At 38.8% G+C, this 60,948-nt stretch overlaps 5 protein-coding genes across 6 annotated transcripts; 2 read left to right on the top strand and 3 right to left on the bottom strand.

Moving 5' to 3' along the window:
* Positions 1–330: 330 nt before the first annotated feature.
* On the bottom strand, positions 331–5,523 carry b4galt4 (UDP-Gal:betaGlcNAc beta 1,4- galactosyltransferase, polypeptide 4). 2 transcript variants are annotated; one of them, XM_029448218.1, is made up of 7 exons: positions 5,432–5,523; positions 3,697–4,219; positions 3,002–3,234; positions 1,727–1,914; positions 1,419–1,541; positions 1,213–1,317; positions 331–1,085 (listed from the first exon to the last, which is right to left on the bottom strand). In XM_029448218.1, the coding sequence occupies exons 2-7, from the start codon at positions 3,953–3,955 to the stop codon at positions 950–952; spliced, it is 1,044 nt and encodes a 347-aa protein (XP_029304078.1). In that variant the 5' UTR covers positions 3,956–4,219; positions 5,432–5,523; the 3' UTR covers positions 331–949. The 2 variants fall into 2 exon arrangements, with proteins under 2 accessions (XP_029304078.1, XP_029304079.1); XM_029448219.1 differs by lacking the exon at positions 5,432–5,523 and adding an exon at positions 5,092–5,406.
* A 3,599-nt stretch (positions 5,524–9,122) lies between these two features.
* casr (calcium-sensing receptor) lies at positions 9,123–13,234 on the bottom strand. Its single transcript, XM_029448344.1, has 6 exons — positions 13,050–13,234; positions 12,658–12,964; positions 11,588–12,427; positions 11,264–11,494; positions 10,374–10,497; positions 9,123–10,258 (listed from the first exon to the last, which is right to left on the bottom strand). Exons 1-6 carry the CDS (start codon positions 13,232–13,234, stop codon positions 9,123–9,125), a joined length of 2,823 nt encoding a protein of 940 aa, XP_029304204.1.
* A 4,722-nt stretch (positions 13,235–17,956) lies between these two features.
* On the top strand, positions 17,957–22,527 carry LOC115018747 (cationic amino acid transporter 2). Its single transcript, XM_029447950.1, has 11 exons — positions 17,957–18,326; positions 18,583–18,738; positions 18,909–19,071; positions 19,270–19,403; positions 19,516–19,738; positions 19,957–20,093; positions 20,449–20,551; positions 20,998–21,122; positions 21,222–21,388; positions 22,158–22,266; positions 22,385–22,527. The coding sequence occupies exons 1-11, from the start codon at positions 17,957–17,959 to the stop codon at positions 22,525–22,527; spliced, it is 1,830 nt and encodes a 609-aa protein (XP_029303810.1).
* Positions 22,528–23,507: 980 nt separating this feature from the next.
* Positions 23,508–31,729, top strand: kif20a (kinesin family member 20A). The gene is made up of 19 exons (XM_029448769.1): positions 23,508–23,759; positions 24,544–24,714; positions 24,972–25,097; positions 25,177–25,296; positions 25,487–25,625; positions 25,771–25,946; positions 26,535–26,634; positions 27,071–27,283; positions 27,573–27,684; positions 27,786–27,860; positions 27,974–28,117; positions 28,332–28,500; positions 28,596–28,748; positions 28,971–29,110; positions 29,371–29,473; positions 29,693–29,885; positions 29,971–30,062; positions 30,159–30,296; positions 31,013–31,729. Exons 2-19 carry the CDS (start codon positions 24,550–24,552, stop codon positions 31,373–31,375), a joined length of 2,721 nt encoding a protein of 906 aa, XP_029304629.1. The 5' UTR covers positions 23,508–23,759; positions 24,544–24,549; the 3' UTR covers positions 31,376–31,729.
* Positions 31,730–31,761: 32 nt separating this feature from the next.
* On the bottom strand, positions 31,762–37,410 carry cdc23 (CDC23 (cell division cycle 23, yeast, homolog)). The gene is made up of 16 exons (XM_029448770.1): positions 37,273–37,410; positions 36,737–36,809; positions 35,561–35,698; positions 35,398–35,440; positions 35,206–35,311; positions 34,973–35,105; positions 34,588–34,765; positions 34,393–34,490; positions 34,028–34,109; positions 33,622–33,775; positions 33,365–33,484; positions 33,169–33,244; positions 33,028–33,089; positions 32,745–32,823; positions 32,467–32,586; positions 31,762–32,381 (listed from the first exon to the last, which is right to left on the bottom strand). Exons 1-16 carry the CDS (start codon positions 37,383–37,385, stop codon positions 32,229–32,231), a joined length of 1,728 nt encoding a protein of 575 aa, XP_029304630.1. The 5' UTR covers positions 37,386–37,410; the 3' UTR covers positions 31,762–32,228.
* Positions 37,411–60,948: the final 23,538 nt, after the last annotated feature.

Genomic DNA, 60,948 nt, shown 5'->3' with positions numbered 1-60,948 from the left:
ATAAATAATATATATATATATATATATATATATATATATATATCTATATATATAAAACAATATATATATATCACATATATTATATATATATAATATATATATAAATATATATATATAAAATATATTATATATATATATATATAATTATATTGTTATATATAAAATATATATTATATATATCTATATAATAAATATATTATATTACATATCTATTATATATATCTATATATCTTAGATATATTATTATATATATAATATAATAATATATATATATATATATATAATATATATATATATATATATAATGGAAGATGTTTTTATATAGATAAATTAACCTAAAACAATGTTGTTACTGTTATTTCACATTTCATGAATAATAAATATAATATATATTTAGGTGAATTCCTAATTCATTTTTATTATGATAATAAAGATTATTTTCATTGATCATAGTCTAAAAACAAAAGGGATAAATCAATCAGTCTGTGCCTCCCAAAGTCCTGAGACATGGTCTAATTGGGCAAAAAGAGTAATGCCTGTGTCTATAGGGGCTTTAAAAAGAGTCAATGCAGCAACAGAATGAAGCGCACGTTGCACATGTGTTGCACGTTTTATATACAAATGCTGTACTATATCATGTAGGCAAATAATGAGGCATATGCATAATTTAGTTGAAGTCTGGCCGATGAATTCTATCAACTTCTTTATTTGGCTAAAGCCAATCATTACTTTTGTTTTTAATAGACTGGTAACAATATGAAAATAAAGGCAGCATGATATGCAAAAATGTCGTTACCAGCTGAACTTAATTCTAGAAATGTGGCTTTTGTGAGCTTAGTATGACGTCTTGTACACGCGTAGTAGCCTTTCTGCACTCTTACCTAAACATACTGTAGAAAATATATAATTGAATATCTTTTGGTCACAGCAGGGCTTCCCGTCTCAAGTCTCAACTCTGTGGCTTACCAATGTTCACAGTGACATTCACATAAAGAGAAAGCCTCTCTACCGACATAGTCTCATATGAGCAGCTGTTGAGTCCGTCCTTTTTCCATACCTGCGGCGTTCGTCCTAACAATTTCATCCTGGGAAGCAAAAAAATAGTTCAAAGAAGACTTTACATTTGCAGCACAATAAAATGCATACATTTAGTTAATCAATATTATGCTGCCACAAGCATAACACCTCATCCCCATTTCTACATTAACTGACCTGTCTTTGTTTATTTCATTGCCACTGTCCCGTTTGTGAAACACCATGGTGTAGCGAGCTACATCAGCGGGCGGACGCACTATCTTCATCTTCTGCAGCTCAACCCTGCGCAAGACAGCAGACCCACATGTGTCAGTGAATCAATGACGGAATAAACTAAAGCAAAAAGAAACACTTAAAACAGTTTTCACTTGTTTCTGTCTCACCTGATGCGAAGGTCATCATCTTCTCCGCCCCAACCCCAGTAAGTGTTTGAGAATCCGTTCACTTTAAAAAACTGGTCTTTGGTCATAGCTGTGACTCCTCCAAAGTAGCCTTTGTAGCGCAGCCTGGGAGTGGAAGAATATGCAGAAAGATGACAGTTCTTCATTTGAAGATGATATCAGAGCTTTCAAGATAAGATCAGGCCTGAGGAGACTGCAGTCTGTTAATATTGTGTTGTGCACTCACATGGGAAACATGAAGTTTAACAGCGCTGACTTACAGTAAAATGTACCCTTAGTCGTGTACTTACTTGTAGCCCGTGGCGTTGCGGCCCACCACCAAGTGTTTGGGCTGCTTGTCACAGAGATATAAATTGTGATCATTTTCCGGAACCAGGTCCACATCATGGAAGATGAAGCAGTCCCAACTGTAGTCCTTGAGAGCCTCCAAATACCCGACATTGAGTAACTTTGCACGGTTAAAAGTTTCATCACCAGCCTTTAAAAGAACAGAAAGCACAGTAAAAATCACAATCTGCTGATGTTCAGTTCAAAGTTTAGTGTAGGTGCTCTTCTGTTGAATCTGATGCGTCATTATGCTTTATCCCCAAAAAGATTGTTGTCATTAGGTAGGATTACACAACAGCCGCAGCTCAGAAATGTATTTAATGCTAGTTGTGAGTGGCGTCAGGACATTCAGGCTGTTTTAGGAAAATAAACTGCTTAGCATGTGAATTTAATCTGGTTTATTCTGGTTGCTTCTTACAAGTGACAACCATGAAATGCGTCAGTACGGAGCCAGACGGTCACGTAACCAAAACATTACAAAGCATTTCATACAATTGACTATGAAAAATAAACTATTCTATATAAAAACATGGCTGTACACATGTGTCTAAACACATATTTGCATGCAAATAATAAGATAATAATGTAACCAGTGCTGACACATTGTTGATTTACATGTCTCTATTTTTAACACATTTGTATTATAACCTTATGTCTTCTAGTTGGTGATAATTACCGTTTCTTCTGGAAGTACTCAGAACATTATTTGCTTACAGATGATTTGCCTTAGGCATGTGAAACGGTTTTGCCTCACTAGTTTCTTTGTTTTCAGCTTCATTATTTTTGTGCATAACTGAACACGAGTTGTGGCTTACATGGAGTCTAATTTTACATAATATTTATCTGAAATTATTCATTCAAAGTTGTTCTATTTTTCACAGAGTGAGACGAATTTGGTCATACTCGCATTCTATATTTCTTTCTTTTTGATCGACAGCACATAATTGGGGCTGACTATCACAGTTTTCAAAGAATCAGCTGATATACAATGACGAGGAATTTGATGAGGAATTTTAGCTAAATTAAGATTATTTCAGGTGTAAACTTGAATTTCAACTACTTAAACTGAATAACTTACTAACATCAAAAACACATATCAAAAAATGAATTCTTACAACTGTGCAGTTTCCTGATTTCCAAAACTCTCAGTTCTACAAAGCATGAACCCTAAACATGAATTGATCTCATATGAAAACTGCGTGAAACAAAACATGATGCATGCTGTGCTGCGTGGATACCTGCTGGATGACATAAATGGCGTAGTGTAGCTGCTGCCTCTGCAGAAAGGGGTGCAGGTGGTGCAAGAGGTAGAGGAGGTGTCTCTCTCTGCTGCGATGAGGGATGAGGATCGCTACGCTCTGCCTCGCAGTACAGTCTGAGGGCTCGTACTGGCCTTCAGTCACTCCTTTGTTGTCGCTCTCCACATCCTTCAGTTTCAGAGAGGATTCAAAGGACAGCTTCACAGCTCCCTCTGTGGACGACCAGAGATCTGAATCTCAGTGATCATTCTGTTTCATGTGATTCATAACACAGTAAATGTCCCATTTCTATATTATTTTGCTCCCTTTTTAAACCTATACAAGACCGACAACATATAGCATCTACAAAATGCAATTCACAAGTGTTTCAAGTATTATAATGCCGAAAAACACAAGGGGTGGAAAATACCTAAATTGTAGGTTCATATCCAAAAGCATCTATAATCATGCATAGCACAATGTGCAAGTCGGTTGTAGTCGTAATGATTGACATGTGGTCAGTGTAAAGGTAGAGCACATACAGAAAGAAACATAACACAGAGTACAAACACATCATTCCTATTTAGCAAGAGGGCAACATAAGCCGATAGATTTAAACTACGTCTGAGAAAACAAAGCTAAATAAACACAGTGAGTTTGCCACATCTTTAACCTGCACTTCCGTGTATACTTACGTAGCAATGGTGACTCCTGAGGACATTCGACCTTTGGTGGTGGAGTATTTAAGCGATCGGGTGCCGCTGTCCAAGTGTTGAGTTTATCCCTTAAACTGTCTTCTTTGACAAGAGTTTGTGGTGAGAATGAAACCTGATCGGATTTCACCGTTTCACCTGAAAGAGTTGCAATCCATGCGAGCACGGACAGCGAGACGAGGAGCAGTACAAAATATTTCCCCCTCCGCAAAATTTTGCACACAGGTGCACAGAAGCCCATGGCTGTGTGACTGCGCTGATGTGAAACAGTAAAAAGTGGTAACTGTAGATGATGTTACTTCTAGTTTAAGATGTTTCCTCGGTGGAGGACATTTCAGCAAAAATACTGAGTCATCCCATGGCGATGAAACATGTAGCAGAACTATGCAGGTAATCAAGTGTATGATCACTGTGAAGTAAGGACAACTTATTGGTGAAAATCCATCGTTGATCCCTCAAAATCCAGTTTCAGGGGGTGAGGCCAAAAACCTGAGATCGCCGACGACTGTAGAATGATTTCGAGAGAAAGTGTGTTACTGACAGGAACAGGCAATTTTTGCATCATTACACTCTAATACACGTCTTCTCATGCAAAACTACACCTGGACAGGGCAGGTTCTAGTTATCAATAGATATCTACAGTACATCTCGGCATCACTCCAGTTTTCATACAACAAAAAATACCTGTTACCTTAGGAAACAAAGATACGGTGTTCAAGTTCCTTGTTTTTCTTTTGTGTTCATTTATTCTTTTACACATTACTGAAAGAGTAATGGTAATTTTACACCTGCACTAACCTTTATAGCTGTTCCCCTTGACTACGTTTAGTATCACATTGCAGAGCCTCACCTTGTATTGTATTACATTACCTTGATCAGGGTTACTATAGTGGCAGCCCTGGTATTATATTTGGTTACTTCTATCAAATATCGAACTATTATTTTCATTATTGATTAAACTTTCGATTATTTCATTGACTAATCATTTACCTCCTCAAATGACTTGTAGTGTCTAACCAGCAGTTCAAAACCAAGATATTCAGTGTAGTTATAAAACAAAATCTTAATTGTTGGCCATGGATTTCAACACTAACAAATACAATGTAATACAACATGATAGCAATATAATACAGCAAGGCAACACTCCCCTGGTTATTCAACAGAACTGTGACCATGGACACATAAACTACTATGTTCATTGTCAAGTACAACGTATTAAAGAGTAAAGCTTTGACATTAGTTTTTTCTCTCACAACATCTGTTACCCTTTGTTAGTTGGCGTTAATTTGACAGTTACAAGCTAACGTCTGCTAGCTCTGTGAAACACCATGATATCTACAGTTATCATGTAAAGACTGTGCAGGACACTAACGTTACCTTTTACATCGCTGACAGCGTTTTTTTCTCCAGAATACGGTCCATGTTTTTATAAAAGTAAAAGCTCAAATTTGTTCCGAGACCTGGAGCTGCAGCTGTGCCCAGGTGAGCTCAATGTGCAGAGTTAGCGTCGCTGTTAGCTAGCTGACGAGTGCGGATGTAACGCTTTAGTTACTGTAAAGTGCTGCAAAAGTTGAACACTAGCATTAAGCTAACAGTCGCACACATGAGCCCGAACATAGTATGGCCGTATTTCAGTGAAACGAAGAAGTTAAGCTGCTGCTATTTCCTGATATAACGTTAAAGATAACAAGTTACTGGTTTCGTTCGCGCATCTTACCTTAGACACAAGCTGACTCTCTGGTTATCAACCCTGGAGCAAACGACAACAGTGTGTCATAGCAACATAAATACTCAATATCTGGGTGTATTTCAAACTAAAAGCTTTCGCACTGAAGTGCTGGAAAATACATATGCATATAGAATATTTAAGAGAAAAAAGGATCTGGTGCTATAAAGAGGTCAGGTGTCTGTTTTGCATTTTTGGTATGTGATTCATTTGCGCTGACAACTAAAATCCTCAAAATAGTCTTTCTATAATGTGCTCCATATTCCGCAGATAGGTTACCTCAAGATGTATTTATGGTATTACTCTGTTGATGACCGTGAGATTCACACACTGCAGCCTTTAAATTGCTTTTATTTTGAAGGCAGAATCAACAAACAGGAAGTCATTGCTGATTGTTGGTGACTTGGTGAAGCTCAAACATAAACTCAACGCATGCTGCATGTTTTGCATTGAACCGTTGTGTGGGTTTCAAAATAATGGTCGTCGCTTCTGGTAACATTTGACTTAACTTTGATTTACATAATATTTTGCAAAGATGTTCAGTTTTTACAATATTTTACTTTTATTTCAATCACTATTAGATAGATAGATACTTGACTAGAATTAGTATCCATTTGCTACATGTAACTGAAAAGCCTTTAATCAATGTCAGGGCTAAGCACATAATCTACTCGATGTGGGTTAATATGGAAACCAAATACGGCATAGCTATAATATTTGAACAGTAATAGGGATTCTGAACTGAATTCATCAGTATGTACAAATACAGGTACAATGCAGTATTTAATAGTCTTTCTTCAATTTTGTTAATTTAATCTAGCTTTCTCTTTAATTCTTTACAGGAATAGAAATGAAAGCACTGCTTAATTTATTCAATTAAAAGGGTGAAGTAATATATAAAGTAAGTAAGTGAAGTAAGTAGGGTGAGTAATTTGATATTGAGTTATGGAATAATGGTGTGTACAGTTGTGTGAGTGTGTCCAGGTTCTTTATGTCAATAATTGCACGACTTTGTCAGATGCCTTGTTGGAAATAGACGTTCTCTCTCTTAGCCAGGACCGTGGCTGTAACAAACATTCCCACTATGCAATCCTTCCTGGTCATTTTGTCCAATATCTGTCTCATCCCACCCTGCAGATCAAACAGACAACATGCTGGTCTCTCTGCTGGGCTACACTGGCTCTGAGGATAAAGGTCTTGTCCTCCTGCCAACAGAGGAGGTGGTGCAGCTGCTCCTCAGCCTGCTTCAGGTCAGTCATTATACTGGATGTGTCAGCAAGCATGTCATCCTCCTGTTGAGCGATGTGGGTGGTCTTGCACTCCTCAAATGCCTTTTTACCTACTTTTTCTCTTGTGTCCTTCTACTGCTGAGAGCTTATGTTTGGAAAGAGGCTAAAATTCTAACATGTCCAATAAATAAACAGAACAGTGGGATACATAAATCTTACTATTACTATACAATATACAATATAACACTCTATAGTGAGTTCATTTGATTATTAGTACTTTTCTTCAATTACTATTGTAATGTTCTGCTTTTCATTTCACTCGAGATTACCTTTTGGTTTATTGTAATGCTATTGTTTTTTTGTGGTTTGACTGTTGGGCTGATGGTTAAGACTGGACTCTTCCTCACTTGCATGTGGTAGATTTTGCTACAGATTTTTCTTAAGGAATATTTCCTTCGGTGTATTTCCCAAGGTGGCGTTGTTGAGCTATAAATGTTTGAACTTTGGCTAGCCTTTACTCACATTTATACATTTAACCATAGAAGGTCCCGAAAGGTTTTAAGGGATATTTGCAGAGCATGGACGAACACTATATATCAGTATTTCTCTTCTCAACTCTCATTACAGGAGCCTTCATTTGCTATTTATGTGAAAAAGATAAGTAATCAAATCAAAAGTGAGCAAAAGTAAAACTATACATAACAAGTAAAAGTCCTGTGTTTAAAATTATAATTTAATTTTGCTATAGTAGTGTTATGGCCTTTTTTATTTTGTTATAATAAATATGTGTATTATTTTATTATGCCATGTGTCGTTTCTACTCTTCAAAATAGTTACAGTTTCTTCACACTTGACACTGAGGCCGAGTGGATCCGAATAAACAGTGCTTCCCTGAGCTGCTCCTCCCTCCTCCCTCCCTCCTCCATACTGTGAGGACATGACTGTGTAGTGTAGGCCTGATGCGAGAATGACATTAACATGTGAGATAGACCTGCACTGTTTGCAGTTGTCAGACACTTGCAAGCTGCAAGCAGAGAAAGTTCCCCCGAAAGATCTGCACCAAAATGTCCTGAAGACCTCCATCAGCACGTTCATTGTTTGGTTTCAGTCAGGGCTTTTCTTTCATCCAGATCAATTTTCTGAGATCATTTCTTAATTGGTTCATGTTTTTTATAGTTAATACAATGTCATCATGCTTCAAAGAAATTCAAGTCATTACAGTTTTACAAGATCCACAATTTAGCTTGTTGTGGGTGTGTAACATCATTTATCATTTTTAACATTAGAGTTAATGTAGAAATAATACAGAATACCCAAAGAAATTCCAACTTTTCTATTACATAAGAGGGGAAACTTGATGTTGTGGTTTAGTTTGTGAAACTGTGATGACAGCAGTGATGCTTCCTTTATTAAGCCAAACAAAATAAATCTAATTTATCTCACACTTTGTAGTGCCCAAATAAACCCTGAATACGGTAGCATGGGTTTGACAATGCCATGTTGAGAAACTATACTTCCGTTTCTTTTGTTTTCTTGTGATTGACCATAATACAACATAATTACAAAGTATGGAACATTTTGTTGACATCCTGTAATTGTGTATTTACAGTGTGACTCATACATCCTCTAGTCTCGTTTATCCAATTACAAAGAGCCTGAGTTGTTCTCTGGCCAAATGTTGTTCCATGTTACCAGTCAGGTCTTTGTGCTGTGTGCTACCTACTCAGTCTTTAGTCAGTTAGAGTCAGCTTTGATTTACTCTTACTATTACCAGTTTATTACAATATTGTAGAACGATAGATCGATATTTATATTTATATATATATATAGATTTTATATATATTTATACATATATATAGATATATATATATATCTATATAGATTTTTTTTTATATATATATATTTATACATATATCTATCTATCTATATATATATAGATATATATATATAGATATATATATAGATATATATATATATATAGATATATATATATAGATATTTTTTTTAATATATATTTATACATATATATATATATATATAGATAGATAGATAGATAGATAGATAGATAGATAGATAGATAGATAGATAGATAGATAGATAGATAGATAGATAGATAGATAGATAGATAGAAATACAGAAAGAGTTCACTAATCTTAATAAGATATAAGGTCCCCAAAGAAAAGAAAAAAAGCAACATCATAAGGATCTAATGTAATGTTTTTAATTGTACAAAATCTTGTATTATCATTAATAGGCTTAGTGTACATCAGGGTGTTGCTGAAAATAATAAGAGTCACAGGATTCAGGTACAGTACAGTATATTAGTTGGACATCTTTCTGCCAAAATGTAAAAAAGAAGATGGGGGAAAAAGACAATGATAAGATGAAAAGGTTTACGTGTGAGCCTATTATTGGGATTGACGAAGCTGATGTTTGACACATCCACACTGCTATCACATGAGAGAGCTCCTCCTCGACTCCTCGAAGCTCAAGGACAGAGTAACTGTTCCACTGCCAAAGCTCATCCTTGGTTTGTGCTTCCCTGAAGTTGGGTCGCTGTCATTGCCGTTGGTCTTGAGGCTGATGGATGAGGACGGACTCGAGGCAGAAGATCCACCAATGCTGCCGGACCTTTTTCTCGCAGCTGTATTGTGTTTCAGTGTAGCTTTGGCAGCTACTTTGAAAGCGTGGGCTGCGGTGCTGCATCGGACCTCCTCAATAGTGTTACTGGAGGGTTTGAAGAGGATGATGTAGATCTTGTTGAAGAAGATACAGGCCAGCATCCCAAAGCTGGATGCCAGTATAGCAATGACTTCCACAGCTGAAACAAACTTGCCGTAAGTACTAAAGTACGCAGGGATAAAAGAGATCCAAACAATAAAGAATATGAGCATGCTGAAGGTGATGAACTTTGCCTCCGTAAAGTTTTCTGGAAGTTTCCGTGATTTGAATGCAAAGAAGAAACATATAGCTGCAAGGAGGCATGTGTAGCCAATGAGAAACCCAAGAGCCATCACAGATCCCTCATTGCAGGTGATAAAAATGATCTCATCAATGTCGTGATTCCTGTAGCTGGAAGGAGGGGCGTTGTAAAGCCACACCACACATATCATGACTTGGACAAATGTGCACAGAAACACCAACAGAAACTGCAGGTTTAATCCCCACCATTTACGATGGAGACTTGTAGGGATCTTGGCTTCAAATACCAAAAGTACTCTGTTAGTTTTCACAAGGATGCAGGAGATACAGAGAACAAAACTGATACCAAATGCAGGTTGGCGTAAACGGCATGTCCAATCCTGTGGCTCTCCGATGAAGATGAGGGAGCTTGAGAAGCAACAGATAAGTGAGAACAGAAGGACGTAGGACAGTTCTCGGTTTGTGGCCTTCACTATTGGGGTGTTGCGAAATCTGACAAAGACTCCCATCACAAAAGCTGTGAAGACCACACCCAGTACTGCACATATGGCCAAAGCTATCCCGAATGGTTCTGTCCAGGAGAGAAACTCAATTTCCTTCAGGAAGCAGAATGTGTGGTTCCCATTGGACCAAGAGTTATATGGACACTTGATGCAAACACTGGCATCTGTATGAATAAAAAATGAATATGTATTAGAACAGCAACATTAGCCAGGTGTCACATTAGTAGATTGATGTTTGATTTGATTTGATTGATTAGTAGATGTTTAGTATCTCCATACCTTTATGATTACTGTACTCTCCATCTGAGCACTCTGTGCATTCAAAGCAGCACGTGGGCATACTGTCTATGATCCCCTTTCTTGTACCAGGTTCACAGTCCTCACTGCAATTAGAGAATGGCACCTATAGGGTGTGAAGGTGAGAAAGAGCAGAACATACAGTTATAATGTATGGTCAACTTTAATTGGTGTAGCGTTTAATATACAATTGTGAGTTTGGAAAAGTCTGGACTATTTTTGGGACATTATATGCTTTTACTACAAAAGGAAGTGAGAAGCGAGATGGGTAATACAATTCAAATAAAGGACCCCGTCACATTCAAACCAGGGACTGTGTTGTTCGTAGTCGGCACCTTAACCCTTAGAATACCACGGCTTCTCCTGAACTGGGTGTCTTTTGTTTTTTGCAGGCTGAATTATACGATGGAGGTCTATGATAATTAAGGAAGTTGAAAGTTTGAATATTCACCAACATTTCAAATTTACAGATACAACTTTGAAATGAATCACACATGACTGGATTAACACATATACAAACATATACCTTCTGGTGAGGTGATAATACAGTATGTCAATGCTGTATTTACAGCTAGTTTTGCTGCCATCAAGTGGACACAAACATCCAGTTGATGCAGCTTTAATGCAAATATAAATCCTATTGTAAGTTCCACGGTCTAAGATCATCTTCGCCTTAATATTAAAAGGTAACGGGGCCCTGCATTGATTGTAATAATGTAATAATGTACATTTGCAAAAGTGTCAATGTTTTCTGTCCTTGCTGAGATTATTAAGTAGATCTTGTCAGGAGAATGAAAAATACACCAAATGACAGGGAAAAACAGAAAACATTACTGTAATGGGAACATCCTCTACGAAACACTTTGACTGACCTCAGAACTGTATCCATTCCACAAAATCTTTGTCTTGTCAATGAACAATGTGGCTCCTCTCTTGACGTGCATGTTGTAGTATCCAACCTCCTCAAACACCACAGAGCCATCCTCAGCAGACCTGTGCCAGTTTATAATGGTGTAGTTTGCTGCCAAGTCTGCGTTCTCATCAAAGTGCATCTTTTCCCCCATACTGTTGGTGTAGTTCAAATGTCTGAGCTGCTTCAGGACCTGCGAGGCAGAACCACAAATTTAGATGCTTTAAAATGGTAAATGATTAGGTATTTAAATGCTTTGGTTTTGGGTAAATGTGCAACATTTTACCTGCCATGCTTCTATTTTTTTTATGTCTGCACAGGAATTGTTGGCGAAGAGACCGTTTCCTTGTGTGCAGGTGAGTATGTCCTGCAGAGCCTGTGCAATGGAATAAACTGCAACATACACATTGTAGGAGATACGCAGGTGTGTGTAGTCCAGGTACGGGGTCTCAACACTCGTAATGTCTTCCTCACCAGTACACAAAGGCCTGAAACTAGTGCTGCCATTCTCACTCTCTTGCTGTCTCGGGCTGTCTTCCAGATAACAGTTAAATGTTTCTTCCCAAAACTCTCTGACAAATTCATTATGACTGTCTCTCTTTGGTTGGACTTGTTGCAAGAACTCTCTAAAGCCGAGTATATGCCCCGCCTTTAGGGCAAAGCCAATAGTCCCCGCCACAACATCAAGATACTCTGGTTTAGCAATAAGAGAGGAGCTACCCCACGCTTCACTGGCTAACCAGATACGATCTGTGATGTTTCTCCTCACCATTTCTTTGATTAAAGGCTCAATATCTGGGCCGCTGGCAAACACAACAATGACTTTAGCTGTGGAGTTCTCAATCCTGTCAGCCAGAGCTTGAATTTCATGATCCTCAAAGTACTGAGAAATTAGTTCATTTAGGTGAATGCAGATGTCTCGCTCCTCCATCTCCTTCTCAAACTTTTCAATCCCCGGGCGTCCATAGTCGTCATCTGAGGCCACAGCAATGACCCAGTTCCACTCAAAGTACTCAATGATGTCTGCTATGGCTGTGGCCTGGTGCTCATCTGTAGGAATGGTTCTCATGAAGGACTTGTACTGATTCTTGTTGCTCAGTAGGCGACTAGAAGAAGCATAGCTGATCTGAAACAGTAAAGATTTCAGGTAATTTATCAGGTTTTCAATGTGTCCTGCTTAATTATCTGTATTCCATGTAAAGGTTTTGTCATTTTGTTGATAAAACACATCATACAGGAGGCAGTACTGTTCCAATTATATGTTTTATCCACTGCAAATTTTCAGGATGCAGGGTTGCCATGTGACATTTGCTCAGTTTTAAAGCCACGACTAAGGTGGAGTATTGTGGGACTCACCTGAGGAATATAAAAAAGACCCAGTAGGTTTGCGACTGCTGTGGAGACGGCGGACCCAGCTGCTCCTACTACTGCAATGGTTGCTGGGATGTGATCAGTGCAGTTACAAAATTCATCTAAATTCAGAGAGTCAATCTTATTTTGGGCCACAAAACTAAGCGTAGCTTCCAGGGCTTTTGACACTGTGTTGCATGTGTCAAAGATCCTGTAGCCCAGGGTGATGTTGGGCAGGAGATCATTGCTGTTGTTTATCTCATCAATCGCAAAAATCATGGCCTGGAGCCAACGGAAACCACGGAAATTGAACCTGTAAAATCAAACAAGGCGTGGATTTTAAACCAGTTGAGATCAGTCAATCAGTAAAATTATCTAAACCCATTTCAAAACTTTACCTGACACACTGTGTGGATTCGGGCCGAGCTGCGAGGTCTTGGTCTTTGGACGCAACTCCGAAGTGTATGGGGAAAAGACCTCCGAGCAAAATGTCACCAGTCATCTGTGCTCTCTGATGGGGCCCATAGGTTGAAATCACATAACTGGACCCCAACACTATCAGGTAATACAGAACCTGTCTCATCTTTCTTGTCGTTCTAATGGGTAGGATTATTTTCTATAACTCCCCAGAGTGAAGGTACTCTCAGTATTATCTTCTCCCATCAATCTTCCTGCTGCGCTGTTTTGTGTTTTTCATGTTTGCACTATTGAGATTGTCTGACTGTAGGAAAAAAGGGAAAAACATATTATGATTTTGTAGTCAAATGTTCTGAAATCACATCAGATATTCAATATAGTTTATTAAAAATAAACGCACATGTATGAAAGGAAACTTTGTTTTTGTGGAAAATGAATCAGTAGCAGTAAGATGCTTTTAATGTTCTTGATAATCCAACAAGATATAAACATCATTCTCGTCCTGTAGCAGTGTGGATAAACTCCCTGAGCTCACTTTCCCATAATAAACAGGGACAGGCGTCCAGAACGGTGTTAGAAGCCAACATGACCTGAGGCTATTATTACTTACTCTAGCAGGACTACGCAGTTACGTGCATTTTTAGGATGAAGAAGATTTTACGTTTTTTTTAAGAATTGACTGCTCTTGTAATGTTTTAAAAAGAAATTAATTTTAACATTTCACACCTCACTAACAGTCCAGTCCAGTCCTGCTGCTGGAAATATCCACCTGAACCGAAATAGATTCTGGATTTACATGAGTGAAGTCACACTCTAATGACCCTCCTTCCTGCGAGTGCTCGGTCCCATGCTGTGGCCAGTGAACCCAGTCACCATGGAGAGAAGCCTACTACATCTGGCTAATACTGCTGGAAAAATGCTGGAGCAGAGCTGTGATAATGAAGTAACTAACGGCTGTAGGAGCCACTGTTTGCCATATTGACCAAGTTCTACTCATAGCTATATAATATATATTTGAATTTCTTTTTGACATTATTTTTTAATGTAAACCATATTAAGCATTAAAATATGCATTTCATACAAAAGTATTTTAGAATATAATCGTATAATTATGGAGTGTCCAACTTTAGTATCCAATATCCCCGATGTCTTTGTTTTGTGCAGCCAAAATTACAATTCACACAATTCCTACCTGTTGCAAATCGAATAAAATTGATTAAAAACACACATGATGTTTTCTAGCAAAGCAAAATCAGCAAAGTAATTGACCATAATATTATAATTTGTTTTAAATTACTGACAGCCTTAACCAAAAAGTAAACTCACCATGGCTGATTTCTATAAAACAGACAGTTAGTGCTTTTTAACTCCAAAAGTCAAACAATCAAAACATCAAACATGGAAAATAACAGAGTCAAACTTACCTCCTGAACTTCTGTGTGTGTTTTAAATACACTTGAAACAGTAAATCTGCAGCTAGAGGCAGATTTTAAGTCCTTTTCCCTAAAATATCCAGGGTGCCGAATGAGTTCACTGGACAATGGCCTGAGCTTCTGAAGCTCTTTGTGCAGATGAATCATTAACGGAGAGAGGGGTTGTCCATTTCCTTCAGCTAATGAAGTCTATTCACAGTTCACTTCTCCTGAACTAAAGTCATCACAACCTAACGTGGTAGAGATTTAGAAATAATCTACTATTAGCACAGGGTTAGCACATTCACACAAAGTCAAAGCAATTTAATACCTAATCACAGCACAATCTACAATATGAGATAAAGGAGACACATGAGATAAATGTTATCTTTGTCTACAGCTTTCAGTAACTTTTATTTCAAGTTGTGTAACTGGACGTTTGTGTCTGTATTACTAAACATCTAATAATTTATATTTTAAGCACAACCTTTTATGAAGGGATATTTGAAAAAGAAAGTCCAAAGTGCATTGATCGTTAAATTATAAATAAACCAGCGAACAGCTTTCCAGGCAGGTTTCATCTTTCATTGCATTTTGCCAGAAGAGACATGATACCAGGAACCCCTAGAAACAGTGGATCGCACCATTATGTCCCTCAAACAATTAGCGGCTTCCTTCTGCTTTGATGAACAAGTCTTCAATTTGTTGCTGAGCAGATGCACAAATAGAAAACAATGTCGCTTTACAACATGTTGACTTATCTGTGGCACAACCCAACGCCGTGTCCACGAGACACATGGAGGCACATGGGAGACCCAAAATGGTTAATGACAAAAAGTCGGCATTCTGATCTTACTTTATAATTTCTTATTTGTTTGAATCATCTTTACAGCTCGAAGAAAGCAACATGTACTTAAGTATTCCTTGTGCAAAAAAACAAAAGAATAAGTAAGTAGACCTATTTGAATGAATGAATAAATATTACAACATTGCTACTGTATGATACAAATATAGAGAACAAAAAAACAACAACATAGAAAACAAAAGGAACTAAATGGGAATTGGGTAGTAACTATACACTTGAAACACACATTGCATGAATGGATATGACTCCCTGGAGGAATATTACAATTCCCAATTAAATTAATACCAATAGAAATGTCCAAAAGTACAGTAAAGTCACTATAATGTACTATAGGCTACAACACACTAGTTATACGTTCCCTTTAGAAACATTAGGCTATAAATTGATACAACAGCAGATGAAAAGGCTACAAAGATTAAGGTCATATTATATTTAGGAAACCCAATCGTTATCTGTGAATCCGAGTGCACAAGTTACATTTTACTGAAAGCAGTGCTGGAATGTAACAAAGTACATTTGCTCAAGTACTGTACTGAAGTAGCCGACCATTTGTTTGACCTACTTTGACATCGTACTTTATTTGAATATTTCCACTTAATGCTACTTTATAATTTAACTCCAATACATTATAGAGGCAATTGTTGTACACTACATTTTGCTCCACTACATTTATTTGACACTTTTTATCATAAACAATGATGATGTTGTGTTTGATGATGCGACACTGTGCTATTAATTTACCTAGCGGTGAACAAAGTATGTAGAATTGGCTCCACAATAATGAACTACAACATTAAAACATTCTTACATGTAATAAAATCAGAATAATATAATATTCTATAATAACTTTTAAAGGTGCTATTCTGCATATTGAGTACTTTTACTTTTGATACTTTAAGTATGCTTTGCTGTTAATAGTTATGTACTTTTAGTTAAGTAACATTTTGAATTCAGGATCTTTACTTGTAATAGAGTATTTTTGACTGTGGTATTTCTACTTTTACTCAAGTAAAGGATTTGAGTACTTCTTCCACCATTCTTACTATAATAATCGCCTTTCTTTGTAAAGTTACTATAATTCTAACTGAAACAAACGACCTAATAAAGACAATAAGATAAGTCTCTTAATATAGTAAAGAGAGTCCAAAAAGAAAATTGAAACAATTAGTGAAAGAATAAAAAATGTAGGTCTAATCATCGGCTTTGTTAGACTTTTTGATGAGTTGCGCTGTTTTCACCGAACACCGATTGTTCTCAACCCGGAATAGAATAAAATAAAAGTGATCTGAAAACGTCTAAATCCTTTTAACTTTGAGTGCAAATTAAAAACACGATTTATGACTCTCCTGCAGCCTTTTTTTAATATTCACTTTAAGTTTAAGTCATAAAAGCAACGTGACAGCATCACCTTCTCAAGCTGTTTATGAGCTATTTAATTGCAGTGAGTGATTGTTTTGTGTACCGCTTCTTGCACAAATTATTATTACTATTATTAGTGTGTTTAATTGATTTATTTTAAAAATGTAAGCAAACTTTGCCGTAAAAGTCTCAATCATATCATCGACACACATACGTAAAGATAGTGCTTTATGTAATATCTGGTATTGTTTGACATTCTGTCTTTTTCAGAAATGGCACGTATGTCTGAAATGTAACATAATGTGTCAAAAATGTTGAGCCGCAAAGAGTTCACAGTGAGTGGATTTATCCTCACAAGTAGTGTGTGGTCTGGGACAGATCAAAACACAGTCACACTGCAGCATTCAGCTGAAAAGGTAAGGATCTCTTTCTTATGAGAATGAAATATAGAATCTACTGGATATGATCTCAGTTTGTAAAATGATATAAAACCTTTGTTAGTGTCTTTATCATTTTGAATTGAATTGTTATTAGCTGACTCTTTATCTAGCCAGTGATGAATCATGACGTAAATAGTAAAATAATAAATGTACTGTAGTGAAGCTACTACCTTCTTTAATCTTACCTTTACAGTAAATAACCCACAGATACCATGAACTAACATCAATAATTAGTCTGACAACGACCAATAAAACTTGGTACTTGTCTTAAACAATATTTATATCTTCAAAGTTCGGTTAAATGACTTACTGTGGTTGTAGCTCACTGAATACAATGTACAAGGTATTAATTTCTTAGTAACAGCTATGCTGAGACTGTGTTACAGCAATTTCACAGCACAAACACTAAAATCATACGGTGGTGGTGTGCACATGTAATCACTTCTTTGTGTGTGTGTCTCTCACACATAGACCATTTTACAGTTTCAATCTATTGCAGCATTTATTTTATCAATAGCTTTTAAGTTTTCTGCAACAGTTCTGAAGAATGGACTATAAATGCTGCAGCTCAGGTTTAACTTATAAATGAGTTTATTTGTGTCTAATATTTTGAATGGGAGCAGTTAGTTTGGAAATGTGCATTTAAGTATTATGTGTGTTTGTTTTGTTTTTTAAACCAATGTGTGAGACATGTTCTGGTTTGTCTTTAAGCCGTTTTAAATTCAAAGTATATGCTTCAGTCTTGTGTCAGCCTTTTATTTGTGTTGCTTTATCTTGAGAAATCAATGAAACACAATGTCTTGATCAACAGGATGTCTGGTGCAAAGATACTGCTATTCCTGAAGAGCCTGTCTCGTAGGAAACCTCTTGAGCCTGAAGGAGAGGTGTCCAACTTTCGGCGATGCCTGACCACCCTTGACCTGGTGGCCCTGGGGGTCGGCAGCACACTGGGGGCCGGTGTGTATGTGCTCTCGGGTGAAGTGGCCAGAGCTGTGGCAGGGCCGAGTATCATAATCGCCTTCCTGATAGCAGCGGTGGCCTCCATCTTTGCGGGACTTTGCTATGCTGAATTTGGAGCTCGCGTTCCCAAGACTGGCTCTGCCTACCTCTACAGCTATGTGACTGTGGGAGAGATATGGGCTTTTATCACTGGCTGGAACCTGTTGCTGTCTTATGTCATAGGTAAAGATAGTGCTGCACTCTGAATACATTTACTGTGTGTGAAGGATGTTTAATAGCCATGTTGGAAGAGTCTCTGTAGTAAACACTTCTGTCCTCTTAAACTAAGTATTGGCATCGTTTCAAACGAGCTTCAAGTCTAAAATAAAAAGATGTTTGATTCTTTTAATGTGTTTTTAGTCATTTTATGAGTTTATTTTAATATAGCCATGTTGTATGTCCTTATATTTAAAATGTTATTTATTTTACTGTTTTTAAGGGACGTCAAGTGTTGCCAGAGCATGGAGTGGGACCTTCGATGATCTCATTGGAAATGTCATTGCCAACTCTCTGGGCAAACAGGCTGCGATGAACTTACCTGGATTAGCTCCCTACCCAGACTTCTTCGCAGCTGGCCTCATAATACTCTTGGCAGGCAAGTTTCATAATCTAAACCCCTGTGAATAGTTACTAAACGTAAGAATGTATTATTGTTATTTATGTGTTGATAATAAAGGGAAAATAACAGTAGATAATCACATTTTATAATATATTTTTCCATCGTATCATGATCAACTTGATATTTTCTGTGTGTTTCCTTTCTAGGGATTTTAGCATTTGGTGTTAAAGAGTCAGCTATTGTAAATAAGGTTTTTACAGCCGTAAACATCCTGGTGTTGCTGTTTGTTATCCTCTCTGGAGTCATGAAGGGGGACATCAACAACTGGCACATTGGGGAAGATTCTCTCCTAGATGGATATGAGTATGGGTTTTTTATTCATTTATTCAATGAAGGAAAAAAAACAAATTCCACACCAACTGCTTTTAACAAAGGTATTGTACAGTAACTGAGTCTTTCAGGCTGATACCGTTGACCTTTCCTTTTTTAAATGTAGGTTTGAAATATGAAGTTATCATTCAGCTTGCTGATTATTGTTGTATGACCTAAGCATCCACATGTCTACAGAAACTACACATCGCTGAATGACACTTCCAAATATGGCAGTGGAGGATTTTTCCCTTTTGGCTTCGAGGGAACATTAGCAGGAGCAGCCACATGCTTTTATGCATTTGTTGGGTTTGACTGCATTGCCACAACAGGTAAATGAATTCACACATGCAGTACACCGCAAGACACTGAGAGAAGATGAAGGGGCATAGCCAGTATAAAAGACAATAAGTAACTAAACAATAATAATGTGTTTTTCTTCAGGAGAGGAGGTTCAAAACCCTCAGAAGTCGATCCCACTCGGCATTGTGGCGTCCCTCCTCATCTGCTTCCTGGCTTACTTTGGTGTGTCTGCAGCCCTGACTCTTATGATGCCGTATTATTTGCTCAGTGTTCACAGCCCCTTGCCTGTGGCCTTTACATACATCGGTTGGGGCCCTGCAAAGTATGTAGTGTCTGTGGGATCCCTCTGTGCACTGTCAACAAGGTATGAAACACAATGCGCCTTTAACAAACCCAACTCAACTTAGTTAAATCAACCAATTACTTTAACTTCATTTTCAATTTCTAGGATAGTTTAAATTGTATTGTCCTTGGCTAACAGTACATCCTGCAAATTAAGATCATTGGAAACTATTATGGATTAAAACACGAGCAGATAACTAAATGGTTATTGATGAGTTATTTGAGATTTTTTCCACTCAGCCTGCTAGGATCAATGTTCCCAATGCCCCGGGTTCTCTTTGCCATGGCCAGAGATGGACTTCTCTTCAGACCTCTCAGTAAAATGAGTGACAGACAAAGTCCTGTTATAGCGACTCTGGCTTCAGGTGTTGTGGCAGGTAAAAACCAAAACAAGTCATAATAATTCTCTGTATTTTTCTGGAAGCTTTAGTTAGTTTTGGCTTTGTTATATAAATCCCCTCCTGTTGTTTTGTTTTTACTGTAGGTGTACGCTGACTCTAAACATCTAAATGTATTTATTTGAGGGGCATTATTTGGTTTTCTTTTTCCAGCTGTTTAGTACAGAGCGAAGTATATCTGCAGAATGAACCCTTCTGTGCCAACTGATGAATGATTATAAAACAACCTACCTGTACATTTATAGTTTAAATATTATTTATTGAAATTAGTACAAGAGGAAGTAATTTAAGTTTATGTTAATTCTTCCTGTCATTGTTATTCATGTCTTTATAGCTATCATGGCGCTATTGTTTGACCTGAAGGCGCTGGTTGACATGATGTCGATTGGAACCCTCTTCGCCTACACGCTTGTTGCCATATGCATCCTCATATTAAGGTTTGGTTCATCAAGAGTATTTACAATAATGAAATGGTGTTATTACTCTTATCTTAATAGTTACTATGTTTGCTTATGGAAAGAGCTCATGTTCATGATTGATGTTGGTGTCGGATGGAAAATGGTTAATGAGCTAATAGTACACCATTATAAGAGCTGGCAGATACTTCGCATTTTCTGCATTTTTTCTTCCATTTAACTACCTTCACTGCCAAAAGATCATTAAATAAGATGACATTGGCCTGACGTGTGTTGGAAACATTAATAGTACATACGCTTTATTATAGACAGGGATTCAAATAAATTGATGTGAACCAGAAAAACAAATATATTACCCTCTGACCCCCCCTGTTTAAGTCACAGATATATCAATATACAGTATATAAATAAATGTTACGTTAACTCAATGCTTGGGTGCATGTATTTATATTTCCTCACTTTCTCAGGTACCAAGTGGGCCTCAGCGAGGAAAGCAAACCAGAACCCTTCACAGTTTCTGGAGTATTACATCCTCCTTCACAAGCAACCTCACGGACATCGAAAAATGTGTCTGTCTTAACTGTGTTTATTAGTGAGTGATCTTTGTAACACCATGCTTAAATATTATGTTATACAGCAAATAGATGATTTCCATTGTTAATAATCACTGGACTTACTTTGTTCTCCTTAGTCTTTTTAGCTATCATCCTAAGCCTCATCATATCTAGGGCTTTAGACTCCCTGCAGGCCCTGGAGTGGTGGAGTTTACTTTGTGTCTGTATCCTCTTACTGATGGTGGTCCTCATTACACTGATCATCTGGAGACAACCACAGAATACAACTAAAGCTGCTTTCATGGTATGCCGCATCTATCCTAAGTGCAAATAGCATACTAATGTTAAGAAAATCATAATATTGTATGTAGAAGAAAATGTCATGAAATCAAAGAAATGTCATACCATAGTAGAAAAAAACGTTATAGTATAGTATGTCGGGAAAATAATGTAATAGCATGGTATGTCGAAAAAAATAAGTATAAGCCCAGTAGGCTAAGCCATAAAATATGAAGAGTTTAGGTCGCGGCTAAGCCTAAACTTAAGGCCGCTGAGGGACTGCAAAGCACCGCTTAGTAGTGTCGAGTGCTTCTTTGCCTTTGACGGAAAATGTATTGCTCCTCGTTGATGGTCTTCATTGTGTTATATGTAAGGATCCATAACGATTATCCACAAATCTCCATACAGCAGTCAAATATTTCACAATTACAACACCACAAATTACGCGTTTGCCAAGCGTGGCGTGGCGGTCAAAAACTACTTGTGCTCCTCCTTAGTCCCACAACACCAATCACCTGAGTGAAAGTTCCTACCTATATTACAATTACCCCGAAGCACAACAGTGACACCTACTGGACCAATTTGGTACATAAAATGGCTCTTAGTATAGATTTACTCTAGTGAAGACTTAAAACTGAAGTCATAAACTTTGATAACTAAGTGCAGGAAATCCCTCCAGCCAGCAACATTTCATCTATTTCTTGCAACTGTATTCTTCTTTACAGGAAGGTTTTGTATTTTTTTCGTATCTTTGACATTATTGTAATACTATTTCTGCTCTTTCATATGTACAGGTTCCTTTTGTACCATTGCTTCCTGTTTTCAGCACCTTGGTCAATGTCTATCTTATGGTTCAACTTGGATCAGACACATGGATCCGCTATGCAGTGTGGATGGCAGTAGGTATGTGAAGAATATCACAATAAAGTACACATTTTCATTTAAGTGCATTTATTAATTTATTTGCAAAACATAAAATAAACAAACATGACCAAATGAGATGTACTATTTCTTTAAACAGGTTTAATCATCTACTTCTGTTATGGTGTTCAGCACAGTGTGCAGAAACAAAGGCTCCAAAATGCACACAACCACGTCAGTATTCACAGCATCACCACCACTATGGAGCAAAACTTTGAACCGGGACAAGACTTTAATGACTAAACAATGTGACATGATTGAGTATCTGATTTAAGCATCATTGGGTGTAAGGAATGTGGCCAGTATGTATAAATGTCATAATGTCAAAAACATAAAGAATTTCAATCACAACATCTGACCTCTATTTTTATCTTGTTTTCTGTGAAATATAATTTCTGGTAAGTATTTTGGTGCTTTTTTTTGTTATTTAGATTTATTTTCAAAATGAACCACACTTGTATACATACTTAGCACTGACATTATCCCAGCATGAAGATACGTGCAATGTTATTGTTTGATTTTTCTGTTTCAGTTACTGATTTTTGATACATCTCAAGCTAGAGTGTGTAATATTTTACAAAGAATAAAGGTAAATGCTGTAGAAAAAGAAATATGGCTCTTGCAATGTTTAATTAATTATGTTATTTTGTAATCAATATACCACATTCGGTCATAGAAATGATTGTGTTTTAATTCCCTGCATTTCATAACTCACAACTACATTTTTGCAGTGTTGCTGTTTCATATTTTATATGCTAGTGGCAGGGGTTTCTTTGTATCCCCTGCACCCATTTAACCTAATCTTCTGTTAATAAACCAATGTTAAATTAATTTGTATCACTTTATATTATCACGTAAAATGTAAAACAAATTGTGAAATAAACATAACATTTTAATTTTGGGATAATCAAGTCCATACAAACTAATAACTTCGTCCTCCCACTCTTATTTATCAAATAATACGCTCTTTCTTTATTTTTCTTCTTGTATGCCTTTCTTTCCTTCAGCAATACTTGTGTATTTAAATCCCTTGTTAACCATTGCCCACATGTTTTGATAAAAATGGCACATTTATTTACAACACGTGATAGGAACTAATAAAAGGAATCTTTGTGTAAGAAGGACCAGTCTAAACAGCGCACCATGTGGTCCATGCTAGCCAATCAGAAGGCAGACATTGAGCGTTGCGTCACTAGCTTTAGCCAATCGGTGACACGTTCTGTTGGGGAAGCGCATTGTTCAAAAACCAAACGCAGTCGGGTAAAATAACTCTGCTGAGCCTCAGAGTGCTTCGAAATCGAGAAGAAGCAGTAGGCCAGTGTTAGTGTCAGGTAGCTTTGATACACATTAAATCCAGTATCTCTGGTTTTTGTCAAGTACTTGGTACTTGAGTTTTGGTGATCTACTCAGTAACTTAACAACATTTATCTAGCGTTACTGTAATCCAGGCACTCATCGCATTTACGACATTTAAGGTAAGTCAAATTAATCCCTTCGATGCTAACAACAATTAACCTGTTAGTCTCAGTACAGCTGTACGAGCTAATACAAATGTTTTATCCGGCTAATTTAGCGGACAGCAACATTTACATTCTAGTGTTATTTTGGTGGGAGTGACCTCAAGTCTTTCAAAAACACTGATGCATATTCTCGTGCACGTTCAAACGTTACTCACGCACTCATCTCGTGTTGCAATGTCTTACATAATTTGCAAAAGCGTTTAATGCTATTCAACTAAATGTAGATCCTTGTTTCATTTAAATATAAGTCTAACGTTATACACGTTTGGAGTTTGCAGGCGGGGTTGAACAGCAGAGAAGACATGACCATTTTTCTTTCTTTCAATGATGTCATTCTGTTGCACCTATACAATCTGTGTTCTGCACCAATATTAAACTTGTCAGGACAGGTGATCGCCTAAAAAACTGTTTCCTGTTTGACTAGTCTAAATTGGACTATTTGGCTTTGAGGTAGGCATCATCCAGTTTCTGTGTGTGTTTAATCAACTTGTCATGACACACCCTTTTTTTTTAGTAATCATCTCATAACAGTGAGTTTCTGCTTATACTTAATTGATGGACTAATTGTATGCTCATTCTTGGGTGAAAAACACATCAACTCAGAGTATCGCGATAGATCCTGAGAATATATGAAAAGGGACATTACCAGGTGGCTTTTACATGCATTTCCTTTCCACATCCAGTATGAAATGAGTTGCAATTACTCACATACTCATTAAGATTTGTCTTCTTATAACAGGTAAGCATGGCGCTGTCTTTGTCCTCCCCGTGTGGATTCTTCTCTGAGGACGAGGAAATGGCTGTGTTTGAGTCTACGGCAGCAGAGCATGGAGGCCTGTCCAGACCACGTCTGCCTGAGATCTCTGTCATTTCCCCCGGCCTGGACATCCGACCATCCATTACAGAACCGGTGAGAGTTTACTGGAGTGTGTTATTTTTGTGTTACAAATTGTGGAGTTTACAATGTAAACAAAGGAGGTTTACACTCAACATTTCTTCACCAAAACATGTGTTTCCCTAAGGCCTTACAAAAACCTGTGCAAAGCCTTCCAGAAAATATTTTGAGACCTATATTTTTGTACACTGACTTGTTGTCTCCTCCTTCATGATTTAAATTCTTCTGTCAGCAATAAAACGGTAACGTTGTTTTAAATTTGTGTCCTTTAGAAACTAGCAGTGAAACCTGCAGTGGTGAGAAAGGGCAGCTATGATGGGGGTAACACAGAGAGGGTGAAGGTTTCTCTGCGCATCCGGCCACTTACTAAGACGGAGAGTGACAGGGGAGAAGAACAGGTAAGACTTTGATTCTTTTGGTGCATTCAATGCTTTTAGTACACCTGTACTCTGTGCTCAAGGTTCACTCTTCTTTTAGGGTTGTGTGGCTGTGCAAGATGAAGGGACTCTGCTGCTCAAAGCACCAAAAGAATCTCAGAACATGAGAACTGCAGAACGGGGCATCACCCAGAGCATGCACAAGTTCAGTTTCTCAAAGGTAAGAGGGTGTACACTTGTGCATAGTGTTGTTTATCACAAGGGCTGAAAGTATTGCTTGTTAATATGAGCTAATGAGTGCATCGCAACCAATGCCGGCAATAAACGAGGAGGATCCTGAAGTAAAACATACATTTTCCAAAAAAAAAAAAAAGCCACATGAATGTTTTCTCATCACGCATCTCTCATAGATATTTGGGTCTGAAACCACACAGCAACAGTTTTATGAGTCCACGATGAAAAACATGGTGAAAGACGTGCTTCAAGGAGAAAACCGGCTTCTCTACACTTATGGTGTAACTAATTCTGGAAAGACTTACACTATTCAGGGTAAGATATTCTACAATACATCAGTATGAAGCCCAGGCTTGATGTTAGGCTTCGCAGTTTTGTGAAATGTCTGTTGATGCTGATGTAGCATTCAACACTCAAATGTCTCAAATACAAATCTTAAGTCTCAAACTTTGACTTGCAGGCAGTGGTCGAGAGGCCGGCCTCCTGCCCCGGGCTTTAGCATCTCTGTTCAGGAAACTGCAGGGTCGTCTCTATGGTTCCATGGACATGAAGCCTATCATGTATCAGGATGTGAGGCAGCTTAACACCGGAGAAATCAAGATGGAGGAAATCCGCAGAAACTCTCTGCTCAAAGAGGTAAACAGAATTGTATGAAATGCTTCATTGTTCCCAGAGACAATTGCTGCCACGTATATGTGAAGTACTTTTGTATGTTTCTGTCATTTTCGATATCTTACTCATCCTGAATTCGGGCATAGACAAGAAATTCTACTAGTTCAATGTCAACCAATCTGTTTTAAGCCTGAAAAACATCCAGATAGAATCAATGACATGACTCACAGTCAGTGCTCCAGATACAACATTACATCTCCAACTATCTCGATGTACCCGTCTATTGAAAGAAAATAAAACTAACAACCAAGAAAGTATTGTAGAAGGAGTTTGTGTTGATGTCTCAGTAAAGGAATGGACTGTCACGTGTCTCTAAGTTGATATGGAGACAAGTGAGCTAAGATGGCTAATTATTATTATTTTTCTGATACTGTCTGTGTCCGTTGTGCAGCCGTAGTCCCACCAAGTTTTGAAAGGTTTTGAGCATAAACTTAAATATTAAGGTTCTTCTCCTTTCTTCCCCCCGGCTCACCAGAGTAACCACACTGCGAATATGGGATTAGTCATCTTGCACACAGATATGATCTGATGTACTCTTCTTGTTTGCTACAGGATGACAATCTGCCTGCTCGTCGAGGTGGTACCACTACAGCCTGGGACAGCGGCATTGGAGGTCTCTCCTCTACAAGTAACATTGCCACCCTGCTTGAAGGTGAGGATGACTGCATTATATTCCTGATGGAGACACATCTGGCACATTTTCAAATGTTGGCACAAACCTTTTTTTTCAAATATGCTCCTGAGAATATGCTAGTGCATTTACTGTCAGTGGAGTTATGTTTAATAACATCCAGTACATATTGTCGAAGGACGTTTTAGTTGCTGTCTGAAGGGTTGATGGTGTAGGAAATTTGCATATTGTATTGTTGACCAATAACGGATAAGGGCATAGTACGAGACCATTCAACAATACCAACAAGGTTACCATTTATTTGTGTAAATATACCAAATGTAATTGTAGCATACATCCAGTCTTATTCATACTTACAAAACTGAGCACTGTCTCCATTACATTGAAATAGTTACTGCCATCCTGAAAAGCCTTTTCCTTCGAAACGCATTATATATTAATTTCTCTCTCTCTGCAGAAACGGACAGTGTTTGTCTGGAGCCTGACAGTCTTTCACACAGTGGAGGAGATGATCTGGAGGAAGGTGTGCAGTTTTCTATCTGGGTGTCCTTCTATGAGATCTACAATGAGTTCCTGTATGATCTACTGGATGCTTCGCCCTCCATGCAGCCCAGAAAAAGGGTCACGCTGCGGCTTAGTGACGACAAGCAGGGCAACCCCTATGTGAAAGGTAACACACAGAGGAATAATGTTTATGTATGGTGTATGTATCAGTTTGAAGCTCAACCACAGTCTGCAGCCTCGTTCTTTCTTGAAAAGAAAGTTTGAAGCAGGAAATTATGTTTTTATTTGGTGCCGGTTCAACACCACCATATAAAAAACACTGCTATAGTTGGTAAATACTTTAAACGTTGCGTTTTGTTATAACATTGTGATCTGTACAGTAGTTTTTTGTTATGCTGCTGCTGGTCCTCGTGTTGCAGTGTGTATATATTTTTTGCTTCTTCTTGTTACGTCAGACCTCGCCTGGATCCAGGTCCGCAGTGCAGAGGAAGCTTGGAGGATTCTGAAGGCTGGACGTCGTAACCAGAGCTTCGCCAGCACTCACCTCAACCAGAACTCCAGCCGTAGGTAGGAGCACCTTAAACTTTTGCCATATTTCAATTTTATTTTTGACGTGTGTTTGACGCACAATTATTGCATCTCTGATAATAAATGTATCACCTACTCAGCCACAGCGTTTTCTCCATCCGAGTCCTGCACGTCCGCCCGGAGGCGGATTCAGCCCAGGCCATGCACATCAGCGAGTAAGTTAACCTTTATTTACCCACTAAGTTTCAGCTTTGGTTGAATTTGGTATATTTTTGAGTTTGCAAAAGCAATAAAGCAGCGCTGTGTCTTGCCCTTTCTCCCTTTTTAGACTGACTGTGTGTGACCTGGCTGGATCTGAGCGCTGTAAAGAGCAGCGTAATGGCGAGAGGATGAAGGAGGCCAACAACATCAACACCTCCCTTTTAACACTGGGACGCTGTATTGCTGCTCTGAGGCACAACCAGAACAACAAGTACGTGTTTAACCATAACTTGGAAAGAAGGGGATCACTCCGTTTGACGTGGTACTAGTGGAGCGGTAAATAAAAAATAAACGTTGCTCAGCTACATCCAGGCAGTGTAACCAAGCGCTCCACATGTAATCTGTACATGTTCTCATTGCAACACATTGGAATGAGCCGTTTTGAGAAAGAGCTATATTTTACAAACTTTCCAACGCATCCGCAGATCGCGACCCCCTCAAGTGGTGCCCTTCAGGGACAGTAAACTGACCCGGGTCCTGCAGGGTTTCTTCTGTGGCAGAGGAACCTCCAGCATGGTGGTCAATATCAACCCGTGTGCCTCCATCTATGACGAGACCCTCCAAGCCCTCAAATTCTCAGCTCTGGCTACTCAAGTAAAGAAATAAATACCACTCTTGTACTGTACATCTAACTTTTTGGGATTTCTCGAGATGGATTTTGAAACAAAACATCCCTCGTATCATTTCAGCTGGTCCATGGGCCGTCCACAAAGACCCGGGTGGCCTACATCCTGTCCTTACTGCGCGAGCCAACTGCAAATGGTAACGAAAGCACGATGATGGAAGATGAAGAGGATGAGAGTGATGTTGAAGACGGAGATATCGGCTTGTTAAATACAGAGGTAACCGTCTGCCATCATGTGCGAGCGCTACATATTGATCTACATAACCTATTTTCTTTTTTTGCAAAACATGCTCATTGTATGAAATGTTACCATTAAAGCCTTCGGTGGAAATGTTATACATATTTAGGTGAACACCTTGATGATGCCTTCAAGATCAACTAAAACCAGTATTTTAAAGGTTAACACTGCATTCCTAACAGCTGACTGTGCTATATTAAGGCTTTGCTGCAGGCCATTGACGTCCTGAAGAGAGAAGTGCAGCGCCAGCGGGAAGAGAAAGAGGCTCTTGAGGCAACTGTGAGAGAGCAGGTGGTCTCGGAGATGATGGAGGTCATCTCTGGGATGCAAGATGACTTCAGGTGTGTGTCTGTTTTGTTTGGATCAATTGTTTTTAAGATGCCTTTTTTAATAAGATTCACGATAAAAGCATTTCTTACAATGTTTTGAATCCGTTTCTCTCGTAACACAAATTGCCAGCACTTGTTTAGTGAAGCAATTAAAGTAAGTTTTCCATCAAAAGATTGCCTCCAACGGAAAGTTAAATGTTTAAAATGATGAGAAAATGCTAGAATTTTAAATGAATGCAGACACTGAGTTGTGATGTCTATTCGCCCTACAGTGAGACCTTAGAGGCAGAGAGGGCTCTAATCGAAGAGAGATACGAAGACAAGATAACCAACGTGCAAAAACATTTGAAGATATTCTACAGCCAGGAGCTGAAGGTGAGCGCTAAATCATCCGCCTTAAGTTTGCACTATTTCAGGCAGTGACTGTCACCATGGCGTGATTTCAATACACTTATGATCTGTAAAGAAATCCACTTTAATGAGATCTTTCCCAATGCAATGAGTTTCCGCAGTGTAGCTTTATTTGTAATCCTGTTGCTGTATCTGTGCTGAGATATTTTTCACTTATTACTTTCTTTTCATCCTGACTTTTAGGAGCGTGATCAGGAGATTGAAGCTTTGTCCGCTGCACTTGAAAAAAACGAGGCTCGTGAATCGGTCCCGGTGTCGCTGCCACATGGAGACTCTGAGGGACCTCGACGCTCTCAGCGTAACACTAAGCCAGAATCTGGCAGACTGCAAGTTGAGCTCGATCAGTGTCGCGCTGAGCTGCTCACCAAGACACAAGGTGACTGAACCCCTGCCCTGATGATGTGTTGATGTTCGGGTGTTGGTAATGGTGTCTGACTGTCTTCTTCTGCTTGCCTGTGCAGAGCTGAGAAAGCTGAAGCTGCAGCTGGAAGTCCCATGCTCAACAGGCACCCTCCCCGGTGCTGCTGACCGCAAACTGGAGGAAGGGCAACGGGTTAGTTACCGCTGTAATGTGAAAATGCATCATTGTTCTTGTTCCACGTGAGACTCTTTTATTCTCAGAGAGAATAATTCTGACTTTTTCTAACAGAACCTGCGCCAGCTGCGCCTGGATTTGCAGAGGCTCGGGGCCGACCTGCAGTCTGGTGAACGAGCCTGCTGCCGCAACACAGGAGGGGAGAGGCTGCGGCAGGCGCTAACTGCTGCAGACGAGACCTTGGCCAAACAGGTACAACCACGTATAATATAATGTGATGGAATTCATATTACTTTATGTACGAAGCTTCTCTGTTAATTATTTAAAAGGGCGCTTGGCCTTCTGTAAATTCTGCAGCTACAGTAAATGTCACGTTATAGAAAGCTCATTAATATTTTGCTGATAGTTTTTTGTCTAAGTAATTAAGTTACTCCAGAATTCAACTGAATTGACCCAATAAGTTTCATTTATCATTTCTATTTGGATTGGATCTGTTTCAAGGTGAAAAACAAAACGTTTCGCTCTCTACTGCAGACATGAAGTAACAGCAGTTAAAAAAGTACTGAAGCAAATCAAGACTCCAACATAATGTCATCCCTGTGAGCACCTCACCTCAGTACTTCAGTCAGGGCAGAGTGATTCTCACTAATGATGGAGGTTCTACCTTTTTAGAGAAACGGGGGTTAATAGTATGTTAAAGCAGGATCTGTTTAAAGTGTATTTCTCATTTAATTTTTTTAACACTATATTTTTCTCTCCCCTACTCTCTTCACTAACTATCTTAATGCACAGCCGGCTTTTTAAACTAAATCTAGGTTTCTAACATGTGCACCAGGTGATTACTGTGCAAAAGCATGTTGAAGAGTTTGGTTTTGGCTCACTTCTCGCTCCTTCTCTTAACCTCCCACCTTATCATCCACTTCCCCCTCTGTGGTCTTGTCTAACCCTATTGACTGACTTCTTCTTAGGACCAGATCCTATTGGACCTCCAGAATGGCCTGATGCTTGTAAAGGCCGACTTAAGGCGGAAAGCTGAGATCTTGGCCCAGACACAGGCCGTCCAGCCCCAGCTGCCCACCACCACCACACCCGGTTCCTGTACGAAGAGGGGCTGTGGGGCTGTTGCACCAAGTGACACTGAGAACCGGCCACCGCAGAAACGTCCCTTTTTCCAGTCTCTGTTCCCGACACGTACCCCAACACGTACATACAACACACGCGCTGTTGAAGAAGCAAACCCTACTCCTTACTCACGGATCTTGCGGTCTCGCCAGCAGTCTCCCCCTCGCAGCCCTCTCCCCACCCCTCGTATTCTCAGAGGGAAGTACTGAGCTCTTTAGAGCGTCAGTGGGAGTGTGTTCTCTTTGATATTATGCAAAAAGAGTTTTTATTTGCATGTAACTTTATTTTTATGTTGCCTTGTATATATTCACTTCTTGCAGTGCCTTTAACTCACTGTCATGCCAAATACAGTTATTATGTTCAAGCTAGTAAAACAGTTATGCTTTATATAGGGTTGTTGTACACTACTATGGGAATTGAGATGTTGAGCAGTAGCTAATAGATATGGACTGTATGGTAAGAATAGTGTGTGTGTGTGTGATCAGCCTTCTCTGCAATAAAATCTATGAAAAACACTTTGACTAGTCTAATTACTAAAACAGAAATATGCATTTTATTCTCTTGTATGTTAAACATGAAATAATACTTACAAAGAAACAGTCCTAACAGGTATGCTTTATTTAAACTATTTACATATATACAGCATTGTTGAGGCAAAACATGATGTGTGTGCTGTCTTTGTTGTATGTGTGTATATATGTAAATAGTCCAAGGTGACCCTTCTCTGCACTGAAGGGACTTTCTTTTTTTTACACTGTTGAACTAGCCTTGAATTATACAAAAGCTGCATGTGTATTAAAAAAACCTATTCAGAAACAATATGTATAAGGTCCCCTATTGCAAGAGCTTTAATTATTTTTACATTTGCAACATAGCACTTGTCTTATACTGGACAACAAATGATCAGGATTGTAAATTTTACAAACATCATTAATTGCATTAAGAAAACTATGCGTCAAAAGTAATTCCTTCCAACACTGTCTTTTGGCAAAGTCAAACCCCCCCAAAAGCAGTTGGATACACAAATTGTCCGTTTAAAGCCAGTGAATTGGCAGGTGGGTGTCAGGGTGTAAAAGAGATGAGGTTCAGTGGAGACACCCTCCGGACGGGAGTGTTGTTGTTTGAGAGCGGAGCAAACAGATCTGCTGATGGCGTCTCGATCTGATCTCTGACCTGTGAAATCTGCCTCAACAGAGCCTTTCCCTCTTCGCGAGCCTACGAGCAGAGAGATCATTGACACCAGTTAGTGCGTTACTACAACCGCAACTGGACAGTGTTCACATCGTGCAGACACACTTACATCATTGTAGTCGCAACAGCGCTGAGCGCAGAGGGACGCCTCGTCATAGAGCTTGTTCTTGAAATAGTACTGACCCAGGTACCGCAGGGCTGTGCTCACCTCAGCATGCTCCAGTTGTTCCTATAATGATAGGATTTGATTAAAAATGGATACAAAAGGTCTTGGGCCGAACACAAACTCCTGACACTTTAATTATATGCCGTTTTATTAACACTTCACTCAATGATGAATACAGGAGTGTGTGTGTGTGTGTATTCAGATCATTTAAAAATGCTTACCCCACAAGAGAAAATGTCTTGGATGTAAAGCATGTAACACTGGGCAGCATCATCAGACTCATTCAGCTGTTCGTGGAGCCTGCCAAAAGCATAAGCAGATTCACATTAAGCCTTTAGTTCTGGGTGATACAATTCAAATGTTGCCATATGACGACAGAAAAGAAATGCAGATCAGATCTTCATATTGTGCTTAAATGTTAAAGATAATTTGACCTGAACTACTCGGTTTTTAGACCACAAGGTCTGTTTGATTTCCTTCAGGCTACAGTGATGAGACACTTACTTTGCCAACTTGAGTAGAGCCATTTTCTCTACATCTCCAACCGAGTATGCCCTCCAGTAACACTAGACAAAAGTAGAACATGTCAAAAATAAGCCAGGAAGTTTATCGCACAAACCACACGGACAGTTGTAACATTCGTACCTTCTTCGCTTCCAATTGCTGTGACAGTTTTTCGTAACTTTCCCCCAGTGCGACCAACATACGCGAGTCATTGGGCCTAAAATAATAAATACATAAGTGTGTCAAACAAGTAATTGGTTTAAGAGCATTGCATAGTTTAACACTTTTCCTCTAATTCATTTGGATTCTTAGTGGAACCTGAAGTCAAAATCCATACCTGAGCTGGTGAGCCTTTCGATAATAGTACAAACAGTAAAAGGGCATCTTGAGGATCTCATACGTCTGACCCAGGCCATACCAGGCACGGTAGTCTCGCTTGTTCACTTCAATGGCATGCCTGATAGAAAACAAAACATGTGTAAACGAGGAAAAAACCAACAACACACAGTCAATATGTAAATACTTCATCATTTACACACTGAGATATCCGCCCTAATAAGAGCCGACTATGCTCTGCTACATCTTTAGTCTGACCTGTAGGCCTGGATGGCAGCCGAAGTGTTCTTCATTTCCATGTATTCATGGCCCATGAGGGTCCAGGCTCCGAGGCATCGAGGGTTCAGTTTGAGGGCCCGCTGGAAGTACAGAGCTGCCTTCTCATGCTGAGAGCGTAAGCTGTAATAGTTGCCTGTGGAGGAGATGCATAACTTATTAAACAAATGACCGTCATTTGAAATTGACGACTTAAAAATGTGACAAAGTAGAAAAACAAAACACCTGCTGTAACCAGCCGATATATATATTTTTTTTAATTGCTAAATAACAAAGAATGACAACTTACGATACATTTGACGTATTCATCATCATTGAAAAATAATAATAATGATAATTATGCTGGAGAATTAAACATTAGTGTTGATCAGATTGGCTCAACACTTACCGATCACACAGCACGTCTCCACTCTGTACTTGTCGATCTCCACCAGGTTGTGGGCCAAGTAGCTCAACTCTGGCTTCATGCTCTGTGGAAGCATTCATTACCATCAGCAACAGAAGAAAGCAACACAAGAAGTCTATATTTTGGATTTATTATTGGGTCATTATCTATTCAAGAATTTCATTTTTTTTCTCTCACTTTGATCCCAAGCTGAAAACTTGACCCACAGAGGTCAAATAAATAAACACTTCTGCCACATAAGTGTTCTTGTGCAAGGCCCTTCATCCCTACTGGCTGACATTAGACCTCTAACCTCCCTGTGAGAACACACTTCTTCTATGCTAATCACATTACGGTGGTGAACTCACTTTGACATAGAGCAGGTTGGAGAACGTGTCCATGTTGTCGATGCGATACGGATCCTGCTCCCTCAGCTCGTTGAAGAGAGCCAGAGCTTGGTCAATATCTGAAATAAAAAGAGAGCGTGCTGTAAAACTAAACCTGTCCCCATCGTATTCTTCTGACGGGCGAAATTCTTATCAAAAAAAGGTATAAAAATAAACCTCTGATGTTGTGGTAGGCGACGGCAATCTGTGAGATGATGTAGGTGCTCTTAGAAAAGCCGGCCTCAATGAGGTTCTGGTATTTCTGCAATGCTTCTTTGATCATCTGCAGCTCTGTGTACATGTGGGCCATGAAGAAGTCTTTAATCCAGCAGTCTGGCAGAGACAGGGACTTCAGCTGGGAGAAAGACCAAAGAGACCAAGGCAGATTGAATCACTTCAGTCCATAGAATTACCTGAGATTAAGCTTTTTACAAGTTTATTAGCATGGATCGAACATGAGAAAGGTTTTGCTTTCTGTTCGTCCTGAGACATAAAGTGCTGATTAAGTAAATGACACAATACTATTTACAATTTGTATATGTGTAGACATAAAGGTAGTTACCATTTCAATGTTGGTGACAAGGTTACTAAGCTCCAGCCAGGCTCCCCAGTGAAGAGGAAGCATGTGAATTGCCTCAACAAACACCTCCACTGCCTCCTTCAGCAGATCCAGCTTTCGTAGCACCACCCCATACCTGTGTTCCCACATCCACAAACACACACACGCAGTTTATGAGCTGTATTTCTCTGCATAATCGGAGGAAAGTATGAACACTTTGGAGGAAAAGTTCTTACAGGTACAGGGTGAACCCGTCCAACTCTCCTGCATTGTGCTTCTTACTGAGCTCAACCCTCAGTTCTCGCAAGGCTTCATTGCGCACCTGACCCTTTTCCAGAGGACCTAAAACACAAACAAGTTCAGGGTTAAAAGGGTCACAAAAGTGCTTTTACGTTCTCTTTTAAATGTCCAAATAGACGAGTCCTCACCCAGGCTGTCCACAGTCTCATCGTCCTTCTTTTTCTCACCGGACTGAATAAAGAAAAGGGAACTTTCAAAATGGTTCACAAGCATTACAGAGAAAGTGAACACAGTCTTGCCATGTAATGAAATCAAGACTCAAAGGCCTGCCAGATATCTACATAACCTTACCAGATAGCGAGAATACATATAGAGGAAATAAGCCTTCCGACTGCAGCAGCCTTTCAGAAAGTAAGCAGAACGATCATACTCTTTCAGGTCAAAGTAGGATTTGGCCAGTGTAAGTGCATCCAGGTCTTGTGCATCTTCCTGTATTTGGGGAAGACAATGAAAAAGAAAATTATTCCTATTTATCAAGTCAAATTCATTACAAAAAAAAAAAAAAAAAGGATGAATCTCTTCAAAAAACACAAAAGGGCTTTTATAAAGTAGTAACTGTAAGGTCCACTTCTGAACACATAATTAACAGAAAAAGTTGCTTTATACATAGAAACTGTCACCAGGGGGCAGTGTAATTTTTCCCTTTCGGAGAGGAAACAATTGAATAACATTGGGGAAAAAAGGTGCTATGGATATGCACCTCAAATAGTTTATTTATTGACTCCAACTTTGTAATGGTCAAAAGCATGTCTTTGCTTGTCTTTGTAGTTCTTTTCAATGAATACCATGAAAAGACCAAAACTAACAATGAATGGATCAGACTAACAAAGTATCGCCTGTGTAGCCAAATCCTGATCTAGTAAAGTGCGCTGTGCCACAATCCCTCTTTGCTGTCATAAAACTACTGATAAAACATCAATGATCACACTATTCCACTTGGTGGCACGCTCCTTTACTACGATTAACACAGGCACATACAGTCCTTGTGGCTGAAAATAGTTTAAGTCCCCAACAAATTAAATATTTACTCGTGTTTGAGTAAACTACAGCCAGAAGCAATTTAAAGGAAATTAATTATCCCTTTTGAAAAATGAAACTAAATATTTGATACCTGTTATTAAAGACTTACATCTTAAATCGGAACCAATGGGTTTGGGGGATTAGGCTGAATTTTGAGGAAATGTTTAAAATATGATGCACAAATCATCTAGTATATTTCCATTTGATGGAATGATAAACAGCCATAAAAACATGGATTCTTATGTTTGAAGAGTGTCAACATAATTACACTTAAATAAAGAGCTGGAACAAGCTGAGAAGAAATATACTGTATAGACTGCATAACATGTAATGCTTGTATAATGCTTCAAGCTACTTCAAGGGATTGAAGGAAACTGGATGGTAGGTAGTTAACAATGATATAATGAAAACTAACTAACCCCCCCTGGGTCCTGGCAGAGTACAAACCTCAGTGAAAGGAGATGACGGCGGTAACTCATCCTTGGGAAGACGGTCCAAAGCAAATGCCAATTCAGAAGCCCTGAAACGTAAACACGGGAAGCATGTGACATAGCTGTGCCGTTCATTGCAGTTGTTTTTTCACACTCCCAAAAACACCACAAAATTACTTTCTTTTTAATCCAACCTCGTCCAGTTATATATAGTTTCTAATCGACAGCAATTAACAGCAACTACATGAAACTAAATGCAGCCCAGTGGTTAAGAAATAACAACATGTAAGTCAGCGTTAATGTCATGATAACAGTGGTATTGAATTTTTAACGTACGTAATCGTTTAACGACGCTCTTAACTGAAATGCAACACTAAAAGTGTAGTATATTTAATGTATTAAACAGCTTTAGCTAAACTGTTATAATGAAACTTGTCAACAGCACTGCTAACGTAGCTAACTGACTGGTAACGAGCGTTAACGCTTAGTTACTAAGGTAACAGAGCACAAAGACAGGAAGTTAATGGCCACATTATTCACAGTCAGTCTCACCACTTCGAGCTGTGTAAAAGTCCTCTTTCTTTACAAAGCGATATCACCGATATTAGCTGTTTCTTGATCTGTACCAGGTCCCCAAACTCACTACAGAGAGCCGCCATTTTCATATTTTACCCAGCAAGTATGCTATTGGTGGAAGTTACAAAGAGGTAGTCCCGCCCACCAATAATGACATCTTTTTGCTTCCGCCTTGCTTCCAGAATAAAATAATAACTGTCGATATTGTCGTGTCCAAAAAACACAACATTTGCAATTCTAACCGTACCTATTAAAACACGTTATTTACCTTTCTTTTCTTTATCACATTTATGTTTCTGCTTGCCTGAATATTCAAACCTGCACATACTGCAATGCATTTGTATCACATCCACATATAGCCTACCTTGCCTCAGTGGGTGAATGTAACTAAGTATAGTACCGTAGTATCATTTTGAATACATGTACGATGAAATTGAGTATTTTTATTTAATGCAACTTTATACTTCTACTCTACTACAACTTAAAGGGAAACATTGCACTCCACTGAATGTATTTGACCATGCTTATAGGATACGATGCAGAACTGTACTATTAATCTAGTAGTTGATGAACTACAGTCTACCACAAACATGAAAATACTCTTCCAAATATGTATTAGTGATAAAAACAGAATAATATAATATTCTATAATAAAGGAGCCTTTCTGCATTATTTAAATAGTACATTTTTCTGATAATACTTCTTTATTTAAGTTCAATTTTGCATTCAGGACTTTTACTTATGATGGAGTATTTTTAGACGGTGGTATTTGTACTTTTACTTAAGTCAAGGATCTAAGTACTTCTTCCAACTCTTCCTAGCCTAATAATAATCCTTCCAGGTTGTGTATGTTTCATAATAATTCATATAGGGCTGCTAAACAACATTATCAAGCATAGGTTAAAATGAAGAACAAGTTCAAAGGCAGCATAATAATATAGATTTTTTTTTATAGTAAGCAGTGATACATACAAATAACTAAAGTGTCTTACAATCTGCATAATGTGTGCATAAAGTTCTAAAGGAATGCACCAGCATACAGAACATACTGTATCTCTTGAACCACCTCAACAATAAAGTGAATGTCAAGGTTCTCAAATGTCACCTTGTAAGCAGAGGTTTTCAAAGGGGGAAGCGGGCCTCCACATAGTTTCAGGAGAGGCTTAGTGAATAGAAGTGAACAATTATTAGATTAGTTATTAAAAGAAGATCACATAGAAAATAGTCTACAACTGTGGGATTTGGTTAAAGCGATATTTCAGAGATACGGTAGTTTTGAAAACCACTATGACTTTTTTATGACTATTTTTATGACATACTATACCATTACCTACTATACTATGACTTGTTATGACATACTATGCCATTACTTTTCTACAACTTTTTGTATGTCATACTATACCAGAGGTTTTAACTGTGGGCCTCCCCAGGGGGCCTCAAAACTGTTTGAGGGAAGGCTCAACAATATTAGGCTATTTTGGCTCAAGTGTCTATGGGATCAAATAACATGATCTTAATCCCATGGGCATTACTTTTTCCAAGAATTGTTTTAGGGGAGACTTTGAAAAAACCTGCTCTAGAGTCTCCACAAATATAAATCTATATGTCACACACAAGGTGAACAGAAATCAAAGCAGATGATAAGATGGGCACCAGCCTACAAGTACAAGTAAGTGTTACGCAGTTGTTGTTTTGTACGAAACTTGTAATCATCGTTCCAAGATATTTTTGCCCTGTCAGTATAGCCAACGTTAAAACATATTTTTTTGCCTGAATTTAGGTTCTTTAGCATTGATGTCTCCTCAGTCATTTCCCTCTCTGGCAGTTTTGTATCACTGGTGATACACTTGAAATTACACAGGGCCTAACAACAAATGTAGCCTATTTTTCTATTACAATTATTTTATATACAGTATTTTTTAATCCAATATTATGTGTATTATGTGTACATCTAGAATAAGAACAGTACAGTTTTGTTTTCTTCCCCAGTGATCATATCCTGAATAAAGATGTCAACACATCATAACAACCTTTCATTCTATATTTAGCCTTAAGCCTCGACCTCCGTTAGCTCAGAGCTTACAGTTCTGTCGGTAGTTTACTGTCATTTCACACTCAAAACTTCAATTGTGTGGGATAACCTCACCCTGAGCCCAGGGTTTAACCCTTCTTCAATCCCTGACTTTCCGAGGATATATCCAAAAGATTAGGGTTAAAATAACTGATGTGAAGTCAGAGCAGAGCAATAGGATGTCCATCATCCAATCAAAGTATTGTATATTGTATATGATGTGGCTACAGTGTAACCAAGTCGAGAGCTTTAAGTGTTCTGAAGATGTGGACCCTGGTTTCTGATTTTCAAACGTGAATACATAACCTGCGGCTTACTTGTCTCTAGGCTTTTAGGAGTATCATTTTTGAAGCTACTACACACATACCAACTTCTTCTTTCTCTTTCTACCCAGTACATTTTATTCCAGTATATTCATCATGTGATTATGCATATTTGCACAACAATAGCGTGACTTCCAGTTTTTCAAATGCTTGCTAATGAACCCTATAATGTCCTTGTTACTATGTACAGTAACAAACATTCTAACCTGCAGTCTATTTTCAGGCCTCTCTCTGTTGATCATGTGCTGCTATATAGTTAGACCACTAACCTGCCTCCACGGCTCTTTAAAGTGTAGGGTAAGGTGACTTTGATCTACTGACTTGTCAGATCATCATATAAGAAGTATAAAATGTTACATAGAATATATTTCAAAAGCATTGCCATAACATCTCATCAGTTCCTGTAACAACAGTACATTTCTAAGGTAAAATAACAGAGTACTCATTTCCTTGTTCAAGTACACCATAACTATCAACCTTATGAATGTTAATGACTAAAACGTTGCTGATAATGTGAACCTGCAATGCACTATACATTAACTGCTGTCAAAGGGTTCAATCTTTATTAACGTCTTTAGAAAGACTATTTTATGCTCTGCTGAACCCCGTCTGTCAGTGTTATCTGCATTTGCTTTCATGGAAACATCCGTTACTTATTTAATCAATATCTAATTCTAAGTTGTGAGTTTTGAAAGAGCAGCAATATTATGACTCTTTCTTGTGCCAATAATGTGTCTTATTTGATTGCCTGCCCAGCTCCTGTCGCTGGCCTCTGTGCTCTGCCATGCTTCACTGGTGCAGAGCTGACATGGCTCATCATGTTCTTGCCCGTCAAAATCAGCAGCCTCGCTGGATTTGGGATTTCCACCACACTGCACAGAAGTACAAGCAAAGCTTCTTTATGTATGATATTCAAATTCTTACTTTTTCTTCTTGGTATAATATAAGGATTTATGTCACATTTTTGGAAAAGTAAAATGGCCTTCAATGAATAAAAATACAGTGAGGTAAACTTTTGATCTTCAGCTGATGCAAACGCTGAAAAAGTTGTTAGTAAGATCATTTTAAATCCACCCCTTGCAATAGCTCAAGCGACTAGCTAGCATGTGCCCTTGAAGCAGTAGACCAACAGGTGTCACACACTGAGCTGCCACTAAAACCCACATGACAACTGCCAACTGCACTTTGATCATGGAGAAAGCTTGTTCTTCAAGTATTGGTTGGCCAAGATTTCACTTGTCATGTTTGTACGAGAGAAGCGCCATCTCTTCCATGCACACAGCGACCACAGTCAGCACAAAGTGTTCTTTGATCACAGTTGTACAGGTTGATGTCTACGGTTGCCTTATCTATCAATAACAAAGAGCAAAAGGAATCAAAATGGTCGACACAGGATCAATAAACTCTCATCTCATCTCATCTATTAAGCCTGAATAGGAAAATGATTTGTGTGTGGTATTTGCTCTCTCTTTTCCCCGCCGTTAATTGTGGGGTTTCTTTTGGGGAGTTTTTCCTTGTGTGCTGCAAGGGTCTAAGGACAGGGCAGTCTGCAAAGCCCCCTGACACAAATGTGTAATTTGTGATATCTGGGCTATATAAATAAAATGTGATTGATTTGCATTTACACGAGGCTATTCAGCGAAAGTAATGCACGGCATAAAACCTTGACTCATGAGCTTTGTACCATTTGAGAAGACAAAGCATGAAATGCACTTGAGAGGATGTCTGAATGCATTATATGTTGGTTGATTATGTTATAATATTTGCACTTGATACAGAAAAAGAAGTCAAATCATTAAGACCAACTCTTTCAGTGAATGTGGAACGTAACCTCACCTATTATACATGTTATTAAATCCTTCTATCAAAACTGTATCAGCGGTGCAGCAACTCCATCTAATGCTGCAATTAGTCTGTACAAATTAAACAACAGGTGTCATGGATGTTTTTGTAAAGTAGCTTTTTGTGCAATATTAATGTACTTCACTCCCCTACTGTTTATATTTTGTATGTATTGTTAATTGTTAATTGTACATTCCAATTGTAATTTTTTTATATTTATGCACCAATGTTACCAGAGCAAATTCCTTGTAGGTGAAAATCTACATGGCAATTAAAATGATTCTGATTCTGATTCTGATGTCAATCGTGTGTTTTCTTACTTTCGTAATTACCTTTTTAATACATTTTTCCACAGTAGGTGTCAGTGAAGTCCTATATTTTGCATGCACTATCCAACTTTGTTGTGTATAAGTAAATATGGACTTTAACATTTTAATGAGCAGAAGGCATATGAGCAGATGTTTGGCAGACGGGCATGGATTGTGTGAAGCAGTGAGTACCTCATTTTGACAAGGGGTGGCACTGTCTCACTGGATTCACCTCTCGTTGGAGGAAGAAACCCACATGTTTCTTATTGTAAAACACATTTACTTTAACTTCAAACATTGTGTAGATCAAGTCATCATAGCAAAATGTGTTTCATCTTGACAATGTTCTCCTTGAAAGTGCTGGGCTAAAATGATCTGTCGTTATCATCATAGTTTGTCCACAAACCAAACCACAAGAAGTGTGTTTGAAATGTTTTTCTTAATTACTTGAACTGTCTGGTCTCAATAGTTGTTTAACTATGTACAGAGCAGAGGGAGAGTGGGGCCTCCACAGAAATGATACTGAGGTTCTGCTTTTTTGGTTTGAAAAACTTCCATTCTTCACTCACAAAACAGCACAATATAATTTCCCTTCATTTGGATGCCACGTCGTCTCTCGCCTCCCTGAACTTCCTTCTCTTTCTTATACATCTTCTGTCGGACTTGTCTCCCTAGTTTCTCCACAGAGAAAAAGCCACTTTAGAAGACTGACAAAGTAATCAAGTAGCGCTGCAGTTTACAAGGCCGAGCACATGGCTCACTGAGCAGGTTGAAAGAGGTGCAGAGACGGGCCATATATAAAGTCCATCTCTTTCACTCAGACCTTCCTCACTTCCTTGTTTTCATCTCTCTCTCTCTCTCTCTCTCTCTCTCTCTCTCTCTCTCTCTCTCTCTCTCTCTCTCTCTCTCTCTCATTCTCTCTCATTCTCTTACACAGTTACGCACACACATTTCTGATGCCTTTTTCCTCCTTGCCTCTACTTCACTTAAATATCCCTCTCACACACACACACACACACACACACACACACACACACACACACACACACACACACACACACACACACACACACACACACACACACACACACACACACACACATCCTGCAGGTATGGGGCAGTGGAGTGCATGATGGAGCTGCTGAGACTGAATTTTGGGACAGCTGTGTAATTGAAAGAGAAAATATACCAACAATGTGCTTGATCGTTTTTTTGTGTGCGTGTCTGTGTGTGTTTCTTAGTCTGTGTTTATGCTTTCACCTTGGGATTCGAAGCTATTTGTAAAAATCCATACAATGCATTATTATTTAACTTAGTATGTTGTTTTTATTATTACAAAATTTACTTTTTAGAACACATGCGTGTGTGTTGTGTGTGTGTGTGAATAACAAAAGAGAATACTACTCTTCAAATGCAGAGATCAAAGGCTCAAATGAGTTAAAATGTATTGAGTATTTATCTGTTCCAAATCAGAAAATACACACTCATCCTCAGAAAAAGAAGCCTAGATCATTTCTGCTTTTCTTTTTCTCTTATTTCTCTTTAGATGGTGGAATACATTTGTCTCCACTGGTACGGTTAGGGGAGAGAGTACCAAAATACTTGAAGATAATAGCCGAAATGTCTGAGGCAATAGAAAACATATTTCTGAACAAGAAAAACAGCAATAACTCCCCCTAAAGCAAAAAATGTCTGTACATCTGTTATATTTGTGTAAGTAAGCATGAAAAAGCGGCTTGCAGGCATGCCTAGTCCCTGTGGTTTTGATCTTCAGGGGCTGGCGCATGACCCTGTGATGGGCTGTTGATGTTGTTTAGTTGGACTGAGAACAGCCAACAGCCATGTCTGATAAGGGCAGCCACCACCTGAGCACTGGGCCCTGCACCACACTGCCTTCATAGGGACACAGTCACACTTTTGTCGGCACCGGATCATATTCATGGCCTTAGTGGAATTTTTTTGTAGCATCATGAAATAGTAAAAATAGCAGTGGCGGAAGTAGTATTAGTTTATATGAAACTTCACATATAAGTGGTTCTCTCTGTAGGCAGGCAGAGCACTGCAGTAACCACATCCTTCATGTCAAGGTGGCATGTGATGTGTCCCAGAAACATGCCAGGCCGTGGATAATGGCTGAGACAGATGTGCCATGGGGGAGAGAGGGATATGTTTTGGGTATGGGATTAATTTGCCTTTTGGGACAGGTGCTGAGAGGAGCGGGAGCAGACACAATAAATCTAATGTTACACCCCCCCCCTCCCCCAAAATCCAACTTCACAGGACACTGGGAACATGTAACTGCCTGATTCATATGGAAAGTCTCCGTCAGCGATATGCTTTTACACCACTATTATTTCCTGTAATGCGATATCCTTCTTACTCTTGGTCTTAGCTGGTCGCACTCATGCAGCCAGCTGGCGACAACAAATGATACCAAGTCAGTCGGAGTCACCCTTGATCATATTTGAACATTTTGTTTTTGAAAAACAAACATGATTGCAGGTTTTTAATGATTTTCTATCACAGGCTCCCTGGTCAAGTGCAGAAGTTATGCCCGGATGAATTTAAACATGTAATAAGCCGATGAAACTTAATTATCAAGAGATGTAATTCAGGTCAAAAAAGGCAACACAGAGCGGGGATGCGCATGATGGGTTGCTGCACTCAACCCTATGTAAATGCATCAGTTAATATTTTATGATTCATGACTTTACACGTGACTTCTGATATTTATTCTCTTTCCTCGATGAAACCTAGAAGAGATATCACACATTTAGAACAGGACTACATGTTCCCTCCACCAAATGATGAAATGTTCTCAGGTAAGAAAAAGGATCAAACATGTATATTGCTATTACATCTTTTCTAACTCGTCTACTATTGTAAGTAAGCTCATTTTTCATGGGATAGTCCCAGAAATTAATAAACAAAATTGTTTGATCAATACTAGAAAGTGTTTCTCGGCCATTGCTCGTAACCTCCTAAACATTTATGACAAAGTGCTTGCGTAATCTTAAAACCATCCCTCTCCTAGATGCCCAGATCTCTAGAAGTCAACACTGAGGTTAAGGATTTGACCTTTCTAGCTTCTGTAACTGGCAACTCTGACCTCTTAAACCCCACTGACCTCCCAGCGGGCCAGTCATTACAAACTCGCACTGTGGAGCCACACATTGTACAAACACTTTTAAATTCTAGTGGAGATCCCAAAGTTCTGGATGAAATGAAGAACAAGACATGTAGACTATTTCCATTTGATGTAACTGTGCAGCCACAAAAAACGTGGAGTCTTGGGTTTGAATCTTTCATTCAGTGTAAACATAATAGCCTTCAACCTTCAATGAAGGTTACAGACCAACACTTAGAGTAATATTTCTTCACCTAATGAATGTAAGTCCTATATCCTTAGCCCTGTTTTTGATTTTTAGATTTCTGTTTTCTGTTGTTTTTTTGTAAACGACGCTATTGTGAGAGAAGTGAGACTGAAGCAAAACAGTAAAGTAGCAGCAGGACAGCAAAACAATGAACTGAAAGTTTCGCAAAAAATCCATAAAGTCGTGGGGAGCTGCAAAATCTCGGATGATAATCCTCTGTAGGTTCATCACTACGAGTGACCCCCTTCACATTGTTTTTATATGGTCATTTGATACGTTATTATGGCAAAAATATTGATTTTAAGAGGATTAAAGGGGGAGGGGGGTACTTTATGTTAAGGGATTTCAAATGTCAACTATTCAGGTATAAAATTAACTCTTGCAAACTACTTATACCAAAAACACAAATCTGTACTAGAGCTTCTGGGCCACACTATTTTTCATGATGACAGGTGAACAAAATTACCCTTTAAAATATAAAGGTGAGGCTATTTGAATCGTGGTTATGCACTGCTGGTACCACATCTCCACATACTGCAGCGAACATTAACAGTTTTGTTCACCTCACTGGAAACTCACACAGAGTCCATTCTCCCTCCGTGGACAATTCATGTCCATTGTCGTAACCGATGTTTACATCCTGCTGGAAACCACTGCCTTCTTTTGTGAGCCGGCTCCGCTCCTCTCCTCGGTAGAAGGTTCCCACACTTAGCGCTGTTTGGTAACATTAACCACACCAATCTGCCTTTTGAGCTCCATACTGACAAGCAACAGAAGACACACCCCTGTGGACAAAGCCCAACACTGGAGCAGAGTTTCATGTCAAACACTGATGCTTACCATCTGCTCCAGCTGGGAATGTCTGACCATGTCATGCTGCTCCTCTCAGGGAGGGTTTTAAGTGTAAAAACTGGGTTATGTTTCACTGCGACTTGGAACACATTTAATGAACTCGCTGACATGAAGAAATCACAGTACATGGCTGTGTGTGAAGATATGTGAACCACTGCAACCGCTGACAGGAAACTGCTCTTTTCTTTAGATCAAGTCCCAGAAGAAGCAGCATGTTGGAGATCTCATCAAGGCTCGAAGAGAGCCAAAACATCACTGAGTTCCCATTATGCCATTATTTTATCTCTCCGATTCAGACTGCTTTTTGAGTTATTCATGCTTGTACATGGCAAAACACTTTGAGCTTTGAAAAGCTGAGGAAGCTATATCAATTTGGACCAAAAAAAGACATTCCTTTCTCTCTCTCTTTCTGCTTCACTCTTTGTTTCTCGTTCTTAAATACGCACAGTGGCCTTGAAACAAAATTAATTAAAAACTGAGCAGAATAATTAAAAACTAATGTGAGTAAGGACAAAAGAATCATTCAGATGAATTGACAGCTGATCTTTTAAAAAAGAGTCACTACTTTGTGTTTTCTTTTGGTTTTTTTCAGAAAGAGTTTGATCTCCGGCATAAAATGACGTTTTCTATTTATACTAGGCAATTCTAACTCCAGCTGCTTTCCTCATAATTATGGGGTTTTACTTATTTTTAAAGGTTGTAGGTTTAGATACGTTACTTTACCGAAAGAGAGGGAAATATCTCTTCTCCTGTGGTTCTGATGTGTGTTTGTTAATCAAGCACAATCGACAGCATGTGACTGAGCTTTTGTTTTGAACTCTGATTTAATTATTTTACATTAATGACTTACAGGCTCTGGTGGTGTGCAGAGAAGTGACAAATGTTATTGTAACATTATTTATATAGCAGCTGTCATTCAAATGAGCAACCTCAAAGAAGATGAGACACAAAAGAAACAAGAAAAGCACAGCAACAAAATCATTTGTCTCGTACAATAGCACATCATACCACAATTTAAATGTATTCATTAAATATTGTAAATACATATATACACACACAGTAGGCCTATACACTGCAAGAATATGCAGCTAAGGTACATAATGCCCTTAATGAGGTCTCTGAGTATTTGGAGACACCAGAGTTTTGAGCTTGTTGTAAATTATTCCACGAGGACGGAACAGCATGTCTGAATATCCTTCAGTCATACCATCACAGTGTCCAGAAGACATTAAAAATAGACTAGCTAGAGAAACAAAAAGAGGTTTCTTCCCAACTTTTTCCTCATCATTTGATGGAAGTCAAACAACTAATTGATATAAACTTCACTGTGTGAGAAACTGTCCAAATCCACGGATGAGTCATTCAGCCCCATATATTATTTAAGTGTGAGTGAATTTTGTGTCTTGACTCTTACATCAGAATATCATAAGCCATTATGCTTTAGTTAATATGATGTACTCCTGAATAACATCTAAGTCTACACACACACACATAGACACACACACATGCACACACACACACACACACACACACACACACACACACACACACACACACACACACACACACACACACACACACACACACATACACACAGACACACAGACGGAGAGTGAGTGAGAGGAGAGGGATAAGAAATACATTTTTCTTGTGCCAACACTGGGAAGTGAGTGTGCATTTTATAATGTTCTGACAATTCATGTTTTGGTTTTACAATATAACACACACACACACACACACACACACATACACACACACACACACACACACACACACACACACACACACACACACACACACACACACACACACACGCTCACTACAACAGAGTCAAAATAATGCAACTGATGCCTGATGCAACTGTGATGTGATTACAGCGTCTTTCTGATGTGTCAGAAGTAAATGAAAGATACAGCCCCTTGGATTAATCTTCTTAAAAGCCTTTAATGATACTCACTAAAAGCCTCCTAAAACTGTCACCATGTCATGTAATTATGATTTAATTATGTTTTTTAAGTTATGGGATGATGCAGATAATTCAAGCAGATTCTTATTTGTATCCCCAAAGATAAAGAATACTTAGATTATAGTAGGTCTCTGCTGGCTTTCAGAGGAAGAGCTTGGTCTGTTCATGACACAGTGTTGCTGAATCCTTATAAACCTGTCGAGACGCAGAGCCCTCTATGGTCAATTAATGTGGCACTCCTCTGAATGTCAAAAAAGTAACAACCAAAACGTAGTATCCCATTTTTTATTTTAGTCTTCTCTGCAAAAAGACACTCTAAATGACAACTCTTGAGTCAGCTCTTGATTAAATAGATCTACGGATCAATTTTTCATCCTCAAAACCCTTTTTTAAATGACTCGAGGCAATTACTGCAGAGTTTGCCAAAGGTCTTCTCTCTCTCCCCTTGCTCGGTACCTCCCTCCTTTTGCTTTCCCTTTGCTTGCATCACTCACATATGCCTTTGTGGAGGGAATTTGTAAAATACTGCACTAATAAAAGAGCAGCCAACCGCAGCTGACTGATTGAATTAATAAGCAACATAATCATAGCTGATCTGTAAAGTTTTCTACAAGCCAAAGCATTAAGAGCAGCGGGAGTAGCACGCTGGAGAGCGTCTGGCTGCCTGTCACATCTCTGCATCTGCTCCCTGCTCCTGTCAATCCCATCTTCACCTAATTGCTTGAGATAGAGGGTTACAAATTGTCTTAAAGAGCTCCCTCTCTATTTAATTTTGCTCAAATAAAAACTTGGAGATGCCTGGTTTGTTTATGGCTGCCTGCTTCAAATGTTTACTGAGGTATAATTAAAATAATCATAGAGAGTCACCCTTTTACATCTCGCAGTTATAGTTTGAGAATGATGGGATTTAGATATCATGACGTGACAAAATATATTTCACCATGTTACCTAAATATCACAGAAACACCTTCCTTGAGCCAACATGATCAACTAAGAATTCACATTGTTTTCAACTCTACATAAGATCAGGCATTTAAAATATTCAAGCCAAAAGAATGGCACATTTCATCAGTGATTTTAATTAAATGGCTTCAAGGCTTTGGGTTAAAAGTGCATAAAAGGACGGAGCTGTGAATGGCTAGTCTACATTGGAATGCATCGCACTAAATCATTTTCATTGTGTACAGAGTCGAGCAATGAACCTTTCGAGATCTTTGGCCGTTGTTCAGCTCGGGCATGACTCAAAAACCTGAAAGATTTCTAACTGAGCACTTGAGTAAGAGTGAGCCGTGAGGAGTGCGACCTCCAACACTGGAATTCAAAATGCATACTAGATATTTTTAGCCATGCGAGTAGCATGGCTCCTGGGATGGCATCGTCAGTCTGTTGGTTGGTCGGGCCAACACTTTGGTTCTGACTGAATTATCTCCGAAACTATTGGATGGATTTACATCACATTTTGTACAGACATTTATAGTTCCAAGAGGATGAATCACACGGACTTTAGTAATCTTCTGATGCATGAGGCTGGCTTGACAACTATTGGATGAATTGCCATGAAAATTGCCACAGATATTCATGAACCAATTTCTAAAACGTTTTGATCTCGCGACTTTCATCCAGCGCCACCACCAGGTCAAAATGTCAAAGACCATTCCCACACTATTGTTCACATTGCCAAGTAAAACAAATTAGACACCATATCACCTACTTTATTTGACATATCTATATTTTATACCCATCTATTTCATATCAAACTCTAATTGTTTTTACAGTGTAAACAGTGTCTTTCAGATTGGAGCTCATGTTGTATCAGTTGCCAGAGAAAAACAGACAGACTTCTGACAATTTCAATGCTTCCACTCTCCAATCAAATAAAATTGCCTTTCTCCCAATAGAAGACACCCCACTGATATTCATTTAAAGAATAATCACTCAAGATATAAGAAACAAGATAATAACATGCTATTTTTATTGTGTGCTTCATACTGCGACTTTCAACACATAATTATTGATCAAAGTCAAATTTCTTGTCAATAGAAAACAAAAGACCTCTAACAAAGAAGCACCAAGTTCCACAGCTGACACGTCTCCAACTCTGTATTTTGCCCACACAGAAAAACCATTAACCACCAACATGGCTGTCACGGCAGTGGCCACACACTCCTCGTGGCAATAAACAATTCTACACACTACTCATTAAAGCGCACACCCTTGACTGTACCTCAGGCTGTGGTCGTGTTATTAATATCCATGTAGAGGTATCTGTGTTTATTTATCCACAAAATTCCTGTAAATAATTGGTGTTTGTGGTGGAGAGCAACAGTGTGAAAGAGTCACTGATACCCAGTCTATTAACTTGTTGACACTTTGGGGTCGGCCTGACTCTGGGCTAATGTGGAGTGTGACCGAGCAGAACCATCTTCATTATCCCGGCGTAATGTTTCATCGCTCCAGGCTTGTGCACTGATGGCCACCCGCCCACTTCTCCACTTCAACCTCTCTTCTTCTATTGCTCCATGTTCTATCTTCTGTAAATGCGAAACGGCTGCTCGCCATCCAGCATATTTTTCAAAACATTCTTTCCAGTGATTTCTAGTTTATTTCACCCTCCGTCCATCTGTCTCCACCTTCTACTTCCATCTTTCTCTGTAGTGTCAGAGCTTTGTTGCATCATCTTTCTTTTCTGTGCTTGCACTCATATTTCCTTCTCTCATTTTGCTTTGCCTTGAGATGCTGCCATCTTGCTGGCTTGACTGCTCTTGTATTATTTGTACATCTTCTTCACAATATTGCTGGACCAAATCACAGCTGCTCTCTCAGTAATTGTCTCTTTCTTCTGACTTATTTGTTGTCTGAAGCACATTGAAGTTTTTCCAATATATTTAAGGGAACAGCATGGCGTCTCTTGATACCTGAAAGAATTTTTGATGACTGCTGCCTGAAAATGTTATAATGTCCATGTCAATATAGACAGTTATGCAGTAAAGTTATTTGAGAAAAGCAATGTGTCACGGTTCGGTTCGCTAAAACTCAAAATTGCATGCTATCTTTCTGTAGAAATGAAATTTCAGCGATGTGCTATGACAGGGAACACACTGGCTTTTGAAACATGTCCCCATTTTACTTTATTTGCATTCTTGATGCTTATTGTAAATCATTTCACATCTACATGAGCTGTGCCAATTAAAGTTCAGGGAGTAAACAGCTTCAGAATAATTATGCATTAGAGGAATAAGTAATATGAAGCTGTCCACAAGAATCTCTCACTGCTTTCCTGCTTCTTCCACACACTGTTAGTTTGTCACATTCACTGTCACAAGCTCTTAAGTCATGCTAGCATGGAAGCATGAAAAATACAAACAAATCACCTTTTCTTTAGTAAGATTAATCGACACAGATGTGAGGAAGAAGAAGAAGAAAAAGGAAAAATCTACCAGGTGCAAATTATTGATTTAAATCCAAAACATGACCTTTATAACACACCTTCTCCAATCCTCCCCTCGTTATCTAATAAGACCTAAAAGCTGCATCTTCATCTTCGAGCTACACCTTGTTTTGTTGTAGGATTCAATGTTGGAGAACATTTTAATGGATGTGTAAAATGTCCTTGTTTTAGATACAGTATGTAGACTTTCAGGAAGCTATGTAAGTATCAACTTTACAGTATCTGACCGAATTAGAAAAGTGTTGTTATTGTATGAATTATAGCCTTTAGTTATATCATACTTAATTTAAACGGGTAGTCAGATTGAGATGGGGATTTCTTTTTTCAAGAGAGACCTGTCTTAAAAATATATATAAACACATGAAATTCAATCATAGACCGACGAACAGATAATTCACAGACTTTACATACATCATATATGTTTCTGGTGTTGGATCTGTAGTTTCTAGAGGATTAGGTCGAACATTAGAAGCTGAATGTTGTGACGTGACAAATGAACCTGATGGGCTCTGGACCAAACCCTCCTATGTTGTATTTGCAGAGGTTTAAAGGTTTAAAGACTTATATAGCATTTCTCCATGTATTAGTGACTTAGCAACAATCAAAGTCAAAATTTTAAAAAGTTAGCACAAAATATTGTGTTCAAGTAGAGCGCCATCTCTCCTAGTAAGAAGCTGATAGTGTGCAGTCACATGCTGCCTTTAAGTATGAAGTATTGTCTAAAAACAGCTGGAGTGGCTGTGTCAACACACACACACACACACACACACACACACACACACACACACACACACACACACACACACACACACACACACACACACACACACACACACACACACCCACCCTTCCCCCATTCACTGAGCTCCCAGCTTGTGAGTGTGACACGATGAAGACCATCCTCCTCTTCTCTGCTGTGATTGGATATCCAGTCCCCCTTGAGGTCAACCACGTTGATCTTGCTGTAGAAGAAGTTCAGCTGGATGAAGGAGGGTCAGAGTGACCTCTGTCTGTTTCTTTAACGTTATAGATCCATACATAAAGTCATTGTATGTATAACAATCCAATTTTCATATCACATTAATGCAAACGTGTCTACACTAAACATTTACCTTTTTCACTCACTTCTGACCTCGACCCACTTTAATATTCTTCTATGTCAATTTCTGCTAATTTCATTTAAAATGGGAACAAAGAATAACAAAATGAGATACTGAATGGATTATGCGAAACTAGCACTTATTACTTCTTCAGCTATAATGCAATATAAGAACTTTCAATGAAGACAAAAATAAATCGGCAGGAATGTAATAATTTAAGTGAGCCTGACAGCGTATTGTCAGGAAGACTCTCAAGACATAGCTGAGACTTTGAATTGGTATATTTATTACTGTGTTTTCATACCACTCTGAAATACTCTGAAATGTACTGTTGTGCAAGTAGCATCAAATAAATGTTTCCATAATTCTACAATGATGACATCAATTGATAACTAATAAACTTAGAGGTGCAAACAAACAGATAACTTTCATGAGATCAATATTGTGTACATATTAATTCCCTGTAATGGTGTGCAGCTCTGAATGGATAGCTGGTAGTTGAACTGCTGTCATTGCTGCTGTTATTTCCCAAAGTGGTCACAGTATAATTTTTCCAACCCTCAATCAAAATGAATCTCAACATCTTAATGAGTTCCTCTTGGTATTAAATAGTCTGAAAACAACATCCCCCTGACCGCGGCACCTATGGTGCGAAGACTCCTGATGTTTTCTAATCATTCTCTGCCACATTCCATGTGTTAAGGTCGTATATAAGCGAGGATGTTCTATGTACTGTCAAAGCTTGTTTACAGAAGAACAATGACCCTATGTTACCCTGAAAATAATTGTCTGTTCTTTGTTTTGCATCATGATTCAGAATTCAATTTCACATGTTGTGATTGGCTGAAATTCCACAAAGGTCTAATGCATTGTTTGACATGATTGCACTGCTGATGTGCTTGCTGCAGCTGTCACGGACATGTTAGCCAAACTTTTAGCTGTTTTTGTCAGTGGCAAGAAGTAGTTGTCCTTGAGATTGTTTGCCCATTTGACCTTCAAACGCACTGCGTCTCGTCAAAGAAGATGGTGCTTGTTTGCTTTAATTTCCTTAAACCGTCTTCAACCTCTGCAGCATTTGAACCTTTATCAGTTCAGGTTTACGGTTGGTTCCTGTGCTATGATTCCTTTGCACAGGCCCGTAGCTAATCAAAGCCTCTCTTTCTGCTTAGCTGTCATGCACACAAATTCCCAACAGCGCATCCTTATTAGCCCTGAGTCTAAAGCACACCAAAATCAACTGACAGGCCTTCCAGACCCTGCAAGAGCAATTCTTAAGAAGTGTTTCATTCTGTCTGTCAGACACATGTGGATCAAAGCTGATGACTTTGCACCTTATATCTGAATCTTTCTCCTCCCACCTCGGCGTCTGTGTTCAGGGTGTAATGATTTCAGTGGCGGTGGGAGTCAGCAGCGGGAATAGCAGCTGCAATAATTTTGACCTGAGCAAGAATCAAACTTGATCTCAGCTGAAGATCAAGCACAAATTGTTCCCAGAGTCACTTTTATAACATCTCATCATCAGTATGTGTCCTACTTGTCCCCAGAAACTAGAAAAAGATTTCAGTTTTTGAAGGGAAGTGATAAGCCACTAAGGTGCATGGATTCTTTTTCAAACCACAAGGTGTAGTGAACTGATGTCGCTGTCAATGGATAAACTCTTAAAGAACGACATAGCTCTTTTAAAAGCTGAAACGCCAAACTTTGAAACCCCTGCATGCTGTCGACCTCTCAAGCTGTAAGAGGTGAGGTAAGAAGCGTTTGTTTTTAAATGATAAATATGAGGATAAGCACCTTGAGATGCACCATCTCGTTTTCAAGGTCCTCATGAGGATCAGCTGCTGAAACATACCTGAAATATGTGTCAGCTGGAGTGGGAAAAGATACCAAAATAAGCTATTAGTTTATATAATGGTATTCTAATGTTGATATCTGCTCTCTGCTTTTAATCACAGTTTTGAGCCAACAGAGAAAATGTGTTGGTTTTCATGTTTTGCAAAAATCCACCAAGGCACTAATATACAGTATTAGCTTATATACATATATATATATATATATATATATATATATATATATATATATATATATATATATATATATATATATACATATATGTACTTATATATACTTGTTCCAGAGTCCTGCGGATAAATTAATTACTTTTCTTAAACTCAAGTGAATCTTCTGTGTAATCAAAGGAAATTTGAAGCTCTCAGTAGATCTCCTTTCCCGTGCGATTGCCTGCAGATGAGTTTGCTCTGGAGCTTATTCGGCTGTTCTGCGGCTGTGATGGAGCCGATGGATTATTCAATAATGTAATGAATGAGGCGTCAGAAGCATTCAGCTCCGCTGTTGGGCAGAGTGATTTTTCTCTGTCTACCTTTGCCTATCTATACGTTGCTCTTATTGATTATGATGAGGCTTTCTCCTCTCCATTTATTACAATATTGATCTCAGACAGAAGAACAGAGCGAATTGAGGAGAGAAGTTTCAGGCTAAGAAGCTAAGAGCAGAGGAAGTGAGAAGAATCAATGATTTGGGACACATTAAGCTGAGTTTGTATTGCTGTAGGAGAGGTAGACAGTTCAAGTGTCCTGAGATGGGTTTTTTAAGGTCTTTATTATGGAAGGTGACACACCATGATGAGTTATTAAGTGTGGCTTTCTCCACAGAGGAGAAGTGTGTTGCATCCTCTGGATCTCTTTTCCCAGTCCAGGATATGTTCTGAAATGTTTTTGCGGCTGTTTTAGATTTGTTTCTGTTATGTTCACAAGTTTTGGTCTGTAAAAGCCGAAGCTAAATTTAAGTTCTACTCAGTGTTTAAGTACACACTGTAATGGTACTGCTGCAATAGCGCATAATTTTCCATTTTTCAAAAGAGAATAAAACCATGGTGTTGGTTGGTGTTTTTCATGGCAGTGTTTGACTGACATGTAAGTTGTTGGTGCGCTAACAGCATTTCAAAGATCAGTCGAGCCTACAAACGTTATAAGGTTTTATTTCCACCTCAGGTTAGCTAGCTAATGTGAGCACTGATTCCCACTAGACGTACTTTATCTTCATGTTATTTTGACATCTGTTGTGTCATTGTCAGCTCCCACACATTGATGTGTTCATCTCCTATTACACAAAAGAAGACTTTGTCTATTGATCTTTCTGTACATTATGTACCTCCCTTTAGTTTTGTGTTTACTGAGGTTGTCCTGGCTGTCTACCTTCACTTCACAAAGTCTACAGTCAGAAGGTCTGGGGAGGATTGCATCCCCTCGGTTTATTTCTGTGTCTGTTTGCTCCCCCCTCGGGGCTTAGTAAAGCAGAAAGCCAGTCTCTCTCCAAACCCAGCCTCCCCTGGTGTGCGACCTCAATTATAGAGGCAAAGAGATTACGGGTCAGAATTAATACCACTCTTAATCTGTACACACTCCTCTCCAACTCCCTCTATTTGCTCTTAAACCGCCGTCTTTAGTGTCTTGATTCAATGCCCGTTTAATTTAATAAACAGAAAATAGGTGCACCACTCACTCTTCCACCACTTCTCTTCTTTTTGTGGCTTGTCTCTTTCTATCACTCGTGCACAGACATCCACTTTCTTCACCTCTGCTCTCTGGACGTTTCATTTTTACGACACATCGCTGATGTTTGGCTGTCCTGTATTTTTCTTCACATGTCTCACAATGGTTTCAGTATATGTTCTTTAGTCTCTCAAACACTGTCTGCTCACGTTGTCTGTCCATCTATAAAATCATTATCTTGCAACGTTTAGTTATTCAACTGAAATCACACTTTAGCTGTGACTATTTTTACTCTTAAAAGAAAATATATAGATTTTTCTCTGCTACAACTATAGTACTGGTAACTATACTGGCACACACTGCCACCAATACATTCTTTAAACACTCTTAGTCTGGACATGTTCATTCATTTTTATAGGATACATACATAAACCAAACTGCACACTCACTATGTCACTTAATTTACAGTCACATCAATTAGTGCAATATTTGACCTCAGTGTTACTGCCATTAGATGTGATTAGTTGACTGTTTTATTTTCATGTAAGTTATCACTTCTGCAAAGATGTGTTTGGTCATCTCGACTGTCATCCAAGGAAATAAGCGATTGGCTGCCAGTTACCAACTGGACATCATGTGCTGATTTGCATATGAATGACATCATCACATATATGTATATAAAGTAAGAATTTAGGAGACAGGACATCACTGAACTTGATGCCGCGTTTCAATACAGGACATAATTTTTGATTTAGATCTTCAAAATTAATATACAGGCAGCTGAAAAGTCTACAAACCATGACTTGTAAATATTAGCAAATTGCAATATTAATAATGAAAAGCATATTATATTAATATGAGAAAATATAAATGCCTCACATTGAGATCTTGACACTGCCTGGATTTGTTTCAGCACTCAGTGTGAGCATCTTATTTTCAAGTGACATTACATTTGAGATAATTGCTATAGTGTAAGAAGAGAAATGTGTGCTGGCTGCAAAGTAAACTGTGAACACGTTTTTGCAAATCGGATGAAATCAATGTTAGTTTTCTCTTGTAAATTGTTACTGTTGAGGCTCTATGTAAGAGAAATTGAATGGCGCATAAGCTGAAAGGCTTTTGGATAACAGGTCATTTAAAAGATAATTTCCTGGTATTGAAGCAGAGTTCCTCACTGTGTCCTTCAACATGAAAGCATATTTACTTATCTTCTTGTACTACAGGCTGTTCCTTATCGATGGCTGGAAGTTATGGATAGTGCAGCAGAACGTCTGTTGCAGTGCGTTTGTGCACTAATGTTAGTGTCTGGTGAGGGTGGTAAGATATGAGAGTAAGAGGGAGGCAGGAGAAAGAAACCACATCTCTTCAAGAAAGAAGGATTTACAGCTTTAAAGCCCTTGGCGGTATCTTTACCTCTGAGATATCCCATCTCCCCTTCTCCTTTACTCCCATTCTTATATCCCTTCATCCCCCAGTAATTCTCCACATTCCCAGACCTTTCGCTGTGTTCTCTCCAGCCTATCTATCTCAGCGGAGAGGACCAAAGATGAATCCATTAAGTTGCATAATTTTCCCGCAAAGCAAAAGCCTCTGCCATTGTGTACGTTTCAATGGAGAGGAAGTACTTTTGTGTAAACCTCACCCTACCAGAATGTAGGCTTTTAAGGGTCTGACCACCGGCCCTGGTGTACTCAAAGGGCTAAAATGCCGGTTGTGAATCAGCTGACGTCTGCCCTGAGATGACTTTTACTCCTATTAAAGGACGACAATCACAACCAACTACACTTAGAAATGCATTTAAACTCCAAAATGTATCCTTCTAGTAAGATTTTCTTATGGGTGTGTTAGTGCGAGTCTTGGTTATAGCTATGTACAGTATAATATTGTGGCTCTGTGGGTGAGTGTGCCAATTCATTTGGAAGAACAAATGACTGTCATGTTGGTCTAACAGACGTAAGTGCAGTGACATCATCAGAGACACTCTAGGTGGCATTTATAACTCATAACTCATAACAGTCTTGTTTTGTGTGTATGTGAGGGTAACTGTAGGAGCTTGTTTGAATGTCCATTTATGTGCGTGTGTGTGTGTGTGTGTGTGTGTGTGTGTGTGTGTGTGTCTGTGTGTGTGTGTGTGTGTGTGTGTGTATGTGTGTGTGCGTGTGTGTGTGTGTGTGTGTGTGTGTGTATGTGTGTGTGCGTGTGCGTGTGTGTGTGTGTGTGTGTGTGTCTGTGTGTGTGTGTGTGTGTGTGTGTGTGTGTGTGTGTGTGTTGTGTGTGTGTGTGTGTGTGTGTGTGTGTGTGTGTATGTGTGTGTGCGTGTGCGTGTGTGTGTGTGTGTGCGTGTGCGTGTGTGTGTGTGTGTGTGCGTGTGCGTGTGTGTGTGTGTGTGTGTGTGTGTTTGGGTTGTTTGAATGTGAGCACTTTAAATTTCAAGGTGGATTTTAACCCTCAAGGTGAAATACAACCAAGAGAGAGTCGACTGCTTTAAAAGAGATCGGCTCTGTGAGGTTGTACTCAGGCACAGCCTCACTTTGAGCTAAATGCTCACATCAGCATGCTAATTTACTCATGTTAGCAGGTAAAATGTTAACCATCCTTCCCGTCTTAGTTTGGCCTGTTAGCATGCAAAGGTTTCCTAATTTGCAAAGTGCAGCTGAGGCTGATGGCAATGTCATTAGTTTTGTATTTGGTCATAAACCAAGGTATTGTTAAAAAACAACCAAATGTTTACAATGGTGCCAAATCTCTTTTAATATGAGTTTATTGTAACAGAGTGAGACAATAGAACTCTGTAAATGATGGTCCAATGAGCTTATTGAAGCAAGCCGATTACATTTGATATCACTTATTAAAACCATGTCAGTGTGTCTCCTTTAGTTGTTTTCTTCTGGTCATGGCTGTCTGTAAATCTGTTGGTCGGTTGGTCCAGGCTAAAATGTCCCGAAAACTATTGGCTGCATTGCTCTAAATGTGTCACATTCCTGTCTCGCCAGGAGGAATGGTAATCTTTGGTGATCTCAGTCGCTGGCAGCGATAGGTAGTTTGGGGGAATGGACTCGAACAGCATGGTGAGAGATCTGCTCAGTCCGCTTCCAAGAAGAGAGTTGCTCCTCAGATCCATACGAACAAGGCCTCCGACCTCCTTCTGACCTGAGGGTGACCAAAAGCAGAGACAGCAAAAACCAAGGACAAAAAAAAGAAAAGGAAAGCAGGTAAATCAAAACAAAGCTAAATCAATAAAAACTAAATACAAGAAAGGGAGAATGAACTAGAAATGTAAAGATGAATAAATGAATAAAACTCTGGCCTGACCCAGCTGTTCTGACCCTCCAGGTTTCTCCCTCCCTCGCTGTCTATACTTACATGCACACATCCCATACACATATACACATACTTGCGTGTGTAAGTCAATAAGAAAGTCTATTTGTATCTCTTACATTTGAGTCAGTTATCTTCCTGTTAATTGAAGCTTATCTGCATATATATACTTATAGTTCATTTATTTTATTAATGTATTTGAAAGCACTGTGATCACACATGAGTTTCTCACCCAACAGGTGCGTACAAGACAGTGAAAACTTTAAATAACAAGAGTTTTAAAACACAGACTTTATCATGCATGGTAATTTATTCAGAGCAGGTTGTCAAAAGTCTGATACAGGTTGCTGTTGGCTAAAAGGAGAACTTGTTTTTATAACTCGTAGATATGGCAACAGTAATGGCCTACATAACTTCTGTCTGTCAGCTTCTGATTTGAACTGTTTTTGACATTGTGGCTCCAAGCAATAATCAGAATGGCAAATGATGATTGGACTGGGCTAGTGAAAATGAAAATGAAAATTGGAGTAGTTTACAATGTCAATGAAAACTGTAAGATTACTGAGCCTATTACATACCAGCCAAACACAAACTTCACTTTCATTCATTCCCTGAAGACTTCTCCTAACCTAAACCATTGTTCATAGTTGCCTACTTGACATCGATTTTAGATTTTCATTCCTTTTACAATGTCAGACTCGTGATGGACAGTTTTAAAAAGGTACCAAAAAAAGATGTTGCAAAACCTGAACTACTGTCTTTTTCCTACCATGAATCTTCCTTGTCAAAGCCTCGTGCCTACAATGCGACTCGACAGTTCTGGAAAGGTCTGGTAAGCTTCTTTCTAACTCAACACATCCATATTGTTTTCTGACAAAGCCTTCATAAGCAAAATTCTGTAACATAACAACGTTACGTAACGTTACCTAACAAACATAGGCATTCTTATTTCAACCCGAACCATTACCTGAACTAGGTTCCTGAACCTAACCACATAGTTTTGCCGCCTAAATCTAACTGAAAGTGAAACCTAACGAAAGTGGATATGCACCTCCTGGCCTACTGGTGGGTGCTGTTGACACCCTTGTGAAGCATAAAAGTGGTCATGGGCTGATAATATTCAAAATTGGTGGATATTTTTCATTTTCAAACGTATAGTTCCCAATCGATGCTGAATCCAACTTGATGCAATTCATCAGACTTCACACAGCTCCCTCTGGGGCAACAAAAAGGTTTCATACAACCGTTTTTACATGCAAAGTATTACTCTCCAAGACCTGTAACCAGAATGATGTGTACAATCCGTGCAGTTCCCCTTAAACTGGTATGTCCTCCAACGGGAGTTGGGTCCCCATAATGTAGTTAATACATAAAACACACACACACACACACACACACCAATTCAGATCAGCCAACTCTGTTTTTGATTTATTAAGGCCTGTCATATAAAGTTGTTCACAGAAGACATGTTGAAGACGCGACACATACGCTGAATAAAGCAGGAGTTTTCCATCTCTACTTTAATGCAGCTAAGTGAGTTA

The sequence above is a fragment of the Cottoperca gobio genome, chromosome 14 (genome assembly GCF_900634415.1).
Source record: "Cottoperca gobio chromosome 14, fCotGob3.1, whole genome shotgun sequence".
Taxonomy (NCBI): Eukaryota; Metazoa; Chordata; class Actinopteri; order Perciformes; family Bovichtidae; genus Cottoperca; species Cottoperca gobio.
This window is presented reverse-complemented; position numbering and strand designations above follow the sequence as displayed.

Excerpts from the sequence above, each read along its gene's own strand:
- b4galt4 (XM_029448218.1), bottom strand. The coding sequence starts at position 3,955 with ATGGGCTTCTGTGCACCTGTGTGCAAAATTTTGCGGAGGGGGAAATAT. Across the intron at positions 1,542-1,726 it reads CGCAACGCCACGGGCTACAA|GCTGCGCTACAAAGGCTACT; the intron begins GTAAGTACACGA and ends TTCCACTCCCAG. Across the intron at positions 1,318-1,418 it reads GATGATGACCTTCGCATCAG|GGTTGAGCTGCAGAAGATGA; the intron begins GTGAGACAGAAA and ends TGTCTTGCGCAG.
- casr (XM_029448344.1), bottom strand. The coding sequence starts at position 13,234 with ATGAGACAGGTTCTGTATTACCTGATAGTGTTGGGGTCCAGTTATGTG. Across the intron at positions 12,428-12,657 it reads GTCTTTTTTATATTCCTCAG|ATCAGCTATGCTTCTTCTAG; the intron begins GTGAGTCCCACA and ends TTACTGTTTCAG. Across the intron at positions 10,498-11,263 it reads GGAATGGATACAGTTCTGAG|GTGCCATTCTCTAATTGCAG; the intron begins GTCAGTCAAAGT and ends CACACCCTATAG.
- LOC115018747 (XM_029447950.1), top strand. The coding sequence starts at position 17,957 with ATGTCTGGTGCAAAGATACTGCTATTCCTGAAGAGCCTGTCTCGTAGG. Across the intron at positions 19,072-19,269 it reads CTAGATGGATATGAGTATGG|AAACTACACATCGCTGAATG; the intron begins GTTTTTTATTCA and ends ACATGTCTACAG. Across the intron at positions 21,389-22,157 it reads CAACTAAAGCTGCTTTCATG|GTTCCTTTTGTACCATTGCT; the intron begins GTATGCCGCATC and ends TCATATGTACAG.
- kif20a (XM_029448769.1), top strand. The coding sequence starts at position 24,550 with ATGGCGCTGTCTTTGTCCTCCCCGTGTGGATTCTTCTCTGAGGACGAG. Across the intron at positions 25,947-26,534 it reads GAAACTCTCTGCTCAAAGAG|GATGACAATCTGCCTGCTCG; the intron begins GTAAACAGAATT and ends TGTTTGCTACAG. Across the intron at positions 29,111-29,370 it reads GGGATGCAAGATGACTTCAG|TGAGACCTTAGAGGCAGAGA; the intron begins GTGTGTGTCTGT and ends TTCGCCCTACAG.
- cdc23 (XM_029448770.1), bottom strand. The coding sequence starts at position 37,385 with ATGAAAATGGCGGCTCTCTGTAGTGAGTTTGGGGACCTGGTACAGATC. Across the intron at positions 33,485-33,621 it reads GCTGCCATCCAGGCCTACAG|GCATGCCATTGAAGTGAACA; the intron begins GTCAGACTAAAG and ends GTTTTCTATCAG. Across the intron at positions 32,382-32,466 it reads GCTGTTGCGACTACAATGAT|GCTCGCGAAGAGGGAAAGGC; the intron begins GTAAGTGTGTCT and ends CTCTGCTCGTAG.